The sequence below is a fragment of the Microtus oregoni genome, unplaced genomic scaffold, assembly GCF_018167655.1.
Source record: "Microtus oregoni isolate MIOR12 unplaced genomic scaffold, Mior012 000050F_ref0000143, whole genome shotgun sequence".
NCBI lineage: Eukaryota > Metazoa > Chordata > Mammalia > Rodentia > Cricetidae > Microtus > Microtus oregoni.
In genome coordinates this window covers 8,368,531-8,440,619 of record NW_024543256.1, presented here as the reverse complement: position 1 = coordinate 8,440,619, position 72,089 = coordinate 8,368,531, and the positions used below count along the sequence as shown (strand labels likewise).

At 42.5% G+C, this 72,089-nt stretch overlaps 1 protein-coding gene across 2 annotated transcripts; it reads left to right on the top strand.

Annotated features, from left to right (window-relative positions):
• Positions 1-11,678: 11,678 nt before the first annotated feature.
• LOC121437223 (tRNA (uracil(54)-C(5))-methyltransferase homolog) lies at positions 11,679-66,785 on the top strand. 2 transcript variants are annotated; one of them, XM_041637084.1, is made up of 14 exons: positions 11,679-11,701; positions 22,771-22,825; positions 23,998-24,238; positions 25,603-25,657; positions 28,094-28,228; positions 29,045-29,144; positions 30,179-30,249; positions 48,275-48,421; positions 50,426-50,520; positions 50,912-51,126; positions 51,324-51,425; positions 52,489-52,608; positions 52,810-52,909; positions 66,330-66,785. In XM_041637084.1, the coding sequence occupies exons 3-14, from the start codon at positions 24,018-24,020 to the stop codon at positions 66,454-66,456; spliced, it is 1,488 nt and encodes a 495-aa protein (XP_041493018.1). In that variant the 5' UTR covers positions 11,679-11,701; positions 22,771-22,825; positions 23,998-24,017; the 3' UTR covers positions 66,457-66,785. The 2 variants fall into 2 exon arrangements, with proteins under 2 accessions (XP_041493018.1, XP_041493019.1); XM_041637085.1 differs by lacking the exons at positions 11,679-11,701; positions 22,771-22,825; positions 28,094-28,228 and having other exon boundaries at positions 24,006-24,238.
• The last annotated feature ends 5,304 nt before the right edge of the window (positions 66,786-72,089 follow it).

Below are 72,089 nucleotides of genomic sequence, written 5' to 3'. Positions count from 1 at the left end.
GCCTTCTTTCTCCCAGCATTCAGTTCAGTTTTCACCTCCTAGCTTTATTCTAGCCTATCACAGGTCAAGGCAGATTCTTTATTCATTAACCAATAAAAGCAATACATATATAGGAGGACCTCCCACACCACACACACACACACACATACACACATGACATATGCAGAGATCTAGTTGCCATTGAGTATTGGCAGTTTTCAAGGACTTCCTAATTATCTTCATTTGCATCCCCACTACTAAGAACTGCACTATGCTTCGTTGCCTGAAAATGCAGGGACTTCAGCTATGTCTCAGTGAAATATTTAACTCCTACCTGTTTCCTGAAGGCAATGTATGTTCTTTACAAGGTAGGTGTGAACAACAGCTCCAAGGAGAGCTTGCACAGTAATGGTTCTTTCCTCAGCTTCCCAAGGTGGTGCTAGTGGAGATCCTCCACAGGATCAGGCTGGATGTGTCAGTTGTATTTAATCCTGAACTCTCAGGTAGCTGTGCTTGGTAAGTACTACTCTTACGTGTTACCTTTTGGAGTTACGTCAAAAAGAGGATAAAGATTACACAGTATAGTTATCAGCATTTAGTAACAGCAAGGACTAGGTCAGAAACTGAGCATATGGCCAACTCTTTTCTGAAATGCTGTGTTCTGTGAGCACAGCCATTGCACTATATTTTCCTCTAGAGTACATAGCTAGACAATTTCCAGTTGTTTTTGGAGAGAGGTAAATCAGTTCCCCATGACCCCTGAGTCCTGAGCATAGAACACAAAGGAGAGCACAAGCCCGTTTCTTCATGTAAGTGTCTTATGTGAATGCTAGGTTCATTTGTCCTGCATGGGAGATGATGGAGTACAAAACAGAGGCCTTCCAAATGTGATGCTCAAGTCCCACTACCTCAACATCATTTGGAAATGTGTTTGAAACATAAATTCTTTGGCTTATTCAATCAGAAATGGTGGAGATGGGACCTAAAGCATTAGAGTAGTAGCTTTTGTTTGTTGTTTGTGTGTGTGTATGTGTGTGTGTGTGTGTGTTTGTGTTTATGTAAGCATCAATGCATGCATGTGCACATCATGTTTGTTTTTTTGGGTTTTTTTTCTAAGACAGAGTCTCACTGTGTGGTTGACCTGGAACTTTTTAGGTAGTCTAGTTTGGTCTTGAACTCACAAGGATCCACCTGCCTCTGACTCCTGAATATTAGGATTAAAGATGTTTACCACCTAGTCCATCATTATGCCTGTTTTTTTTTTAAATGTGAGTTCTGGGCATCAAATTAAGGTCTTCATGCTTGCAAGGCAAGGGCTTTTGTGATATATCTATATATCTAACCCTGGTTATAGATATTTTTGAAATAAGTGTAGGGTTAAGCCAGCCCCTTTAGGGGGCGGGTTTGCCTCGGGCGAATGCGTACCGATAAATGGGCGCGCAGGAGGCGGCTCCTCCTTTTCTTTCCTACCTCCTGTGCTACGCGGGAACCTCGGTTCTGTAAGTTTTATTTAATCATTAAATTTGTATATATTCTTTAATATTTGCCTGCGTTTATTCACGCTGATACATATAAGGCCTACAATGACCTTAAACTGCAAACTTGTTGATCATCCTGCCTCACAGACAGGCACTGATTTGCATTTTAAAGGACATTCTAGGGAATTCTGATATAAACCAAAGTTCAAGAATCATTGGTTAAATGTTCAAACATTAAAGTGGGAAATGGGTATCTGACAGTTGACTTTGAAGTATAGTTCTATCATTTTCTGTGTGATCTTGGATATGTTCTTTATTTCTCTTTATGTCTCAGTTATTTTGTATATAAAGTCCAGCTATCAATGTTCTCCCCTGTGAGTTAGGCAGTTTCTCATGGAGCATTTGGGATACTGTGTGGCACAAATCAAATGTCTAATAAATACTGGGTATCTTTTATTACAAGGGCTGTTCTGGATTATCATTTTCATTTCCAGCAAGATTGGGTTCTTTCAGGGTGGAAAAATGTCCAGAGTATAAGTTTAGGAAGCAAACAAATAAGCTTAAGATCTGGGCGTGGTGGGACATAATGTGAGCATTCAGGAGGCAAAGACTGGCAGATTTCGATGGGTTGAAGGTTGGCCTGGTCTACATTGTGAGTGCCAGATCCAACATGGCTGCAAACAAAGACCTCATCTGTCTTAGTTAGGGTTTCTGTTGCAGTGAAGGGACACCATGATCATGGCAACTTTTATAAAGAAAAAACTTTTAAATGGGTCTGGCTTACTTTTTCAGAGGTTTAGACCATTGTCATTATGGCAGGACATGGCGTTGTGCATGCAGATATGGTGCTGGAGAAGGAGCTGAGAGTCCGATATCTTGATCTGAAGGCAACAGAAAGTGAACTGAGAAATTGTGAGTAGCTTGAGCATATATGAGACCACAAAGTCCGCACCCACAGTGACATACTTCCTCCAACAAAGCCATACCCACTCCAACAAAGCCACACTTCCCAATAGTGCCAGTCCCTATGGGCTTATGGGGGCCAATTGCATTCAAACTACCACATCATCTCCAAAAAAGCAGAACTAGGAAGCACCTGGGTGTGGCTGTGAATATCCATAACCTTGGTACTGGGAGGATGCAAGTGGAAAGATTGGGAGGTCATGGTCATGTTTAACTACATAAGGAATTTAAGGTCAGTCTGGACTATGGGAGACCTTAGCAACTATTCTCCACTCCTCTCTAAAAGTTTAGGAGCTACATAACACACTGTAACAACTAAGTTGGAGGGATAGGACCAAATGTTTTTCACCAACCAGTATCTTCACAGAATTGTGGGGCATACAAGGAGCGAGACACTAAAGCAATCCAGTTCTAGCAACCCTTGCATTCTAACAATGACACTTGAAAGAAACCGAGGAACACATTATCATCAGGAAAGAGAAGAGAGGCCAGTGTCTTTATTACGGGTTTTCTGAAGATGGCGATTTGGAGAGAACAGAAATTATAGCCTCTGGGTATCTGGAGGATTTGTGCTTTTGGTGCTAAGTCCTAGGCATAAAGCTGAGATAACTTGTACTGATAGTTTCCCAGTGTGGAGCAGGATGTGGGATCGATGTTCCCAGGTTATGCTCTTCATCTAGCTGTGAGGGATGAGCTGTCAGTGCTGGAATGCTGGGAACATTGAATTGCAAATTTGAGCACTATAAAAAAGCCAAGGGTTGAGACCCTAGGAAGTGAGAAAATGAACATTAATACCAGCCATGCAAATGTAATATAGTAAATATCTGTTACCTTAGAAACTAGAAGTATGAAGGAGCTAGTTAGTTTGGTGACAGTTTCCAGGGTAATTCCTCCTACACAAAATGTAGGAGCTTTTGTGTTATGTTAACTCATTATGTACATGTCCACTGGACCCTCTATTCATAGCCCACTATCTTTTCTTTCTCTTAAAAGATTCCCTTTCTGAATTCTTTAGTTTGCCAGAAGGTAGTCCCATTCTCCCAAGTGCTTTCATCCAAACCCCTCGGCAATTATCAGAGATCCAAAGGGCCCCCAATATAATGTGTTTCTCTAAACACGGGGTATATACTTTAGAAGAAAGATTAGACACAAAAATCAGGAAATGATAGACTCTTCAACTGAAAAAAATTTTTAAAGGCGGCTTACAGTGGATAAAACTAGCCATCTGTGACTCTACCCAGAAGCAACTTCTGGTAAATATAATTTGTACATAGACTGAAGATGAGATTAAGATGCTTTCCAATATCTCACCTGGGAGCCTACAATGTAATTCATGTAAGACAGCTGTTTCCTTGGAAACAGTGACGCATAATGAGGATAGGAGGAAGGCAATATTCTAATGACAGAAGATTCTAGCTACTAGTTAGAGGTGGTGGAAAAGGAGAACATCAGAGAGTCAGTATTTATGAGGTACTTTTGGAGTCACAGGAACACCAGGCTGGCTGACTTGTCACAAATAATTCATTGGCAGAGCTCCCTCCAAACCGTTGCGCTCTATCTGTTGAAATAACAGGCGACTCTCTGATTGCTAGCTTGGCTTTCCTGGCACATTAATGCCTACAGGGATGATTCTAGTTAATAGGTAAGAATATTTCTGTTACGTGGTGTGCTATTCCTCACCAGAACTTGGTTTGCAAGCCAGTCACATAAATTTGCTTAGCAAGTTAGTTCTCCAAAGTCTTTTCTATATTTACGGATAAAATCTTGTTCTCCATTTCAGAGCCTGGAGTATAGGAACTTCACCAAGATTCAACAATTACACTTTTCCTTATTATCAATGTAACACATGTTCACTTGAGAAAACCTGGGGTGTGTGGAAATGGAAATGCAGTGAGCAAATGAATGACACCCATGCTATGGTGATGATAAGACACCATGGGCAAAGAAATTTATAATGGGAAGCGTTTGATGAGATATCCTCTACAGCCTCAGCATTTGAATGCTTTGGTCCTTTGGTCCCTGTTGGTGGCACTATTTGGGTAAGTTTAGGAGGTATGGCCTGATGGTAGAAGTGTGTCCCTGGGACAAGTTTCAAGGTTTCAAAAGCCATGCGCCATTCATTCCCAGTTGCTCTCTCTGTGGTTTGAGATGTGAGCTCTTGGTTCTAGCTCTGTGTCTGCCACCTGCTGCCATACTTCTGGACACTAACTCTCTGGAATCATCAGCTCAAATAAAGGCTTCCTTTATAAATTGCCATAGCCATGATGTTTTATCTTGCAACAGAAAAGTAACTAACATAGCTCCTTTCTTAGTCACTGTTCTCTTACTGTGAAGAGACACTGTGACCAAGGCAGCTATTATAAGAGAAAGCATTTCATTGGAGGCTTGCTTACAGTTTCAGAGGTTAGTCTACTATCATCACGGCGGGGAGCATGGCAGCGTGTAGACACACACTGGAGCAGTAGCTGAGAGTTACATCCTGATCTGTAGGTAGAGAGAGACACTGGGCCAGTGACACACTTCCGTCAACAAAGCCACACCTCCCAATTCTTCTCAGACAATGCCTCTCTCTGACGACTAAGCATTCAAACATGTGAGCCATGGAAGCCGTTCTTATTCAAACCACAATAACCCCCCAAGCCCACTATCCAGAGGCCTGTGAATATTGTATGCATTTCTTTCTAGTCTTTGTTCCAGTACATTTAAAAAAAACATTTGTTCTACTTTTTAAGTGTCTATGTATGTGTATGATCTGTGTGAATGCCAAGAGAATGTGGATGCCAACAGAGGCTAGAAGAGGACAACAGATCCCTAGGAACTAGAGTACAGATGGTTGTGAACTTCCCAGTCTGAGCGCTACGAACTAAATTCAGGTCATCTGCAGCAAGTGCCCCTAATCACAAGGCCATCTCTTTAGGACCTATTCCAGTGCATTCTTTTTAGATTTTTATTTTACTTTATATGTATGAGTGTTTTGCCTGTGTGTATGTATGTATGTATGTATTGTACCAAATGCATGCAGTGCCAGAGGAGGTCAGAAGAGGGCATTAGAACCCCTAGCAGTGGAGTTAGGAATGGCTGTAAGCCACATGTGGGTGCTGGAGATAAAAATTCAGGTTCTCTCCAAGAGCAGCTATTACTCTAAAATCGCTGAGCCATCTCTTCAACCCCCTCAATTTATTTGTTTTCATTACATTTACTTATGTTGTACCCTTGTGTGTTTGTGAGTACCACAGCACATGTGTGAAGGTCAGAGGCAACCTGCAGGAGTCAGTTCTCTAGTTTCGTGATGTGGGTCCTAGGGCTTGAACTGAGGCTGACAATCTTGATGACAAGTGTATTCACCCGCTGAGCCATCTTGCTAGTAGTACCTGGGGACAGGTATATATAAAATTATAAATGCTCTCCTGTAGTCCATACTGGCCTCAAGCTCTCTATATAGCAAATATATAGCCTGAAACGTTCAATCCTCCTGTCTCTCTGTCTTCAAGTATTGAGATTACAGGACATCAAGTCTGGTTGGTTTGATTTTTTTTAGTTTAATAAATTCATGTGAAATGTCATCTGGTATGTGTTGGGGTCCAATTCTTTTAAAACCCTTTCCCCCTTGAGTGTGTAGATGGAATATGGGTGGGTAAATGTGGGTGTGCATTTTTGTATGTGTGTGGGCTCACATGTGTGTGTATGTGTATGTGTGGAGGCTATGTTACTCTCACCCTGGAAGGGATTCTTGGCAATTCAGCTAGTATAGCTAGCCAGCTTGCCTTGGGGATCTCCTGTCTCTGTCTCCCAAGTGCTATTTTCCCACATACATTCTGGGTATTCAAAGCCTGTTAGCCACTGATCTGCCTCCCCTGATTACTGGGATCATACTATAAGATGTGCATCGTGTGAATTACTTGTTACAGATGCAGGGATTCCTGACACCTCCCTGCCTTGAGATTTCAGCTGGGTAGGTGTGAGGCTAGGGCTCAGAAATCCACATTCATTTCCATCACTCCAGCTAATTACTGTGCATAATGGCCCTACTAATATTTTTAGAAATGATTACGGTATGTATAGTCTGCTTAGTGACTGTGGCAGTCTCCCTCGGCTTCTAGGTCACTACATGCTACAATCCATTCTATTGATAGCTGCTGGAGTTCTCCCGTGAAAATGGTTCAGAAAAATTCTTTCCGGTTGCTTCCTGTTCTTACAGGGATCACCTTAAACTCCTCAAACCAGCATTCCCGACCCTCCACTGTATTTTGAGATCAATCTAATCAGCAAGAAGGTCACACCTGTGGCAGCACTTTCCCATCTAGGCAGGCCTGCATGCTGATGAGCTGACTATGGTCCTTCCGCTCCTGCCATCAAGCTGAAGCCTCCAATATCCCCCAGAGGATATACAGCCTAGGCACTCAACCCAGTCCTCACATCCTTTCCCTTTCCTGGCTTCTAAGACGATGGCTGCCTTCCTAGAACAACCAATGCTCTCACTGTTGTGTATTTTCACCCAGTGAGTCTTGTCTTCCCCCTAAATTCCATCTTCAAGGGTACGGTATGTGTATCTTGTCCCTCGGAGCCTTTGTCATAGTTCTGGGCATTAGAAGGTACTGTTGACTAGAAGTAAGCAAGCTACCAAATAATTTTAATACATGTTCTTTTAAAAATGATTTTTAATGTATGTGTATGCATAGGTGTGTTTGTGAATTTATGTGCACCATGTACATACAGTTGTCCATGGAGGCCAGAGGGTGTCAGATCCCCTGGAACTGAAGTTGCAGGCAGTTGTGAATGGCCAGATGTGTGTGCTGGGATCTGAACCTGGGTCTTCTGCAGGAGCAGTAAGCACTCTTTACCATTGAGCCATCTCTCTAGTCCCTGATACATGGATTTCTAAGAAGGAATTCTATAGCTCCTCACATTTCTTTTCTTGCATCAAACTGAGAAGGCTTGAAAAAATTTCTAGATACTTCACTTTGTTGTGATTTTGTTTGTTGATAACAAGGTTAAAGCAAAAGGTTATCTTGGTTCCAGTGTTTATCTAATTCAACTATGCTGGGTAGCCCCTATGACATGCCCACTTACAGATTTTCTACTTGAAGAGTCTAACCTTTATGATAATGTGGGCTATTTCTTATTCCTCCTACAGATGGAATGGTTTCTCTTTTTCTCGAAGAGCATGTTCTATTGGATTAAATAAATATAAAGGGGTTAATGGGTAAATAATTTCATTTTGGCTTCCTTAATCTCCTTTCTCTCTTACCCCTTCAGGGTTCTGCCTCCCTGAAAGACAGAAGGGCTTTAAACGAGTTTGCTTGAACGTGTGGAGTCGGTGGGGACACGGAAGGAAATGGCCTTTTTCTTCCAGTAGGCAAAGTGGTGAGATTCAGTTCATCAAATATTTATTGACCTCTTCTGGCTCTCCTAGCTCTGGGCACAGCACAACAGAGAACACCAGGATGGGAAGTGATGACTGGCTGCAAGGACAGGGGAAAACAAAGGGGAAAGTTTAGAAGGTGCAGAAAGGAGGAGGGTACTAGAGAAGAGAAGAGGAAAGGAGAGCAAAGGTGAACTCTCTGGACCGTTTTCATGCTAATTAAATTTTTTCATTTATTTTACATACCGACCCCAGTTTCCCCTCCCTTTTCTCCTCTCATTTCCTCCACCACCTCCCTTCTAACCCCCTTCCCCATACAATCCTCCTCCATTCAGACAGGGTAAGGCATCCCACAAAAGTCAACAAAGCATGGTACATCAAGTTGAGGCAGGGACCAAGTTCCTTCCCCTGTATCAAGATTGGGCGAGGCAATTCAACTTGGGGCTTGGCTTCCCAAAAGTCTCTGGCCTATTTTTACATGATAGCACCATAAAAGCCCAAGAACCCTACAGCAGTGGTTTGAATTTGGATTTTGAGAGCCTTTAGAGTAATTAGGATTGTCACAATTTCAGTCAAAAGTAGCTATGAGTTTTTGTGTGTGCATACATAATATTATTATTTTATCATCATGCTGGGTATCAAACCCAGATACTCTTCCTCTGAGGTAAATCCTTAGTCTCTAGAATTCTTCTTTTTTTCCTTCCTTCCTTCCTCTTTCCCTCCCTCCCTCTCTTCTTTCTTTATTCCTTCTTTTCTTTCCTTCTTATTTTTTCTTTTTTTTTGTTTTTTTGAGACAGGTTTCTCTGTGTATCCCTGGCTGACCTGGAACTAGCTCTATAGAACAGGCTGTCCTTGAACTCAAAGAAATCAGCCTGCCTCTGCCTTCTAAGTGCTGGGATTAAAGGGATGTGCCACCACCACCTGACCAAGCAATAACTATTCTTAATCACTGAACCATCTCTCTAGCCCTTGTTTTTATTTAAAGAAAATCATTTATTTATTTTATGTGTATAAATGTTTTGCCTGCATATATATATATATATATATATGTGTGTGTGTGTGTGTGTGTGTGTGTGTGTGTGTGTGACCAGTGCCCTCAAAGTTCAGAAAAGGGTCTTGGATCTCCTATAACTGAACTTACAGACTATTGTAAGCCATTATGTGGGTGCTGGGACCTGAACCCAAGTTGTCTTCAAGAACAGGCAGTGCTCTTAACTACTGAGCCATCTCTCCAGCTCCCTAAATTTTTGAGTAATAATAGCTGACATTTTTGTATGATTGCTGTGTTTGAAGTGCTTTCTCTTTCCCAGCATTAACTCGCTTACTCTTCATCACAACCACACGAGATAGAAACAATTAGGATTCAGACCAATCACGAAACAGCCAAACATTTGCTAAAGTGTACATAGCTTCTAAGTATCTGTGTCGCCCTTCTGTTTTTACAAATAATTATTGTATGTTTACTAAATATAACTTAAAATTTATTTTTTATATTTATTTATTTATTTTGGTTTTTCAAGACAGGGTTTCTCTGTAGCCTTGGAGCCTGTCCTGGAACTAGCTCTTGTAAACCAGGCTGGCCTTGAACTCACAAAGATCTGCCTGCCTCTGCCTCCCAAGTGCTGGGATTAAAGGCATGCACTACCACCACCCAGCTTTATATTTATTCTCTCCCCCCCCCCCCGGTTTCTGCCACAGTGTTTGTGTACATGTCAGAAGGCAACTTTTGGCCCATGTGGACTTTAATTGAATTCAGCCCATCAGGCTCAGAGACAAGTCTTTATTCAATGTTCCTTCTCAGTATAAAGTTTTCTTGAGACAGGGTCTCACGTAGTCCAGGCAGGCCTTGAACTCACTATAACCTTGAACTCCTGGTCCTCTTGCTTCCACTTCCTGAGTGCTGGAAGTACAGGTGTGAGCTATGGTATCCAGTTTATATGGTGCTGGAGATGACATCCAGGACCTTGAACATGCTGGAAAACACTCTGAGGTATGTTCCTAGCCTTGGTTTTTGTTGTTGCTATTGTTTTTGAGACAAAGTTGTACTCTGTAGTTTAGGCTGACATAGGATTTACTCCATAGGTAGGATAGTCTTATCCTTCCACCTCAACCTCCTGTATTACAGGCCCAAGCCACCACCTCTTGTTGGCAGTGTGGTTTTTAAATCTTGGCTTGACTCAGTACTTATTATTTGAGGTACTGGCTTTGTTTCATTCACTCCCTGGGACTAATATTAGCATTGCCTTTGCACATAATAAGCATGCTGTGCTTTGAAAGAAGTGAAACACCAACTAAAATATGCTTCCTATTTAAGGTCATTTACAAAAGCATAAAAAATTGCCAAGTGCAGAGAGAAGGTTTATAATCTCAACACTTGGGAGGTAGAGGCAGGAGGATCAAGAGTTCAAGTACAGCCTGTGCTGCAAGAGACCCAAACAAAGCTAAACAAAACCCTAGCAACAACAAAGAATAAGCAGACAAAACCACTGTTAGGTCTCAAACTTGGGACAAACAGCTGAAGTGCCTATTTAACATATCCCAGTTCCCTGGCCACCAGATCCCTCAGTCCCTACTTGTTACAGGGTGTGGAAGACATACCTACCTTCTACCCTAACCTTCTCCAGCTTAGAGGCTGGGATGCCCTTCCCCTAGCTGCTCTTCACTATATAATCCAGACATTCTGGTTACCTGGCCTTTTCATCTACTCTTTACCCTCCTGGCTTCTTAGTCTGGCTTTCCTCTCTGCCTTCTCCTCAGCCCATCTCAGGGTCATGTTCACTCTGGACTCTCCCAGATGTCTCTGCCTCTGTCTATGATTTTCCTTTTATCTACGATAAACCTTCACCTCCACCATACCTAGGAGCCATCATGTCCTTCTTATTTATTTTTTCTTTAAACCACCCAAACTCAAGCAAGACAAATTTTTTTTCTATTGCCACATAAAACAGAGGGGAAGAACTGTCTGAAAATTTTTCTGGCTCACTCACTTTTACCATGAGAAAGGACTTAATAAAACCACCTTGCTCCCGTTGTCCAAATCTTCCGAATCCCATATACATGGATACCTGGAATTATTTTGAAAATGTTTTCTGCTGGATGTGTAATCCCAGAACTTGGGACCTTTACATAGTGAGTTAAAGGTCAGCCAGGGGTGCATTGTGAGACCCTGCCTCAAAAATCATCACATTTTGATTAATTGATTAATTAATCAGTTCTGTATGAAGAGTCGGGGGTTCATGTGTGTGGGTGCGTATGGCGGTCAGAGAACAGCTTGCAGAAGTCCATTCTTTTCTTCTACCAGGTGGGTCAGGCTTGGCAGCAAGTTCCTCTTTGGAGGGTGAGATGGAGCTTGCTGCCAAATCTGCTGGGTTGGATTTGATCCCAGAAATCTACAGAGTAGAAAGAGAGATATGACTTTAACAAGTTGTCCTCTGACTTCCACCCATGGGTGATGGCACCCGTGAGCTAGATAAGTCTATATAGTTAAAAAAAAATAGAAAAAGAAAAATAATCTTTGGGTCAAGAGGGTTCAAGTGTAGCATCGCTGGGACGGGCAATACCATTAACAAGGCGATATGAATTTCTTCAGGATTCTTTTCCTTGGCTTATATTTCATGGGGGTGGGGGGGGTGGGAGGGGAGTGGGTGGGGAGGGGTGGAAGGGTGGGCGGGGTCGCAGAGAGGAACTTGGAAAAAAAGTCCAGCAGTCCGCTGAGACAGGAGCACTTCCCACGAAGGGCTCTGGGGCAGTCAGCTGGATTGGGTGGTACGCTAGCTGGAGGAGGAGCCCCGCAACGCTGGGTGGAGCTGGGGCGGGCCAGCCGCGACGTCGCGCTCCAGGAAGTGACTCGCCCCTGTGACCTCCTGCCCCCAGCGCCGTCCGTCTGAGGCTTTAGTGGCCCCGAAGGAAGGAGTGGTAGGTAAGTAGTCTGGAAAACCCAGTTTTAGGAGAACTCTTCTCTGTGCCCCAGTGTCGGGTTTGGGACAGGAAGGAGGCAGACAGGGCCGGGCATGCCACTCAGGGTGGCTGTGCAAGGTCGCAGCCAGCCTGCTGTCTACCATTGCAGATCCCTCCCCCACATCCCTATCTCAGCCTTGCAACCCACCTATGGTTTGTGGGTTTGTGGTGGCGTGTCCTAGCGTCTGTCTGCTAATCCACTTAGTTAAATATCCCATTGCCGTGGTAAAATACCCTGACAAAAGCAGTTTTAAGGGAGAGAGGGATTGTTAGGCTCACAGTTGCAGTTTCCAGCAATTCGTTCTGAAAAAGTCAAGACAGGAACTTGAAGCAGCTAGTCACATCCCAGCCAATGGCACGGAGACAGCGAATGCAATATATGATTCCTACCCAGCTCGCTTTCTACAGCATTCTAGTCCAGAACTGAAACCCAGAGCTAGTGCCCACAGGAAGCTGGGTCTTTCCACAGTTAACATAATCAAGACAAGCTCCTCTCACGTTGTCCACGGGCCAACCTGATCTAACCTGTCCCTCCTTGGATATCTGTCCTTGCGTGATCTCCCCCGAGGTGCAGTCTTGACAGTTAAAATGAACCATCACACACACCTTATAGACTCTTGGGGGACAGTCTTACTCAGAGAGGCCTGGTTTGGAAAGGGTGGACCAGGCTGCATGTGGTTTGCTGTGGAAAACATTAGTAAATTAATTTTTTCCTCTGCTTTAGTCAATAACCCTGGCTGGAGTCCAGTCAGTGGAAAGGCAGGCAATCAGAGTTCCTACCTGCAGGTGGGTGACTATTTTGCTCCAAGGGATCTTTGGTTCTATGAGGCTCAGACCTTTCAGATATCTCTGACTTGAACTTCTGAGCACTGGAGGTAGATTATCCACTGAAGCTCAGGAAAGTAAACATAACCCTAGTTGGTTGCTGTAAACTCTTGCATTTTCCAGTCAGTGCTTAATCCTGAGGCAAGAACCAAGACAGAAAATTTTTTTCTCACACATATCATCAGTATTTATATTTATAACAAAATAAGATACAAGAGGGAAATATTTTTTCTGGGATCAGTTGCCTTCTGTGACACTAAAACACAAAGAAAATAGAGCTAAACTTGCTTGGTTTTGCTGACTTGCCCTGAAAAGTATATTTAGCTACAGAAATTATTAACAATAGTAAAACATTCATTACTACAAATGCTGAACAAGCTGGAACCTTCTATTTTTTTTAATTTTTGTTATTTCTGAGATCTTTTTTTTTTTTCCGAGACAGGGTTTCTCTGTAGCTTGGGAGCCTGTACTGGAACTAGCTCTTGTAGACCAGGCTGGCCTCAAACTCACAGAGATCTGTAGTAATATGGGGCGGCAGGGCTGCGTCCCCCACACCCGGCCGCCCACATGGCTAGCTTATGCCCCAAAATAATTACACAGACACTGTATTCTTTTAAGCACTGCTTGGCCCTTTAGCTCTAGCACTTACAGGCTAATTCTCACATCCCGATCAACCCATCTCTAATAATCTGTGAGAACCGGTCTTACCGGGAAGATTCTAGCCTAGTCCATCCTGGGTCGGAGCTTCATGCCAGGAGCGGGGCATGGCGTCTCTGCTGAGGCGTCTGCTCCCGAGAGAGCAGAGCTGTGGAGTCTCTGACCTCACTTCCTCTTCCTCCCAGTGTTCTGTCCTGTTTTCTCCTCCCACCTATCCTCTAACCAATAAAATGGGCCAGGGCAGTGCCTTTATTAGCCAATGACCTTCCTCCATCATTTCCCCTTTTTCGGTTTAAACAAAAAAAAAAGGATTTAACATAGCAAAATTACATATAACAAAACAGTTATCAAGTAAAAGTTACAATAATCTTTATCATAACTAAGGAAAACTATAACTATAACTAACTATTCTTAACTCCATCAAAGACTCCAGAAAGATATAATATTACCTAAGTAAACAAGAACTAAGAAACTTTTAAAACTCTAGAAATGACAGAGACATCTCGCTGCCTGGACAGTCACCCAAAGTTCCTCTGTACCGTTGGGGCATCCATCTTCAGCCTTCAGGCCCATGGTATCCAGCAGACATTTCCATAAAGCAGGAAAATTCAAAGTCAGTTCAGTCACTATCTGTTGTGTCCTGCAGAATGTCTCGCAGACTCTTTCATGAATCAGGAACCCCGAAAGATCATCTCACCTTAGGCAAGTTCAGTAGTCCTCTCTGCGGGTTCTCTGTGTCCAGTTTATGCAATAGTCCAGGCAAGAGCAGTGTCTTGCCCAAATGGCTATCAAACTCCATAAGGTGCCTCTTTGATGCCCATCTTCCTCTTGAAGTAGATTGGTGCTGCCAGGAGCAGAGTGTCTCATTGTTGTGAAAAGTCCTTAGTTATTAAAACATTAAATGTCCTATTCTGTAATCTTTGAAAGACATGAAGAATGTCTATCTAAAATATATCTCTATATATCTAGAAAATCTAACTAACATGACTACAATGATTATCCATTAACAACCTATATTTCTTAATTATACATTACATATTTAAATGAACTACACAATCACAATACCTTAATCAAAATCAGAAATACATATACATATAACAAAATTGACCCTAAATTTCTATCAATAAAGCAAAGTTTATACTAATGCAAATTATTCATACATATATCATATCCCCCTTAAAATGTAAACGAACGTTTATAAACCATATTTGGGAACATGGGCGCAGTTTTTTCTCTCCAAACTGCTTCCTGCTGAATGGGGGCGTCGTTAATTAGGTCTTTTATGGTATAACCTGTGTGCTAGTTTCATCTCAGTTGGCAGTTGAGCGAAGCAATTTTCTAAAGATGTTCACTGTAACCCTTCAGGAGGGCGTGGTCCATCATACCAAATCGGAATAGAAGAAATGAACAGCGTCTCACCCTCTGTGAAAACAAAATAAGAAACTCCTTTCCAAAGTATCATGTCCTTAGATCCAAATTTCAAAGCCAAGGCATCAAAACATCCATGTTGGATTAGCTCAGCAGCATCTACAAATAAATATCTTTTAGCAGCTGTTGGTCCTTCCTCAGAATTCAAACGATTCAAAGAGAGCATAATAGCATACAGTATCAAAATTCTCTGTGTATTTTCCATCTTTGTACAGCTTTGTTTTAACCTCTATTTCGTTTATTTTTACTTTTAACTTTTTGCTTTTTGAGACAGGTTCTCTGTATCTTTGACCTGAAGTAACTCTGTAGACCAGGCTGTCTTTGAACTCTCAGAGATCCGCCTGTCTCTGCCTCCCAGGTATTGGGATTAAAGGTGTATGCTACTACACCTTGAACTCACAGAGATCTGTTTGTCTCTGCCTTCTAGGCACTGGGATTAAAGGCATGTGCTACCACACACAACAACTCTCTTTCTTTTTTTGTTTTTTACTTTAAGAACTTCAAATTTTAGTCTGCATATATTTTTAACACACTGTAAACCATTTAAAAATTTTCTTTGTCTTTGAATCTCTCTTTACTGTATATCTCTCTTTTTCTGACCACATGAGTCTTTAATTTACCATGCAATATCAGTAGGATTAAAGGCGTGGTTTTGCCAGCTAGATCCAGTCCATTCCTTAGCTTTCCAGCCTCATGGCAGATATACAGGCTATAGCCATGTTTACTGCAACAACTGCATGGCATTTCAAGGTCCCTGCCAGCAAGTGAGCTACAACAGACAACACTCAAGTTCTCTAGGTAGCCGGCCCTCCTGCCTCAAACAGTCAGAGTTTGCCCTGGCAGGACAGCCCAGAAAGCCGGCATTTTTAAATGGCGCAGCTTTTTTCCTGCTACGGCTGAAAACCGAAAAGCATGCGTTCAGCTTTTCGTCAACACCATTTAAGTGTTTCGTGACCTCTTAATGAGCTGCAGGCTTTGCAGCTAAAGCTGAGTCAGGAAGCCTCTCTTAGATGAGGTGCATGCTTGCCTCTAACAAACAGAGCAGACCCGAGAACACAGCGAGTCTAGTTGCCATCAAACAAATGGTAGCACTTTACTCCAAATGCTCTATTCAAAAGCTCTGTATCCCGCAGGAGCCAGACAGAGATCGCAATGGCGGCACAGCCCCAGGAAGTCGCACTTTAAAATGACACAGCATTTTTTCTGCTACTGTTGCCGAATCAGGAAATCTCTCTACAGCACGCCACCAACAAACAGCAAAAATCTGTGTTAAACTCTCTCTCCCTTATTTTTAAGCCTTCTCAGGTTTTTTAAATGGGTTTAGTTGTCCACACGTCTGGGCGCCAACTGTAGTAATATGGGGCGGCAGGGCTGCGTCCCCCACACCCGGCCGCCCACATGGCTAGCTTATGCCCCAAAATAATTACACAGACACTGTATTCTTTTAAGCACTGCTTGGCCCTTTAGCTCTAGCACTTACAGGCTAATTCTCACATCCCGATCAACCCATCTCTAATAATCTGTGAGAACCGGTCTTACCGGGAAGATTCTAGCCTAGTCCATCCTGGGTCGGAGCTTCATGCCAGGAGCGGGGCATGGCGTCTCTGCTGAGGCGTCTGCTCCCGAGAGAGCAGAGCTGTGGAGTCTCTGACCTCACTTCCTCTTCCTCCCAGTGTTCTGTCCTGTTTTCTCCTCCCACCTATCCTCTAACCAATAAAATGGGCCAGGGCAGTGCCTTTATTAGCCAATGACCTTCCTCCATCATTTCCCCTTTTTCGGTTTAAACAAAAAAAAAAGGATTTAACATAGCAAAATTACATATAACAAAACAGTTATCAAGTAAAAGTTACAATAATCTTTATCATAACTAAGGAAAACTATAACTATAACTAACCAATAAAATGGGCCAGGGCAGTGCCTTTATTAGCCAATGACCTTCCTCCATCAGAGATCCACCTACCTCTGCCTCCTGCATGCGCCACCACCACTCGAGATCAAGTTTTAATAGCCCAGGCTTGCCTCAAACTCATGAGTATCATGGTTCAGTATCTCCAGTGCTTGGATTAGAAGCACAAGGCACCATGCCCAGCTTTTTTTTTCCTTTTCCTAAATAAGTCTAAAAATTTTTATTTATTGTTTTTGAGATTAGGGTCTCACTATATATCTGACTGACCTGGCTTTGCACTTTTGATGCAGAGGTTCTTTCGTTCCCAAGGGCAAAGGCTGGAATTATAGGTATGCACACCGTGTCTGGTGCTGAGGATGGAACCCAGGCTTCCTGCATGCTAGGCAGACACTACCAATTGAGCCATATCCCCAGCCTTCATTCCTTATTCTTTACCTCCTACTTCTTCCCTAATTTCTTCTTCTCACTGGCCTTTGTCACTTCCGTATCAAATATCTACATTTCTCTCACCTTGATGATCATAGGTCACATAATTTTGATAGTACTAGGAAGGGGTTCTTGTCAGATCCTACCCTCTCCACAGACCAGCAGGCACTCATTCAGAGCGTCAGGATAGCTTGTGTCTTATTTTTTTTTAAATTTCTCATTCAACTGTATTTAGCCTCACAATACCTACCTCCTCAGTTGGTAGGTTGTAGACATTGAGGTACAGAGAAGTCCAGTGACCCAAGTGACATGCTTTGAATCATCTACTATGCGATGCACAGTCCTGAGCACCTCATGTATAGGAAACTCATTTAAGTTTTTTTTTTCCTTCGAGACAGGGCTTCTCTGTGTCCTGTCTGTCCTCTTGTAGACCAGGTTGGTCTCGAACTCACTGAAATCTGCTTGCCTCTGCCTCTTGAGTGCTGGGATTAAAGGCATGCCCTACTACTGCCATGATCAATTAATTCTTACTTGTCAGAGCCTGCTCCAACAAAGTCAGCCAGAGTTCCTGGATTGGGGGGTCATTAAGGCTAAAGAAATGTCAGATGAAAGAAAGACAGAGAATACAGGATTGAATCAGGAGGTCTGCTTGGTGATGTCAAAGCAGCCAGAGCCCAGAGTTTATTTCAGAATTATTATTATTATTTTTTTTTTACAGATTAAGGGCAGAAGGCAGAACAAAGAGCTGTACAGTCAGCTACCTCCCTGCACTGTCCTTGGGAGAAAGCGTAAGCAGGTTCATGTCGCTCAGGTGAATTCTGCTAGCAGCAAGCAGTTTCTTTTTTCTACTTCTTAATAGATAATGTGTTCTTTTCTCATGGGCAAAATGCTCTTTCCATGGGCTTAATCAGATCTTTCTCACATCCCTCAAGGATGCAGGCAGAGCAGGCAAGCTTGAACTCAAATGACTTTTAAGTCAGAATTGACTCCAAATGGAAACTGAGTCACACATGGGCTCCCAAACTTACTACAGCCATGAAAGGAAGATATTATTAGTCCCATTTTTCTAGGTGGTGATCTGACATTCATTATGTCCAGAGCCACATAACTAGGGAGAAGTAGATCCTGGATTAGGATGTGGGTTCAGAGCCTGGTAACGTTTAGACAGTTTAATTTTGTTTTTGTTTTGTGTGTTGGAGTGTTTCCCTGCATGTATGTCTATGCATCACATGTTTGTGGTGCCTGTGGAGGCTAGAATGAGGTGTTGGATCCTCTGGCCGTAAGCCAGCATATGGCTATTGGGAACCAAACTCAAGTTCTCTGCTAGAGCAAGCGCTCTTAACCACTGGGCCACCTCTCCCATCCCTATTTATTTATTTATTTATTTATTTTTCTTTTAAACTCTGCTTGGCCCATTAGCTCTAGCCTCTTATTGGCTAGTTCTTACATATTGATCTAACCCATTTCTAATAATCTGTGTAGCCCACGAGCTGGCTTACCAGGAAAGATCTTAACCTGCATCTGTCTGGAGTGGGAGAATCATAGCGACTGCCTGACTCAGCTTCTTTCTCCTAGCATTCTGTTCTGTTTACTCTGCTTACCTAATTTTAAGTCCTATTAAAGGGCCAAGGCAGTCTCTTTATTTAACCAATGAAATTAACACAAAACAGAAGACTCTCCCCCATCATTTTTCCTTTTTTTTGTTTAAATAAAAAAGAAAGACTTTCATTTTAACATAGTAAGATTACATATAACAAAACAGTTATCAAGCAAGAATTACAGTTACAATATTTATATCTATTTTATCTTTTTTCATAACAATGGAAAACTATAATTATCTATTCATTCTTCAACTCCATCAAAGCTCCAGAAGTATATAATATTACCTAAGTAAACAAGAAATAAGAAACTTCAAACTCTAGAAATGACAGAGACATCTCGCTGCCTGGACAGTCTCCCAAAGTTCCTCTGTACCGTTGGGGCATCCATCCCATCCCTATTTAAAACTTTAAAAATAAAATTAGCTTACAGACTAGCAGGTTCCTGTTTTCATATCATGTGGGTTTTATCCCTGCCCCCCACTTCTCTCCTGTAAAGCCTCTTGTCCTTCTTTTACAGGCTCTCCTTTCTGGTTTCTTGACCTCTGTATTCCCACATAAACACACATATATTAAATATTAGAAGCTGGAGTCTACATATGAGAGAGCATGGGATGCTTGCTGGTCTTTCTGAGTCAGGGTTATCTTCCTTCCTTCTTTCCTTCCTTCCTTCCTTCCTTCCTTTTTTCCTTTTTTTCTCTTTTTCTTAGACAAGGTCTCTCTACATACATAGCCCTGGCTGCCCTGGACTCACTATGTCGACCAGGCTGGTCTTGAATTTACAGAAGTCCATCCACTTGCCTCTGCCTCCTGAGTGCGCCACCACTCTTGGCTCTCGAACTTCTTAATATATTCAAATGCCACCCGTTTTCTTGCGAATTTCATTGTTTATGGCTAATAAAATTCCATTGTGTGTATGTAATACATTTTCATCATCCATCAGTTGATAGGTGTGTAGGTTGACTCTGTTTCCTAGTTGTGTTGACTAGAGCACAAATCATCCTGGATGTGCAGGTGTCTTTATGGTAGGTTGCAGAGTCGATTGGGTATGGGCCCAGGAAGTGAAATAGCTGAGTCTTATGGTAGTTGTATGTTTAGTGTTTTGATAAACCTGCCCACTAACTTCCATAGTAACTTCTTCAGTTTACATGCCCATCAACTGTGAATAGAGGTTCCCAGTTCCCCATATCCTTGTCAACATTTGTCGTTATTTGTTTTCTTGATGATAGCCATTCTGACTAGGGTGAAATGGAATCACGAAGTAGTTTTAATCTACATTTGTTTTCTTGTTTATTTTTGCTTTTACTTTTTTGAAGAAAGTTTTTGTGTGTTGAAGGTATTACTCCTCTGGCATATATGTGTGGCTAGCAAAGATTTTCTCATGGTGTTCTGTAGGCTGCCTCTCCATTTTGCTTTTGCAGTACAGAAACTTTTTAATTTCACGAGCCTCCGCTACTCAATCATTGACTGTATTTTCTGAGCAATTAGTGTCCTGTTCCAAAAGTTTTGAACTCTGGTGAGGTTTTGAAGGTTTTTTTTTCTGTAGTTGGTTTTGTTTTTTTTTTTCCTTTTTTTGTCTTCAAGTTTTTTCTTTTAGTTGTTTTAGGTTTTTTTGTTTGTTGTTTGTTTTGAGACAGGGTTTCTCTGTGTAACAGCCCTGGCTGCCCTGGAACTCACTCTGTAGACCAGGCTGGCCTTTGAACTCAGAGATTCACCCATCTCTGCCTCCCAAGTTCTGGGATTAAAGGTGTGGACCACCACCATCCAGCTGGTTTTAGGTTTCACGAATGAGATTCTTGATTCATTTGGAGTTTTCTGCAGGGTTAGAGGTAAGGATCTAGTTTCATTTTTCTGTACATAGCTACCCAGTTTTTCCAGTGCTGCTTGTTGAAGACTTTCTTTTTGCAGTGGTAAGAACTGAACTAATGACTTGCCTGTCACTGTCCCTTTTTTATTTCCTTTTTTCCCCCTGATGATAGGAATTGAATCCAAGGCCTTGTACATACTAGTCAAGCACACTACCATTAAGCTAGGTCATCCCACCTTTTAAAGCCTCTATTCTTTTTTTCAATTTTAGATTTATTTATTTTATATATATGAGCATTTTGTCTGCATGCATGTATGTGTGTCCCAAGCATGCCTGATGATCAGTGTGGTCAGAAGAAGGCACTGGATCCCCTGAAACTGAAGTTTAGATGGATTTGAGCCACCATGTGGGTGCTCGGAATGAAACCTAGGTACTCTAGAAAAGCAACAGGTGCTTTTAACTACAGATATCTCTCCAGCCCCCAAACCTATGTTCTTAAATATGACAACTCATTGCCTCTTATGGGTGTCTATTATTTACATCTGAACTGTGGATCAGCTTAAATATATCTTGTCAGACATTTGAAATTTTCCTCCCAAACTCAAATAAGGCCATCCTGACAAAGTCTATGGCAGAGGTTGATGCTGAAGGTGTAGTGGGAGGCTGCTTGTTGGTTCCCAGCCACCCGGCTAGCTTAGACCCAAAATAATCACACAGAAACTGTATTATTTAAATCACTGCTTGGCCCATTAGCTTCGTATTGGACAACTCTTACATATTAATTTAACCCATTTCTATTAATCTGTGTATCGCCATAGGACAGTGGCTTACTGGCTAACGTTCCCAGCATCTGTTTCCGGCTCCACTGCTGCTTCTCTCTGACTCTGCCCTTCTTTCTTCCAGCATACAGCCTAGCTTTTCCCGCCTAGTTCTGTTCTTCCCTGCCATAGGCTCAAAGCAGTTCTTTATTCATTAACCAAAAAAAGCAACACACAGACAAAAGGACCTCCCACACCTTGAAGGTAACTTCATAGCAGTCCATAGATTATGCCAAGTTTGTTTACATGTTATGTGACACTTCAGAACAGTGATCAGCTAGGCATGGTGACACAGGCTTCTAGTCCCAGCTACTCAAGAGCTTAAGGCAGGAGAATGAAAAGTTCAAGGCCTACCTGAGCTACACATTGAGTTCAAGGCAAGCCTGGGAAACTTAGTAAAAAGAAAGCTGGTGATACAGCATTGTGGCAGGGTGCTTGCCTAGCATAGATAGTAGGATCAGTCTCCAGTCCTGTGAGAAAAGACAGAAAAAGGAAAGATGTTTATGGAGCAAGGCTAGGTAACTTGTCGTGTTTGCTTTCTGTTGCCATGGGAAATGCCAAGACCAAGAACAGCTTGGGGAGGAAAAGGTTTGTTTTATCTTGTAGCTTATTGTCCATCACTGAGGGAAGTCAGGGCAGAACCTCAAGGAAGGAACGGAAACAGAGGCCTTCCAATGGCTTGTCAGCTTGCTTTCTTTTTCTTGTTTTTCTTCTTTTTTTTGTTGTTTGTTTTTTGAGACAGGGTTTCTCTGTGTGGCTTTGGAGCCTGTCCTGTAACTCACTCTGTAGACCAGGCTGGCCTCGAACTCACAGAGATCTGCCTCCCTCCCGAGTGCTAGTATTAAAGGTGTGTACCCTCACCGTTTGCCTGGCTAGCTTGCTTTCTTTTACAACCCAATACCACCTACCCAGCAGTGGCACCACCCCCACTCCCACATCAATCAGCAATCGAGAAAATGCTCCACAGCTTTGCCAGTCCGATGGAGGCATTTTCTTAATTGAGACTCCACTTCCCAGATGACCCTAGCTGTGTCACGTTGTCACAAAAACTAATGAGCGCACAACCTTAAGGGAACCAGACCGAAGGAAAGTCCTGTAATGGAGGAAGAGGGTTCCCTCTCAGAATACTCTCATCCAGGCACTGACAGGTACAGGGCCTAACATTGTGCTCTGAGAGTCACATTGCTTAACCCTTCTAGAAAGTGTTTCAAAGTTGTCCTCAGAGTCATTGGTACGATTCCTTTCTGGTGCCTTCTATCTGCATTGCCTCCCCCATTCCATTCCATGATATCCTCAAATGCATTTTGACAGTAATAACACCGAAGAGCTTTTGCAGCTACTGGGCACTGTGCTTAGAACTTTCCAGACGTCATCTCTCTTTAATCTTCAGTCAAGTACTTTTTATGTAGTGTGTGGCATTGGATTTAGGGCCCTGTACCGGCTGGGCAAGTGTTCTATCATTGATCTACTCTCCAGAGGTACATTTTATTTTTATTAATTCTCTTTACTTAGCTCTTATAGCTACTATATGAAGTAGGTACCATTATCATTTTCTCTGTTTTACAGATGAAAGAAGAGGAATGTCAGAGGAATGACTGACCTGCTAGAAGCCATCTAGCTAGTAAGTGTTAGAGCCAGCAGCCAGCCCAAGCCCATTCTAGCATCCTGCACTCCGTCCTGAAAGCCCAAAGCTTTCATTTGTCCCTGCTGTCTGGTTCTACCCATTGCCTTCTTTCCCTTTGGTGCCTCAGACTTCCTGGCTGTGTCAGTTCCTGCATCACAGACCTATCCCTTGGCTTCTATAGCTCCCTAGGTGCTGCATCTCCTTCCTTTTTATTCTTTGCCTATTTTATCTTCCTATCTCCCTTTCTTTCCCCCTTCTCCCCATCCTCCTTTCTTTTATCCTTTCCTTCTTTGTCAGGATCTGATTGTGCATCTCTGGCTATCTAGAACTCACCCACTATCTAGCCCAAGCTGGCTTGCCTCTGCCTCCTGAGCAGAGGCTCTGGTTACAGATGTGCCACCACCTGCCTTTCCTGGTCCCTCTTCTAAGTCAACAGCTAGGCCTTAGCCAAAGTTGGTTGTTTCAACATTGCACATGAGACTTTGGGTGATTGCTCAGGTAGCTAATGGTCTCCCTCACTCATATACTGGTTGCTTTGGAAGCTACTCGATTGTACTTCCTGCCTGCTCAAGTAATATTATCTCCCTTCTCAGGCCTTCGATGGGATTGAAGATTAGATAGTTGTACTTACTGTTCTCTTATGATCTAGTTAAGCCATTTTCTATACAAGACTTAGACTCCATAGTATAGAATGGAGTATACATTTAGCATACATTCCTTGCTTAATATTGTTTATGCTGGTTGTAATTCTAATTATACTTGATATCTGTTCCTAATGTATATAGTTTTGTATTGGGTTTGAAACTCTCTTATATAAACAGAAGGGGAGGTGCTGTGGGAGCACATTCTGCTCCTTCAGCCAATAGCCTTTAAGACCACTTGGTTGTGGTCTCTGATACTGTAAAAGCAGCTTAAAGTGTATGCTCACTGCTCACTCTCTTGCTTCTGGCTCCCACTTCAGGCTGCTAGACTCTGTTCCTGTTCATGCAGAGGACTGTTATTTAGGACAGTGATCTGTAAGTTTTCCCTTAAATAAATAACCCTTTTATTATCCATAATTCTGAACTGGCGTGGATTATATTGTGATTTCAGTCATCAGGGCTTGATGAATTGTGCCTCTATATCCACCTTTCAGTGGGTGAATTTCAGTGTGTGTCTTTGATTGGCAGGCGTCAAGAGAGAAGTCAGAATGCACAACCCAAGATTACTCCTTTCCAGAGTGGGTTTCTTCTCCAAACCAGGACCGCTTCCTTGGTATGCTGCAAATGCACCAGGTTTGTCACAGTCCTTTTTGGGCAGAGCACATAAGGGAAATTTCATCAATGGGATAATTAAGAAGCATCCAAGCCGACAAAACCATCAGAAGAAACAAAGGCATTTCAGATCACTAGATGACTCCTGGCAGGAGAGGTAAGACTCAAGCTGATGGCATTTGTTTTCAGCAAGTCAGAATCCCTGGGTCCACTGGAATTCTGTATTGCTAATCTGACTAATATAGCACTATGACAGTTCATGAGGGTACTTGAAGTAGTGTGATCAGGGCAATCTTAAGGACTTGTGAAGGATAGTAATGAAACTACTTTGGGAACTAGTAGGGAATATTCTTGTCTTAGAGTACATCTTTGTCAAAAAGGAGGTCTTAAATTAAGAACTGGCCCGGGTCTGAAAAAGCCTGGGATAAAACCAGACTCGCTGAACATAGCGGACAATGAGGACTACTGAGAACTCAAGAACAGTGGCAATGGGTTTTTGATCCTACTGCACGTACTGGCTTTGTGGGAGCCTAGGCAGTTTGGATGCTCACCTTACTAGACCTGGATGGAGGTGGGTGGTCCTTGGACTTCCCACAGGGCAGGGAACCCTGATTGCTCTTTGGGCTGTTGAGGGAGGGGGACTTGATTGGAGGAGGGGGAGGGAAATGGGAGGCGGTGGCGGGGAGGAGGCAGAAATCTTTAATAAATAAAAAAAAGAATAAAAAAAAGAACTTGCTTTAAAGAAGGTCTGTGGAAGTGAGCTTGGTGGTACATACTTGAAACTGCAACAATCAGGAGGTGGAGGCAGGAAGATTCAGAGTTATCCTGAGCAAGTTTGAGGCAAGCCTGGGATACATGAAGTCCTGTCTTCAAAACCAAAGTAAAATGAAAATAAAATAAAACAATTTAAAAACTAAGAAAATAAAAATCAAAATACTATTCAAGGCATTCTGGTTCATGCCTTTTATCTCAGTGCTTGGGCCGCAGAAGCAGTGGGTGAGTTCGAGACTAGCCTGGTATACATATATTGATAGACTAACCAGAGCTACATAGTGAGACTTTGTCTCAGAGATGGGGGGAGTTGGGTAGGGAGAGAGAAGAAAAATTACTACATTGATTGGGCATGAATAGTCCTGTTAGAGCTAAACAAGCACTAATATACATCATTTTATGCAACAAATGTATTTTTGGAGTCAAATTATATTTTTAAATTATTAAGGAGGTAAGCTTTTTAGAGACTCCTAGAAGTAAAAGCTTTTGGTAATATGACTAATTACCACTTGATAAATCTGGATTTTTCTTATATTGAATTTGCCCATCTGTTCAGCTTTGGTAAGTAGTAGCATCACCCAAATGGGCTCTTCTCCCAGACTCCCATCTCCTTAGGAGAATGAGAGTCAGTTGTAGCTTCTGAATTGATAAGTTAACCATCAGAGACTGGTGGCAGGAAGTACTTATGCATAGTAGGCGCTCAGCACATATTTAGATCATGAATGGCATGTCTGAATTATTTTATTCAAGGCTGGCTGACGTTGTGACTCCGCTCTGGAGGCTGAGCTATGAAGAACAGCTCAAGGTAGGTGTCAGGCTTGAGCCTTCTCCCCCTATTCCTGCTGCAGAATGGCAGTAGACTTACCCAAAACCTGATTGGAGAGTTCAGTCCAGTTGCCCTACGTGCCTTTTTGTGGTTTGTTTGTTTGTTTTGAAACAAAGTGTCATGTAGCCCAGGCTGGTCTCCATCTCATTCTGTAACTAAGGATGACCTCAAACCTTTTACTTCTCCTGCCTCCTGGATTACAGGAGTGCACCATCCCACTTACTTTATACCAATCACGGGCTTAAACCCAGGCTTTTACAAATGCTAGACAAGCCCTGTGTCAAGGAAACCATGTTCCCAGCCTACCCTGAAGGTCTTTAAAACTGGTGTGCTAATGACTCTGACCGTTGAACTTTAGGCTAGTTATTGCTTCTAAACTCTAGAGCCATATTTCCAATTGCTGATGCTCTTCTTTGCTTTTCTTGTCATTCTTGTGTGTAAGAGTAATAATATGGTCAAATTTCCCAACATGGGAGCCGCCAGTCACATATGTTTGTTTAAATTTAAGTATAGTCAATTTTTCATAATGCTTGCTTTGAAAACAAATTTGTTCCAGTGGATTGATGTATTAGAGAACAATTTGAGCATAATGCAGATTTCTTTTTCGCCAGGAGCGATTTTGTTCATGAGAAGTGCTAGGTGAAAGAAGGAACTTGCACCTGGTTGAACTGGGTGGTATACTAATACATAAAATGTATATGCATATAGCTCAGCCATCTACTGTTCTCTCAGTTCTTTGAGGGTGGTGAGGACCATACCTAGTCAATGCTGATGATCAAATACTCCACCCAGTGTACTTTTGTTCCTCATACTATTCCCTAAGTAGTGATTCTTTTGGCACTGGCTTCCATAAATAAATCTTAGGTCTTTAGGGGAAAATTCTAGACTTGTTGTCATGTTCTTTCTTTTCACAAATTTTGAAGGTTTACTTGTTATTTTATATGTATGAGTATTTTGCCTACTTGTGTATGTGTGTACTATGTTCATGCTTGGTGCCTCAGAGGTCAGAGGGCATCAGATCCCCTTGGGCTAGAGTTACAGACAGTTGTTAGTTACCATGTAGGTTCTGGGAATTGAACCAGGGTCCTCTGCAGGAAAAACAGGTGCTCTTAACTGTTAGCCAACTCACCAGCCCCATATTCTTATGTTGTTTTAGTCATTTGACATGCCTAAAATGATGCTGCTCTTGTCACATCCCATGTTGCAAAGTACAAGAGTGTTTGTATGTGTACACACACACACACACACACACACACACCACTCTTACATACACTCAGCTATAAGGATGACAATATAAAGCTTGGCATGGTGGCACACACCTTTAATCCCAATACTTGGCAGGCAGACATAGGTGGCTCTTGAGCTGGAGGTAAGCCCAGTTCCATAATGAGTTCCACGCCAGCCAGGACTACATGGTGAAACGCTTAAGGAAAGAAAGACCAGGGCAACTGGAGAGATGGCTCCGTACTTAAGAGCACTTGTTGCTCTTCCAGAGGCCCCGGGCTTAATCCCTAGCCCCCACATGGCAGCTCACAACCCTCTGTAACTTGCTTCCAGGGAATCTGGCACCTTCTGGCCTCCATGGGCACCATACACACACATAGTGCATAGAAGTACATGCAGGCAAAACACCCAGACACAAGAAAATAAAAAGTAAACTTGAAAAATCTGAAAGAACTAAAAGTAGAGAATGACAGAAAGAAAGCAGAACCATCAACCAAGGCTCAGAGAGCAAGGCATCCTAACAGCATCCCTGGGAATCTGGAGAAGTCAGGTGATGGCTGTGACTAGTAGAACTGAGAACACAAGGGCAGAGAGGTCAGGTACGGAGAACAGGACCAGCAGGAACAGAACATGCAGTGACATTAAAGAAAATTGAATTCAAGGCGGTTGGTGCAGAGCTTGCGGACAAGGTTGAGCAGGGCTGCTCTGAAGTACTGTCATTAAGCTCTCATCCCTCCCTCTGCTTTTGTCTCTGAAGGCTGCTTACCCATGTGAACTACCTGAGGCAGTTTAGAACATTGCGTGCCCAACCTTATCTCTCCTGTGAGCCCTTCCTTAGCCTCACCAAGCACTGCACATTTCAAGTGCTCTAGCCACACGTGACTAATGGCTACTGTGTGTGGAGAACACAGCAGAGACAGAACATTTCCATTATAGGACGATCTACTGGGCAGCACTGACATATACTTTAAGTGTTTAATCTTAAAGGTCAGATGAAAAGATGAGCTCACACAGAACTCCCTCTTGACCTTTCCTTGGCATCTTATTAAGTCTTTGCCTGTGCTAGATTTCCTGCTTCTCTTATCTGCTAAGCGCATAACCCAAGCATCTTGGAGAGATCCTCTTTTGTCTCTTCTTTGCAGTGAAAATACAAAATGCTTCGCTGTATTGCTTATATTCTTTCTGTTGCAGGTGAAATTTGAAGCTCAGAAGACAATTTTACAAAGACTAGAGTCTTACCTGCAGTTCCTCCATGGAGTCCATGGAACAGTGGCCTCCCCTCATTCAGAGGGACTGCATTGTCACCTCCATCCTATTATACCTTCTGTAAGTCCCCACCTCCCTAATTATTACCTGCTGTGGCCTTGGAATGGCTAATGGTATCAATAATAGTCACAGGGCACTTGCTGGGGCGGGTGATTACCCTGCATCATTTTCTCATTCTTCTGTTTACAATGGCCCAGAGGGATAGATAGGTACTGTCATTTTGTAAATGAAGGTATCAGAGAACACAGAGACCGGGCAGTTTACCTAGGGCACACATCTTCAAAGTGTCAGAGCTAATGTTTACATATTCTGGACTGTCTGATACAGAGCCCACTTTATCAGCCACTAGCCTGCTAGCTCCTTAGGCAGATTCCAGGCTTCAAAAACCTTCCTAACAGTGCTTCCAAATAGCAGAATTTCATTTATGGCAGAAGTTGGCATGCCATGTCGCTTAGACCAAATCTGTCATTCTGTATTACAGCCTAACCCACCTGTTTGTGTCTGTGGCTGCTTTCAAGGTTACAGTGTCACCATGGAGTAGTTATGACAGATGTCATATGTCCTGCAAAGCTTAAACTATTCCAGCTCTTGACAGGTCACTTTTGCTAGCTCCTGCTTTATGGCAAGATTGAAATTCCTTTTTCTTTCTCAGAGTAGCAAGGAAACGTTATTGAAAAGCAAATCGACAGCACAGATGAGAAATATGCTGTCAAGAGTGTTTGGATCATTTCAGCCACAGGCTTTCCCATGTACCACACCTTCCAAGTCAGCAACATTGGTCCCCATTCAGTGGACATGGCTGTGTTCTCTTTCTTATTGTCCTCTTTGATTTTGTCTGATCTCCTGTTCTCCTTTCTTCCCTTCTGTCCTTGCCAGCCCATCATCAATGGCTACCGAAATAAGTCCACCTTCTCTGTGAACCGGGGCCCCGACGGCAATCCAAAGACTGTGGGGTACTACCTAGGAACTTGGAGAGGTCAGTTGAACGGCAATCCAAAGACTGTGGGGTACTACCTAGGAACTTGGAGAGGTCAGTTGAAAAGAAAGCAAAGCAAATCAAAACAAAACAAAACAGACAAAAAATACAAAACAATCATGGAGAGGGATGAGGAGGGCACAGATAACAGTGTCAATAGGAGTGGAACACACAAAGACCCTAAAGCCAGCTGACTTGGATGCAGCTCATGGCCGCAAGGTTGGTCTGGGCTAATTTCTGATCATTACAACAGTGATAGATATCACTGCCCTTGCCTATACTGCCTCTAAATGCAATTTCTCAGATATCCCAGTGAGGGCTTAGAGTAAATGTTTTTGTTAGCACTGCTGCCACATCATTGTCATTGCAATGCTTATTTTTGCTCCTGTCCATATTGGGAGCAGTGCCCTCATTGTTTGTGAGTCGCTCTCAATCCCCATCCTCATAGACCTCTGTGCTGAATCCGTTGTAAAGAATTGGAAGGAAAAGGGGGTACACATGAGGGAAATGACAGTGGCATTTTCTGAGACTCAGTTCCTTCATCCATTCCCAGATTCTACCCCTGAGCTTTTCATTTGCCCATTTTCAATAAACCAAGTCAAAGCCCTATCATTTGATATTAGTCACACTGCTTAATATCCATATGCCTTGAACTACAGTTCATTAGGACAAGCAACGCATTTGGCTTTTCCCTTCATGTGCTGAATTAAATGACTTTTTGACGTCAGTGTTCTATTATTCAGTAATAGATAAACAAAACCCGTTACATTTTGTTTCCCTCTTAGAAACTGAACAGAAAGCAAATATCGTCACAAGGTACACTCATGGTATGAGAGGGAGCATTCAGGACAAGCTCCTTTAAAAACTAGCTGATGAATAGCTAAACCAGGGAACAATTATGTTTTCTCTGAAAAAATAGCTGTCTACTTGAATTAGGCCTTTTGCTTCTTTGTATCAACATATGCCTCCCAAAGGAGGGACGCTGCTGGGTTAGGATGAAAACCATATAAATAAATCATCTTTTCTTCACGTAGATGGGAATGTTGTCTGTGTACCTTGTAGCCATCTGAAAAACATCCCAGAGAAACACAATCAAGTGGCTCAGGTAAAAATGAACAAGGGCTAGTGGAAGATGACCTGGGGAAGGTAATTGTAGTCTCAAACTGCACGTCAGTGACATTTTAATATGAGTGCCTGCCGTGTGACTGCTGGAGGAAAGGAGGGGCCCTGTGCTGAAAGCCTACCTCTTAATGTGGGCAGAACATTGTTCCGGGGACGGTAGAGAGTGGGAGGCGGAACTGAACTGTTGTTGTTACTGGAAATGTCAAGGGGTCCAGGGACGCTGGGAGCTGGGAATTAACAGGAAAGCGGTACTGCTGAGACCACTGTGTTGAGTCAGGTGTTCAAAATATTTGAAAGGTTAATGCTTTTAGCAGAACAAAGAAATACCATGGGAGCGGGAGGCTTGGCGGTGAGGCATTCATCATGAGGCTGAGCTGGGGACTGCCTGTTTAGCATTGATGAGGACCTGCCTTTGATTCCTGGCACCACAAAAACCCAAATTTCTCATGGGATTGACCCCTGAGACATTTCTGAGTCTGTCCATTTTGCGGGCCCACTTCTGGTGCCTACTGTGTCTGAGGCAGTCTACCTGGAGAGGGGTGACAGTAGTGACTCCATTTAAATGATGCCTGTGCTCGTGGATCTGAACAGCAAAAGGCCGAAGCCTCAAGCTAGGCTCCCAGATGGCTCTCTTCCCCCCTTCATTCTTACCAGCGCCTACCATTTTAATGCTTCTTGCCTCTGACATAGGGGTGCTACTTTTTCATGGGACACATGATAGCTTTCGGAACGCCCCATCTAGGACACAGCTGTTTTTGTAGAGTCATTTTCTACAATGCCCATGCCATTCAGTATCACCTTCTTGTCCTATTTTTGTGGGGGATTTTTCTATTTCATTACATTTATTTATGTGCTTGGTGTGTGTGTGTATATGTGTGCCATATGCGCTGTACGTGTGTGCTGTGGTATAGTTGGGGAGGTCAGAGGACAAGAATCTCATGCATCAACCTCAAGTTGTCAATGTTGGTGGCAAGCACTCTTCCAGTGACCACATCACTGGCCTCTTGTTGTCACTGGCTTCTTGTTAGTGATTATTCCAAACACTTACCTTTCTTTGCATTTTTTAAAAAGAAAAACTATCTTTTCTCATTTTGCATACCAATCCCAGTTCCCACTCTCTCTCCTCCTCCCATTCCCTTCACCTTCTCCCCCACCCCACCCACATCCACTCCTTAGAGAGGGTAAAGCACATTGCTTTGAGAAAGGTCCAAGCCCTCTCTACTATATCCAGGCTGAACAAGGTATCCTTCCAAAGAGAATGGGTTCCAAAAAAATCAGTAGAAGCAGCAGGGGCAAATCCTGGTGCCACAGCCAGTGGCCCCTCAGTTGGCCCCAGCCATACAACTGTCACCCACATTTAGAGGGACTAGTTTGGTCCTATGCTGGTTCCTTCCCTGTCCAGCTAGAGTTGGTGTGCTCCCATTAGCTCAGGTAGACTGTTTCAGTGGGTGTCCCCAGCATGGTCTTGACCTCTTTGCTCATATTCCCATTCCTCCCACTCTTCAGCTGGACTTTAGGATCTCAGGCCAGTGCTCCAATGCAGGTCTCTGCCTCTGTTTCCATCAGTTGCTGGATGAAGGTTCTATGGTGACATTTAAGATAGTCAGCAGTCTGACTACAGGGCAAGGCCAGCTCTGGCACCCTCAGCTTTATGGCTTAGCATCTTATCTGGGGTCATCCTTGTGGATTCCTGGGAATTTCTCTAGTATCAGGTTTCTTGCTAGCTCCATAATGGCTCCCTCACAATCAAAATATCTTTTTCCTTGCTCTCCATCTCTGTCCTTCCCCCATCTCAACTATCCTGTTCCCTTACCCATCCTCTTTTCCCCTCCTCTTCCCCTTCCACCCTCCCTTCTCCCATTACCCCAAGGCTCCCAATTTTCTCAAGAGATCTTGTCTATTTCCCCTTCCAGGGGGATCTATATTTGTTTCTCTTAGGGTTCACCTTGTTACTTAGCTTCTCTAGGGTCGTGGACTGCAGGCGCATTATTCTTTACTTTACAACTAGTATCCACTTATTTAGTACCTTTACCTTTGGCTTTGGAAGATTAACATAAAGAGCTCTCAGAAGCAAATTCCTTTGCCTGTTTTCCATCTACAAATGTCACTGAAGTCTTTACTTCTCTTTACTTCTTTACTTCTTTTACACTCTTTACTTCTGTCTAAGTGAAAGATACAGTTCTTTCCCCTTGTCCCATAAAGGCTCATGCTTTTCTTTGTTTGGACTCATTCCTGCTTCTTAGGTCCCCTGTCCTTCATTGCACACCCCTTCTCCTGTTTCTTTGGCCATCCCCACCTCATAGCTCTTTTTGCTTCATGGTATGATTAATATTTCCCACCTTTAAGACATTCTAATGGTTCTTACTTATGTCTTGAACACTCTACTGAAACTGATCTTGCCCAAGCCATCAGTGAACTCAGTTTTGTCAAAGACCATATAAGCTTTCTGCCCTTAGCTTATTACTCTTGTTGTCTCTTCCTTTAGCACTGTATCTGTCTTATTCTATTTTCTCTCTGGAAACACTGCTTTCATTTGGTTTGTGATACCTATTCTCTGATGGCTTTCCTCCTAACTTTTTTTCTAAATACTTATTTTATGTGTGTGTGTGTGTGTGTGTGTGTGCGCGCGCGCGCGTGCGCACATGCCATTTGTGTGCAGGTGCTTGCAAACGCTCCCCTGGAGCTACCTGATGTGGGTGTTGGGAACTGAACATGGGTCCTCTGGAAGGACAACAAGCTCTTTTAACCCGTGAGCCATCTCTCCAGCCCGAACTTTCCTCCTGCCTTGTTGACTACTTCTTAGTCATTCTCATGGGATTTGTTTTTTGTTTTTTTTTTTTTTTTTTTTTTTTTAGAGGAGGGTACACCTCATGTCCTTGACTCGGACTGTGCATGCTCTCTCTCTCATAATTCTTCTTTCTAATGATTTTAATCATTTCATGTGCATTCCCTGCACGTGTGTCTGTGTGAGGGTGTCAGATCCCCTGGAACTGGAGTTACAGACAGTTGTGAGCCGTTATATGGGTGCTGGGAATTGAGTCCAGGTCCTCTGGAAGAGAAGCCAGTATTCTTAACCTCTGAGCCATCTCTCCAACCCTCTCATGGGATTTTTTTTTTAAAAATCAATTCTTTCTTATTATCATTGTTGGTGTCCCAGAGGACTCTATATTAGGCCTTCTTCTTTCTGAATATATTCTTGGGAGTTAGCATCCAATCTTAACTGGTGCCTTAAATAGATGCTTAATAAATGGATAGCTGTTACCTTGTATTTACATTATATAGCTGTTTTAAGCTTGAGGAACTTCCCAGAGACTGCTGAACATCCTTAAAAAGCCATTAATTGGAGATTTTGGAATCAGGGTTGTCCTAATCTGGTCTTCTCAACGTCTGTGCTGTTGCTGTTTTGTGTTGTGTTTATTTTCTCTTGTGAGGGGCCATTAGGTCCATTGTATCATGATTAGCAGTGGCTGTAGTGTCCCATCTACTAGGTACCATTAGTTGATAATAACCAGAATTGCTTCCACTGTCCCCTGGTGAACACAATTTCCTCATGCTGATAACCATGGTCCTATACTAAGCGCATCCTCTTATTTTCCCAAATGTTTCTTCCACAGTTTAGTTATTGGCATTCTAGTGGACTAGAAACTTACGTCATCTTAGTTCCTGTCTCAGTTTTCCCTTCCTCTTTGACAGCTAACCCATCTCCAAGTCTTTGCTTGTTTTACTATTGTAGAAATATCTTGAACCTACCCAGTTCTACACTTGAGTTCAAATGACCATTCTCTGTCATCTGGGCAATTGTAGCACGGATTCTAATTGGTCTTAATAAATAAAACTTCATGTCAGATATTAGGCAGTGAAAGCTGAGGGATCAGAGAAGCAGTGTGGCCAGCCACTAGGGAGACCTTTTACTTTTACCAATGTTCAGACCAAAGGGCTGGTCCTGTCCTCAGACTGCCTCCTCAGAATGATGTTTGGTGGAGACAGTTGCAGTCTGAGGATGCTGCTGAGCATTGGTAGAAGTAAAAGATTTCTCTAGTGGCTGGCCACACTGCTTCTCCGATCCTTCAGCTTTCACAGCCTAATATCTGACTCCGAGTTCTATTTATTAAGACCAGTTAGAATTCGTGCTACAGACTTCTACTTTAATGTCTGCACTCGTCTCCCTGGCTTCTTTTCTCATTGCATTCTCCTCCACTCAGAGTCCCGCCGTCTGTAAACTGATAATAGCATAGTGCCATTCTCCTGCTAAAAGCTCTACGTGGTTGCCTGGTCATTTTATATCTTTTTTTAAAATTACCCTGTTTGTATTTGTATGTGTGTGTTTGTGTATGCATGCACACACAGGCCGTGGCACGCATGTGGAGATCGGAGGACAGCTTCCTAGAGTTAATTCTCTCCTTCCACCATATGGGTCCCAGTGATCCAGCTCAGGCTGCCAGCATTGGCAGTAAGTGCCTTTATTCACTGATCCATCTTGCCTGCCCTGTCTAGTATCTTTTAGAATGAAAGTTTAAATTCTTTACCCTTCCACTTTCGGGTCCTCATGGCAAGGTTCCCAGCCTTATCTTTTGCCCTATGCCTGCCTGTTTTCTTCTCTCCATTTATACTGAACCCGTGCGACACTGCCATGCTATCTCATTCCTGCCTGCTTGCCCTCTCTTTCTAGAATGTTTTCAGTTTGCAACCCATCCCCATCACCGCCACTGCTATTTATTCTCCAAGATTCGCTTCAAGCATCAGTTCTATGGAAAGCTATATGCGACGCCTCAGTCTGATTAAGAATCCCTGTCCTCTGCACGTGGGTATCTCTGCTGCGCATCTCTTGTACAGCACCTGGTACACCATATTTCATTGTCTGTGGTTGCTTCCCACACAAGCCTGTGGAGGTAGCAGCTATGCGGTATCTAACTTTGTATAGCACCCAGGACTGATTCATACACAATGTGTGAGTTTGGCCCGTGTTGAGTAAATTAATACTTCTTGTTTTATCTGTGTTCTCACCTTTCCATCTATCTTCTTTAGATTCTTTTAAAGCACATTGTAGACGGATCACATAAAATGTGAACATTTTGATATGAGTTCTAGGAGAAAGAAATTACTTTTAAAAATATAATCTTATACCACCCGTAATATAAAATATTTGGTATTTAGATTTGATATTAATTTATCCAGTGTTTTGAATTTTTTTCAAGACAGCCTTTTTCTCTATGAAGCCTTAGCTGTCCTGGAACTCTTCCTGTAGACCAGGCTGTCCTTGAACTCACAGAGATCCACCTGCCTCTGCCTCTTGAGTGCTGGGATTAAAGGTGTGTGCCACCACCCCTGGCTTGTGTTTTGATTTTTCTTATAGTTGTTTTTCTCAAGTCAGGATTTTAATAAGATTTGTTCTTGGTATCTTTGGGGTTTGGGTCCAGGCTCCCCATAGATACCAATGTCCATGAATGCTCAAGTCTCTTATATAAAAATTGGTGTAGTGTTTGCATATCACCTATGCTTGTCTTCCCAGATAATTTGATGATACATGGGTTACTTGTAATTCTTAACACAATGTAAACGCTGTGTGAATAGTACATACCATCAGCTATGTAAGTAGTTGTTATACTGTATTGCGGACAAAAAAGAAAAGGGCTTGTTGATGTTCAGTGCAGATACCTTTTTAAAACATAGTTTAAAATAGTTTATTTGTCTTGCATATGGGGGTTCAGGGGTGTATGCATGAGTGTGAAACAGTACTGTGAAGATCAGAGGATGGCTTGTAGAATTTGGATTTCTCCGGTCACCGTGTGGGTTGGCTTACGTGGCAAGCAGCTTTGTCCTCTGAGACATATTGCCAGCCCATAGCACCACATTTTTGCTTTTCCTTTTGACTTTTTTGTCGTTTCGAGTCAGGGGCTTACTCTGAAGGGCCAGGCTGTCCTGGAACTCCCTGTGTAGCTCATGCTGTCCCCAGCCCTGCAGCTGCTTTCCTGCCTCAGCTTCGGAGAGCTAGGATTATAGGTGGGAGCCAATAAGCTTGACTTTTTCCGGTTTATAAAAAACTTAATGTTTTAATTTTGTGTGTATATAGTGTCTATACATTCATGGGTGTGAGGTGTGTGCACTTATGTCCATGTTTGCAGAGACCACGGGAGGGCACTGGGCGGTGTGCACCCCTGGCAGTGTGTGCCATATCTTGAGACAGGGCTCTTACTCAATCTGTACCTTCTGAGTTTTTGGGAAGACTGGATACTGGCAAGCCCCAGAGACCCTCCTGGTCTTCCTTGCCATCCTCCTTTGCTGGGATTACAGGTATATGCTACTATGCCCACATTTTCTTGTTTGTTTAACATGGGTGCTGGGACCCAAACTTGGGTATTTATGCTTGCACAAATGCCCTCCCAGACCAAGATTTTGATTTAAAAAAAAGATATTTATTTATATCATGGGTTCTCTCTCTCTCTCTCTCTCTCTCTCTCTCTCTCTCTCTGTGTGTGTGTGTGTGTGTGTGTGTGTCCTGGTGTCTCTGTCCCACACTGGTCTTGACCTCATGACTTAACTTTTTTTTCCTGAGAGAGTATTTCAGTATTTTACCTTGTAGCCCTGGCTGGCTGGTCTGGAACTCACAGGGATCTGTGTGCCTCTGTCTCCAGAGTGCTGAGGTTAAAGGACCTTGAACTGCTTATCCTGCCCTTTCTACTTCCTGGAGAATTACTACTGTGGTTATGGGCACCTGCCACCACACTTGGTTTCTATGGTACAGGGAATTGAACCCAGGGTCTTGTGCATGCTAGGCAAGCCTAGTCCCAACTGCACTACATCTTCATCTTAGTAGATTTGGTTCTCTTGTTCCTTTGATTTAATTTCATTTTATAATTTTGTGAAATAGCTTTGTGATTTTAGAGACAAATCTAGAAAATAAAGTTGCATTCAGAGAGGTCAAATTTTGCTGGGTGTGGCACATGCCTTTAATCCTATCCCAGCACTTAGGAGACAGAGGCATCCAGCCATCTCTGTGAGTTTGAGGCCAGCCTGGTCTAAATAGCAGGTTCCAGGATATCCAGGACTACATAGAGAGACCCTGTCTCAAACAAATAGAGAGAGGTCAAATATTGATCTCTGACCCTTCTTCCAGACTTTTCCCCTCTTTTACGGCAACATTTTTTTTCTTTTTTGTGTTGAAAAAATGTTAGCTATTTTAAATCTCCCTTTGTAGTTAAAAAGTGGCTATCTCTATACAGTGTTTTACACTTGGGATTTTAAAACACAGTCTCTCTCTCTCTCTCTCTCTCTCTCTCTCTCTCTCTCTTTCTCTCTCTCTCTCTCTCTCTCATGTAGACCAGCCTTGAACATACTATGTAACTGAGGATGACCTTGAACTCTCCTGAACATCCTACTTCTAAGTCCTAAGTGCTGAGATTACAGGTTATGGCACAGCTGGCTTGTAATTCCATTGAGAATATTATTTATATATTTGAGAATTTCATATATTTATACAATGTATTTTGATCATATTTCCTCACTACTATCTTTAATTCCTCCTGGATCCCTTCCCACATCTCTCTTCAAACTTTATGTCCTTTCTTTTATACTTCCTTTTTATAGTTGCATAGCACTATTGTGTAGACCCATTTTAAGTTTTTGTTTTTATTGGCATGGACAATTGCCTCCTTTCCATACTTGCTTAGTTTTCTACGAACCTTTTGCTAATTTTCCCCAGATGCTTTAGAAGCTCCGTCAAGCATCCATTAGTGTTTTCCATCTGCTCAATAGCTTCCGTTTGTTCTTCCCCAAAGACCTTTTCTCTGGAATCTGTCTTCCGGGTCCCATTAGGCCTTCTGCATCACTATCATCCTGGGACTTTTCTCTTAAATTGTGTGTGTGTGTGTGTGTGTTTGGGGATATATATACCTTTTGTATGACACTATTCCTGGGGAGACATGGTCAAATGTCTACTTATTCCAGGTAGGGAACCAATGATAGACCAAAGTGAGGATACCACCACAACTGAGCTTGGTGAACCAGTGAGTTTTATTGGAGTTGCTTACAGGAGTATGGGGGAGGAGCTGCTTACTGGAGCAGAATGACTCAAAGACAGCTGTATCATGGAAAGTCCACCCCAACATCCCATGAAAGCCGGAAACCTAGAGCATGCTGCACACTCTGCAGGCAGGTAAACAGTTTGGAGAGTGTCCTTCCAAGCAACTCAGTTGTTGAGCCTCTTACAGGTGGCTTGACTATTCTCTGGTTCTTCCAGGCAGCTTGGCTGATCTGCCTCTTCTAGGTAGCACAGTTGGTTTCAGGGTCTTCTAGGTATCCCTGCTTATCTGAGAGTGTCTCTCAGCAGTTCTCACTGCTTACACATGCTTTGGGAGGAACTGTCTAGTGAATCTGATCAGTTTTAGAGACTTCCTGAAGCCTTTGGGTTGTTTATTTTCTGAGTTTTTGATCATCCCTAAAGGATGAAATGTTTTACCTCCTCTTAAGATATCCTGCTGTTTCATCTCCCCTTTAACATCCTGTGTTTTAATGAACTTCTCTCCAAGATGGGGGGTTTTGTCTCTGGAAGTTGCTACACAGAAGCACACATGCCTATGAATGCATGCATATTGTCACTGTACATGTTGAGGCCAGAAGTATATGTTGGGTACCTTCCTTAATCATACTCCAGTTTAATTTTTGAGACAGATTCTTTCACGGAACCTGGAGCTTATTTACTTGGTTAGGATGGCTGGCCAATCAGCCTCTGAAGTCTTCCTATTACCCAAGCCAGTGCTAGGATTATAGGTGGCTGCTGCTGTACCCCACTTTTCTGTGGGTGCTGGGAACCCAAAACTCTATTCCTTATGATTGTATGGCAAGCACTTTACTGACTGAACCATCTTCCCTGTCCCCACATCCTTGGAATTTTTACTGCTGTGTAGTCTTTTGTCATTGTTATCTGTTTGAAGACAGTGCCTCCCTCTGGAGACCAGGCTGGCCTTGAATTTGACACAGTCCTGCCTTTGCCTCTTGAGTGCCATTTACATTTCTGTACCACCACACCCAACAGTCTTGTCTTTCCTGTTTCTTATAGCTTGCCTTGTCTTGCTTTCTTGGTTTGCACCTTCATTTGTCTAGAGTACAATCTCCCTCATCTTCTTGAGGAAAGGTATCTAGGTCATAATTGTTAGATTTTTACAGGTCTATATGTAACCCTTTTTTTGCCCTGAGATGACTGAAAATGTTTGTAGGTTTAAAATTTGGGGTTTGAAATCATTTGACCTTGTAAAGAGTGCAGACTGTATTTCGTGGCCATCTGGGCAGCAGTGTGAATGAGTCTAACAAATCTTGATCCTTTGTAGGTAATGCCTCCTTTCTTGGACATTTTTAGGGACCCTATCTATTCTTTCCTCCCTTCTTTGATGGTTGGGGTAGAGAGGGACAAAGCCTTGCTCTGTAACCTTGGCTGGTCTGGATACTCACTGCATAGACCAGTCTGATCTTGAACTTGTGGCTATCCTGCTGCTTTTACCTATCAAGTGCTTGGATTACTGACTAGGGAGGACTGTCTTTATCCCCAGAATTTGATGACCGTGTGGCCCATTCTTTATTTCATTGTACTGACAGTTCTTAGGCCTTGTTCATCTGGAAACTAATACTTCAAAATGTAGGGACTTTTCTTATTTCTTTGAGTACCTCCATCTGTTCTGTTTTCTGTGTTCTCTTCTCTTTCTCCCTCTTCTTCCCTTCATCTTCCTCCTCCTCTTCTCTCTCCTATTCTTTTTTTGGTTTCTTGAGACAGGGTTTCTTGGTGTAACAGCCCTAGCTGTCCTGGAACTCATTCTGTAGATCAGGCTGGCCCTGAACTCACAGAGATCCACCTGCTTCTGCCTCCTGAGTGCTGGGTTTAAAGGTGTGTGCCACCACTGCCCGGCTTGTTCTCTTCTTTCTCTGTATCCTGTTCTTTGAATCTTAGAGTTCATTGGCTGCTTTTATAACCTTTAGCACTTTCTTGCATCATATTCTCCAACTTTTTGTCATTGTGGGAAGTTCTTGACTTAAATGCCAAACCATTTGCTGATTTTCTTTTATTATTCTGTTACTTTAGCATCTTATTGTTTTTAGCAATATAGCACTCACCCATCCATCTATCTCTCTAACATCTGCCCCCCTTTGGGATTTCTTCCTTTTTAGTTTTGTATTTTATCATGGTGGCTTCACTCAGCTTTGCTGGTTGTTGATATTTTAAAAGCCAGTTGGGAGTTCGCTGTTTCTTGGGTTCACTTCTGGTGACTGTAGGGATAGCTGTAGTATTAGGGGCAGCGGGGCTGCATCCCCAGCACCCTGGCTGCCTGCTCGGCTAGCTTATGCCCGAAATAACAACACACAAACTGTATTCATTTAAACACTGCTTGGCCCATTCTCTTCTGGGCTAATTCTCACATATTAATTTAGCCCATTTCTAATCATCTGTGTTGCGCCCCTAGGTGCGCTTACCGGGAAGATTCTAGCCTAGTCCATCCTGGGTCGGAGCTTCATGCCGGGAGCGGGGCATGGCGTCTCTCTCAGGCATCTGCTCCCGAGAGGAGAGCTGTCGAGTCTGAGCTCACTTCCTCTTCCTCCCAGCGTCCTGTTCTGCCTACTCCTCCCACCTATCTTTCAACCAATAAAATGGGCCAAGGCAGTTCCTTTATTAGCCAATGACCTTCCTCCATCAGATAGCTCTCATGTTTCTGTTAGTCAAGATCAATAATGTAAGGCTATTACTTTCTCCAAAGAATCACCTTCAAATCTCCTGCCTAGTTACCTGTATGCAAAGGAGACCTGAGGTCCTATTGTTAGTGTTACAGACTTACCTAGACTCTTCCTGGATCTATCTCTTCATTTTGTAGTTTGTATAAAAGGTTTAGTGCTTTGGTGGTTTAGTTTTTTCCTGAGAAAAGAGCCTCCAGTCACATGATAGAAAAAGGTCACAAGATAGAGCAAATTCTTGGTTAGATGAAGAGGTGAATTTGTTTTCCTTTTAAGATCCAATCATTATTTTATGTGTATGGGTGTTTGCCTGCATGTATAGCTGTACACTGCATGTACTTAGTGCCCATGGAGGCCGGAACAGGTCATTGGATCCCCTGGGATGGGAGTTCTGTTTGTGAGACACCATGTGGGTGCTGGGAATTGGGCCTGGGTCCTCTCCAAGAGCAACTGGTGCTCTTAGCTGCTAAGCTTTCTCTTTACTTCCCCACTTTGGTGCAGTCTTTCCATGTAGCTCAGGCTGGCCTGTATTCCAGACTGGCATCAGATTTATACTTCTGCCCCACTCTCCCAAGTGATGGGATTAGAGGCACCACTTATTTCCCAGTTTTGTGTTCAGATTTTTACTCAAGCACTGATTTTAGCCATGTACTTTATCACATCACTGTCTTCTGCAGTATCTTGTTCTTTAGAAAGAATAGTTTATTATCCGGGCGATGGTGGCGCATGCCTTTAATCCCAGCACGCGGGAGGCAGAGGCAGGCGGATCTCTGTGAGTTCGAGACCAGCCTGGTCTACAGAGCTATTTCCAGGACAGGCTCCAAAGCCACAGAAAAACCCTGTCTCGGAAAAAAAAAAGAATAGTTTATTGAATACACTGTAAGGGAGCAGTGGGCTGGGCAGAAATTACAGTACTACCTGCATCCATTCTACAGTACTTTATACCTGCAAGCATGAGCCTTTCCTGGACTGTATGGGGTGATCAACCTTGTATCTTTTCAGGTTCCTCTTTCAGTTTTGAGACTGGATCTTGCTATGTAGCCTAGGCTAGTCTTGAGCTTTCTATCTCCCCAGTTCTGCCAAGATTATAGGCATATGCCGCCACTAGCTCATCTTTTTGTCTGGTTTATTTTATAACATTACTTTTTTTTGGTGTATGAGTGCTTTGCTTACGTGTGTGATATGGGATGTCCCTCTGTATTTTGTGAATACCGTTGGTGAATAAAGAAACTGCTTTGAACCTATAGCAGAGCAGGGCAGAACTTAGGTAGGCAGGGAAAACTAAACGGAATGCTGGGAGAAAGAAGGAGGAGTCAGAGAGAAGTCATGGATGGCCGGAGATAGACACTGGGAACTTTACTCAGTAAGCCACAGCTATATGGCAATATACAGATTAATAGAAATGGGTTAAATTAATATGAGTTAGCCAATAAGAAGCTAGAGCTAAATGGGTTAAATTAATATGAGTTAGCCAATACGAGGCTAGAGCTAATGGGCCAAGCAGTGATCTAATTAATACAGTTTCTGTGTTATTATTTCAGGTCTAAGCTAGCTGGGCAGGCGGGAACCAACAAGTGGCCTCTCTTCTCCAGCATATGTGTGTATGTGTGTCTGGTAGCCATAAAGGCTAAATAAGAGCAATTCTATGAGTGTATGTGTGTGTGCATGTGTGTGTGCGTGCCTGATACCCACAAAGGCTTGCTAAGAGCATTTGGGATATGGCTAACTTTCTTTAGAAAGTAACATACATACTCAGGTGAATGTTTACTAGGTAGTAAGGAGGAAAAATTATTAATAGTAGGCAATGAGGTGGAAGTTAACAGGCCATATTGTGTAGTGAGAGGTCATTTGTTCCTTACCATTTATTGTGAGTGAAATGGGAAACTATTGAAAGTTGTGGTGGGCAGGGGATGTCATCATCTATAACAGGAGGAACAGGCTGCTTGTCATCCCAGCCACCCTGCTACCTTACACCCGAAATAATCACATAGAAACTGTATTCATTTAAACTCTGCCTGGCCCATTAGTTCTAGCCTCTTATTGGCTAACTCTTATATCTTGATTCAACCCATTTCTAATAATCTGTATGTCATCATGAGGTCGTGGCTTACCAGGAAAGATTCTAACCAGTGTCCATCTCGGACAGGAGATCCATGGCATCTTGACTCTGCCCTTCTTCCTCCCAGCATTCAGTTCTGTCTACTCCACCTACCTAAGTTCTGCCCTATCAAAAGGCCAAGGCAGTTTCTTTATTCAACCAATGGAAGCAACACATAAACAGAAGGACCTTATACAATCATCAGATTAGTTTTTAATTGGCTCACTTGGATTGTGCGTCTTTCCCCCTCTGGTTCCCCTATCTCTTAAATAGATCCCACTTCTGCTTTCATGCATTTAAAAAATCTAAATTTTTATATATATATGAGAGAAAGCATGACATTTGCTTTTCTGGGTCTGGCTTCTTTGGTTTAATATGGTAATCTCCCCTTCCATCCATTTTCTTGCAAATGATATTTCATTTTCCTTTACATCTTAATAAATAAAAGTCCATTGTGTATTATATGCCATTTTTTGTTTTTGTCTGTCCCTATGCTGATGGACATCTAGTCTGGCTCCACATTTGGACTATTTCAAATAGTACAACAATAAATATTGATGTGCAGTCATCTCTGCATTATGCTGACTTGGATTCCTTTGGGCAGATACCTTGTGCTGTGATCTAACTAGATCACAATGGTAGTTTTGTTTTTAGGTTTTTGAGGAACCATACTGAATTCCAAGTGGCAGCATGAATTTATACTCCCACCAACGTGTTTAAGTCTTCCCGTCCCTGAGAGCATTTGTTGTTGGTCTTCTTGCTGATAACTATGGTGATGGGGGTGAGGTAGAGTCTCAGTGTATTTTTAATTTACATTTCTGTGCTGGCTAAGGATATTGAGCATTGTAAATATGTGTGGGGTTTTTGCCATTTTTATTTTTAAGAACTGTCTAGTACATTTGACTATTCTTTGATTTTTGAAAAATATTTGAGTTCGTTATATAGTCTGGATATTAATCTCCTGTCAGATACACAGCTAGCAAAGATTTTTTTCTCTTGTTCTCTTGTTTTCTCCTTACTCAGTAACTGTTCCATTTGTTGTTCAGAGAATTTTTTTCTTGTTTTTCAAGACATGCTTTCTCTGTGTAATAGTCCTGGCTGTCCTGGAACTCTCTGTGTAGACCAGGCTGGCCTTGAGCTCAGAGATCTGCCTGCCTCTGCCTTCCAAAGGCTGGGACTAAAGGTGTGTGCCACCACCACCGGTATTTGTTGTTCAGAGACTTTTAATCTGACTCAGTCAATGGAGATATTTTATTAGCCAATTTATTTTATTAGACAATTAGAAATTGGCCTTAGCCAATTTCATTGTTATGTGAACACCATAGAGTGTACTTATACAAACTTGTGTGGTATAGCCTATTACACACTTCGACTCAATGGTATCAGTTGAAGCTGTTCGTAGAAGCAGAGTAAGCAAAAGGACTTAAGAATAAGAGAAAGTGATAGAATCACGAGATGTTGTAAACACTGGATGTATGAGGCTGCTGCCAGTGTAATTCAGTGTTTATACTTTACAGTGAACGCTATTTGTATGAGTAATATACTAAGAAATGATAGAAAGTATAATATACAGACTACATAAGGCAGTTAACAATCATATTATCATCATCAAGTATTATGTACTATACATCATTATATGTGTTGTTCTTTTATATGATCGCCAGTAGAGTAGGGTTCGGTTGCACCAGCAGTCTGGGAAAAGAGGATGAGCTCGTAAATGGGGCTGAAAAGGAGCAGCTAATGGGGTCAAAGGAAGCAGGATAGTGGTGTTTTGGGAGCCAAAACATGAGAAGACACATGCACCAGCTGTGTCCAGTGTTGCTGAGGATGGACCATTGGACTTCGGGACCTTAATGCAAACAGTTGAGGTGGAGTGGTGGGAACCCTATTCAAGTGGTTAAATAGAAGAACGGGAGACAGGATATATACAGTTCTTGTGAGCTTGGCTACAAAGTGAAAAAAAGAAGCAGACTATTAGTCAACAGGGAGTATGGATTCAAGAAAGATTTTCTTTTGAAACAGGGTCTCTTGTAGCCCAGGGTAGCATCCAACATACTACACAGCTGAGGATAACCTTGAATTCTTGGTTTTCCTGATTCCATCTCTCACATTATGGTATTGCAGACATGATGCCTGGCTCCTCGATTTTAAAAAAAAGATTTACTCATTTTGTATGTGTGAGTGGTTTTGCCTGCCTGCATGTGTGTGTACCATGTGCATGCCTGATGCCCACAGAGGCCAGGAGACAGTATTGGATCCTGCCATCTCAGTGCTGGGAACCGAACCAAGGTCATGTAGGAGAGCAGCGCGTGTTCTTAACCACTGAGCCATTTTTCCAGCCCCTCCTTTCTGTTTTTTGAAAGTGAGAGAGTGAAAGAATACTTGTCTGTTAATGGGGATGATCTAGCACTAATACCTCTAGATGTGCTAGAAAATGACATTTCAGGGGAAAAAAGATAATTGTTTGAACAGTGAGCTTAAATAACAATACATTTTCTAACATTTTAATTTAATCTGAGTAGCATTTTTAGCTAGAACATGCTGTTATTTTAATTAGAAGATCTCTTGAGTCTTATTACTTAAGTGTTCTTATATAAAAAACAGGACTCATTCTTCATTTTACAATGCTCATACAATGATGGAGTTGTAACTCGTAGTTCCTTAAACATTATTTCCAGACGAGGCCTCATTTTTCAACAATCATCTTTCTAAGACCTCTGACATTTGGATCTCGCTTCCCCAAAGCATTTCTTTTTAACCAGAAAGTAAATAGCAGTTGAACTTGTCTTCTAAAAAAAATTCCACAATGGCACTGGGTTTTGATCCTACTTCATGTTCTGGCTTTGTGGGAGCCTAGCCAGTTTGGATGCTCACCTTCCTAGACCAGGATGGAGGGGGGAGGACCTTGGACTTTCCACAGGGCAGGGAACCCTGACTGCTCTTTGGACTGGAGAGGGAGGGGGAGAGGAGTGGGGGGAGGGGGAGAGGAGTGGGGGGATGGGGAAAGGAGTGGGGGGAGGGGGGAGGAGTGGGAGGCTGGGAGGAGGCAGAATTTTTTTTTCTCAATAAAAAAAAAAAGAAAAAAATTCCAACCCCAGGATTCGAAAAATATGTTCAGTGTAGTTACACTTAGCTTCTGTATAGGAAATTACAGGAAAAGCGATAAAGCGTAGCTTTTATTGACCTTATCTTTCTAGGTAGCGCTATTTTTCATATAACTTCCTCCTCGCTAGATAATCTGGGGTCTCTTTGAAAATGTAGTAGACCTAGATTTCATGTAATATGAGAATAAAAGACATGTGTAAATCAGACAGTGTATCCTATTGTAGTACCAAGTGGCTTCTGTTTGAAAAGTTTACTTTTATTGATTTTTGGGAGGGTGTGGTTTTAGGGATCAGGCCCAGGGCCTTGTGCACGTTTCCAAGTCCTCTACCAATGAGCTCTATCCTCGTTCTTGACTTTAAGGGTTATTTGAAACCATAACAACTAAGTAGAATTGTGTTCAACTTTCATTTTCCAGGAGGAAATGGAGGATTGGGGTGAGCTATAGTATAGCTGGCGTCTGATTGTATGTTATAGAAATGATAGGCTTGCATCAGGAAGCTATAAGTAGGAATAAATCACAGCAGCTTAGTCAGGCATTAGAAAGTGCTGCCAGGAATAATTCACAGAAATGGCAGGTTCTTGTATTTAGTATCACACATAGAATAAACTAAGGCCTTATATCTGAATAGGTTCTCTATTTATTCATTCATACCACTTTTAAAAATATTATTGAGCATGTATATTATGTGCCTGTTTGAGGATATAATGCTAAACCTTCATAGAACTTATAGTTTAGAATATTAAAAAAATGGGAATGTCCTCCTTAAGGTCGTGGGGCAGGGTTGGTTGCATAGCTCCGGCAATCCTGGAACTTAGGATCCTCCTGCCTCAGCCTTCCAAGTGCTAGGATTATAGATGTGTGCATTAGCACAGCTGGCCAAGGAGCATGTTTCTGTGTCACTTTTCTCCTTAGGGCTACTTAAATAAATTACCACAGGCCCCAGGTATAAACAACAGAAATTTAGTTCCTTCCTGTCTGGAGTTTCAAGTCTTAGATCAGAGTCTGAAAGGTTTGTTTTTTCTCCTCTGGCCTATGCTCAGCTTTATACTGTGGCCCTACGGGGCCTTTTCTCTGCATATTTAGCCCTTGTGTTTTTTGACATGTTCACATTTCTTCTGCTGCTGCTTCTCCTCCTCCTCCTTCTCCATCCTTTCTCTGTTTTCTTCCTTCTTCCTTTTAGACAGGGTCTCCTGTAGCCCAGGCTAGCTTCAAACTTTTATGTAGTCAAGGATGACCCCGAACTTCTGATCCTCCTGCTTCTTCCTTCTAAGTGCCACCCATGCCCAGCTTTTAAGCAGTGCTGAGCTTGGGAAACCCAGTACTTCCCGCCTACCAGGCAGGTGCTCTACCAGCTGAGCTATATATTCCTACCCCTTCCTATAAAGGTACTGGTGAGATTTGATTAAGTGTGCTTAATGGTTGTCTTAGTTTGGGTTTCTACTGCAGTGAACATAGTGACCACAGCAACTCTTATAAAGGAAAACATTTAATTGGGGCTGGCTTACAGTTTCAGAGGTTCAGTCCATCATGGTGGGACATGGTGGCTCGCAGGCAGACATGGTGCTGGAGAAGGAGCTGAGAGTTCTACATCTTGATCCACAGGCAGTAGAAGGAGATTCTGTCCAGTGGGCGTGGCTTGAGCATATATGAGACCTCAAAGCCCACTTTGCTACTCCAATAAGGCCACAGCACCTAAGAATACCACTCCTTATGGTCCAAGCATTCAAACACATGAGTCTATGGAGCCATACCTATTCAAACCACCACAATGGTCTCTTTTTAGTTTAATCACTTCTTAATTTTGTGTACTTTTGGGAGTCTCTCAGGGTAGCCTAGGATTATGCTAAACTTGAGATTCTCTGACCTCAGCTCCTTGAATCATTGAAGTATGTTGACTACCATCTCTGGCTTCCTTACTCTCTTCATTAAGGGTCTGTTGGCAAATGCAGTCATGCTCTGAGGATAGAGGGGTAAAGGCTTCAACACATACACTTTGGGGAGCATAGTACAGCCTCAAACAATGACCCAGAATGAATAATGAGCTATTGAACTTGTTCCTTCTGCCTATATAAAACATCAGTTTCTTCTTAGTACTATGAAGTATTCCTTCGACAGTCTTCAGTGGAACCCTGTCTTCTGTTTCATGAAGGTGGACACTGGCGTGAGCTCACAGTTCGAACCAATAGCCAAGGACACACAATGGCTATCGTCACTTTTCATCCCCAGGGATTAAGTCAGGTAGGCCTACCAGGAAAAGAAGCCACTTCTGTAGTAACTCTACTATGCTCCTGGGTCTTTTGAAAGTTTTAGAGCGGAGAGCAAAAGCTACTTATCCACAGAATATTTGTGTAGGTTAGCGGGCAGGTTTGAGGATGAAGAGGCGTTGGTAAGAATATAATTTAACCATATTGTTGGCATAATGAAATGACAAAGATTGTGGTTAAGTTACCCAAGGTAATTATTGTACATGGACTCTCAAGTATTTTCACATAGTAGTAGACTCTACCGCATCCAGAAGCGATTCCCATAGAGATTTGCATGTCTAACTTTTCTAATCTAAATACTTTGCACACTCTGCTCATACAGTGGCGAGCCTAACAGTTCTCCTGATTATGCTTTACATTTGTAACGCACTTAGCACTTTCAGACAGTGTTCTGGCTTGCTATCTGTTTCTGTGATAAAAACCATGACAAAAAGTGACTTGAGGAAGAAAGGATTTATTTTACCTTACAGCTCACAGTCTATCTTGACTGGCAGTCAGAGAAATAATTCAAGGCCGGAACCTAGGCGGCAGTAACTGAAGCAGAGGTCATGGAGAAATGCTGCTTACTGGCTTGCTCCCTATCGCTTAGTCAGTTTGCTTTTATTTTGAGATTTAAAAAAATATTTGATGTGTATGAGTATATGCTTGTATGTATATTCACCATGTATATGCCTGTGCCCAGGAAGGTCAGAAGAGGGCTTTGGATCCTCTGAGACTGGAGTTACAGACAGTTGTGAGCCACTGTGTGAGCACTGGAAATCGAACCCAGGTCCTCTGCAATGGCAACAACTGCTTTTAACCACAAAACTTACTCTGCAGCTTTCAGTTTGCTTTCTTATGTACCTGAGTACCACTTTCCCAGGGATGACACTGCCCATAGTGGGCTGGGCTTTCCCACAGCAACCATCAATTGAGAAAATGCCCCTTAGACACGCCCACAGGTTAGTCCTGTGGAGGCAGTTTCTCAACTGAGGCTGCTCATTGCTAAATCACCTCAGCTTGCATCCTGTTCATAAAACAACAAGAGCAGAACCCAGCCAGCCCAGATAATCTCACATGGAAACATCCCTACACGTAGTCAGTTATCTCAACCAGTTTATGAAGTTGTTGCCGTCCTCATTTGATAGAATGCCAAATGGAGGCATAGTCCCATGGAAGGTTAGAGTCAGGAAACTACAAAGCTAGGATTTGACCCTGAATCCTTTGATTCCTGGCCTGGTGTTTAAAATTCTGTAGCTCTGACTTGGTTGTAACCTGTGTCTGTATGCCAAGCTTGTCTATAGTGATTAGCAGTATTAGAATTCTAATATGTTCTGTAGTCAGAAAAAAGGGAAGTTCATTATTTACCATGTTCATTATTTTCCTTTTACATTTAATTGGATGTCAGAGAACAACTTGGCATGAGCCGTTTCTCTCCTTCCATCCTATGGGTCCCAGGGAGTAAACTCAGGGCATTGGGTTTGATGGCTTTTAAAGCCTTACCCCCTTAGCCATCTTGCCAGCCCACCACGTTATTTTTCTTCTGTTTCCTGGTTCATTTCTTCTAGGACTCACATCTTCTGAGGTGATATTTGAGTGGGTGTTTGGGAGAGCAAAAGTGGAGAAGTATGAAGGAATTTGAAAGGTTATTTTCTGTGCACGATGGGACAGGAGCTTAGTTTAGCTTCTTGTTTATAAGAATTACTCACACTTTCTCTGGAGAACTATTAGAGGCTCAAACTAGAGAAAGTGCCAGTTCTATTGTATGAGATTTGTCAAAAGCTGAGAAGCCAAGCCGCGCTTTGACTGAGATGTGAAAATAGCCTGTTGTTGTTGATTTTGCCCTGCAGAACATTGCTTTATGCTAAGTGTTATTTATAATAGAATTTGAGAAATGTGTCTTCTTGTGTGACTGCTTCGGCTGACTATTGTAGCTATCGGCAAGAGAATGTGTCAGGGATGAATCTTTGCTTGACTCACGAGTTCATGTTCTGGGCAGGAGGAACTGTGTGTTCAGAAGTTGACCTTGAAGGACTTTTTCACTAAAGGCCCTGGAGCTGTTTGTGAACTGACTTCACTCTATTTCCAGGAAAGGTATGCCAGCCGGAATGCCTCCTATGGCTGCAGGCTTGCCATAAGCCTGGCTTTGTACTTTGCTGATGGTGGGCTACTGAGAGTGGAGGTGCAGGCTAGTTAGACCTGGCTTTCACACACCAGCCACATCTGGGAGCCCAGGCTAGACTAGAAAAGTTAAGTGGGGTATGGTAGCTTTTAACTTCTCACAATCAAAACAAAGCGAATGTACAATGGGAGTGTGCACATGCACCTTCATCCCTCAAGAATGGAGATCGAGCAGAAGTCTCAGGGCCGTGGTGAGCAAGCTGTGTCTTCCAGCTGAGAGGCTTGGGATGCCCCTTCCAACCAAGCAGTAAGAGGCAGAAAGGTCTGCCATTCTAAAATGCTGTCTTCCTTTATTCTGTCCTAGCACCATGACCCGTTGCAGCCATCAGCAGTCCCCCTACCAGCTCCTGTTTGGGGAACCCCACATCTTTGAAGATCTTCTGGGTTTGAAGATCCGCATCTCTCCAGATGCCTTCTTCCAGATTAATACCTCTGGCGCAGAATTGCTGTACCAGACCATTGGGGAGCTCAGTGGAGTGAACTCCAGTACCATCCTCCTTGACATTTGCTGTGGAACAGGCAAGTGGAGGCTTTAGGAAGAGTCTGTGTGTTGTCTAGCTCTCAAACGCCATCTGCCTATAACTTAGGGCCTTTGTGAGGGTGGCAGGGGAGATAGTGTTGATGGTCTAAATATAACCATGTTGGTTTATGGTCTAAGTATAACCATGTTGGTTTAAAACACAAAAGTCATTTCCTCTTATTTCTTACTTCTCCAGGTGTGATTGGCCTTTCTCTGGCTCAGCGTGCATCCCAGGTCCTTGGCATTGAACTGGTGGAGCAGGCCGTACAGGACGCCAGGTGGACTGCAGCCTTCAATGGTACCTAAATCTGATTCTGGGGAGAAGTAAAGGAAATGTCGTTGAGGGGCTGCAGCTGTAGCTCAGTGGCAGACTGCTTGCTTAGCATGTGTGAGATCCAGAGGTCCATTACCAGCATTGCGAAACCAAACAGAAATGCAGTTGTTTCTAGGCAAAGGGAAACATATTGTATCCCCAGCTTATAGGGAGGCAGAGCGCTAGAGTACCGCACTTGGATTTTGATGTTTTCTAGAAGACGTCTTAATAACTATTTCTTTTTACATTCTATAAAGAGCCCAAGGGAAGTATGAGCCTCGTTTTTTGGAAGGGAAATGGAGTATATAAGAGAAGAACATGCGCTACATTGGACCCTGAGTATCAGAGCCTAATGCAGTAGGTTTCAAATGTAGAATTTTGGCCTGGCATTGCAGTGAACACCTTTACTTCTAGCAATCAGTAGACAGAGGCAGAGTCAGGTGGATTTCTGTGTGTTCAAGGCCAACTTGATCTACATAGGGACTTCAAAGCCATCCAGGGTTACATGGTGAGGCCCTGTTTTAAACAAAATAAAACAAAGCTGCAGTTTTTAAATAGAACCTTTGTTTAAATAAAATGACAAATTGCAATATGGAAAAGAGTTTGTCTTCTTTCCTTTATTCTACTTCCAGACAATTCTTTTATCTATTTATTTTTCTGTGCAGCCCAGGCTAGCCTTGAATGCCTTCTCTCTTTCTTTGCCTAACCCGCGGGTGCTGCAATTACAGACTTGCAGACAGTTTTCGAGACACCAGGTGAAAACTAGTGAGGGAGCAGGACGAGGACTCGAGTGAAGATCAAGGTTTTTGCTGTGGTGGAGATACTTCTTCCATGCCGTGTATCTGGTGGCTTCAGCTGAAAGGCTCATCCAGACTTTCCCAGGGAAAGGGCTTGCAGCAGCTCCAAGCGCATTGCTTTCTGTGCTGTTCAGAGGTCCACTAGAACCAACGGGAATGGCAGGAGCCTGGCTGCTATGTAGTTCGGTAAACCTGAAGCTTCCCATTTGTTGGCTTCAAGTTATGATGTCACATGCTCCTCTCTTCCACAGGTGTCACCAACTGTGAGTTTCATGCTGGTAGAGCAGAGAAGATTTTGCCACAGTTGTTAAAGTCTCAGAAAGATGAGAAGTTAACCGTTGCTGTGGTCAACCCTGCCCGTGCTGGACTGCGTAAGGAGGGAGGGCATCTTGGGTGTTCCTCGCAGTGCCCACCAGTTCTCTGTCTTTATTCCCATCCCAGGCTAAGGGGCTTCCTGTGAGGTAGCCCTGAAGCAGCTTCTCCTCCATTCCTTAGCAGTCCTGCTCAGCATGAACTTTGGAATAATGGACAACGGTGGGTTAAGTACATTAACAAGGTGTTTACTCCTTCAGATTACCAAGTGGTGCAAGCCATTCGGAACTGCAGGGCCATCCACACTCTAGTTTTTGTTTCCTGCAAGCCCCAAGGTGAAAGCACAAGGAACTTCATTGAGTGAGTCTTGGGACTTTTTTTCAATATTATTTTTTCACACGCTGGGGAATATGGCTCATTTGGTAGAATAACTAGTTGTCATGCATGGCACCCTGGGTTTGATATTCAACACTATGTAAACCTGAGCAGGGTGGTAGAGGCAGGAGGATTAGAAGTTCAAGATCATCCTTGGCTACAAAATGAGTGAGGTTGAAGTCAGTGTGGGATAAGCAAGACCCAGTCCCATTTAAAAGGCAAAAACCAAAATTATTTTTTTCGAAACATCAAAGTAATCTATACTTTCTAAGTACAATTTGGAAAGCATATAGAAACATAAAGAGAAAAGAAAAGAGCATACCACTTTATTTTTATTTTTTGTTTTCTTGAGACAAGGTCTCACTATGTAGCTCTAGTCCTACAACCAACTCTGTAGACCAGGCTGGCCTTGAACTCACAGAGATCTGCCTGCCTCTGCCTCTCATTTGCTGGGATTACAGACATATGTCTCTACACTCAGCTCAATATACTAGTTTAAAAATAAATTCTCTTTTTAAAAAGTTATTTGTATGAATCTGAATAAGTTTATGGGCAATACATATTTGTACAAGCCTGTGCTGGCCAGAAGAGGGTATTAGATCTCCTGGAACTGGAGGTCCAGACACTTGTGAGCTGCCATGTGGATGTTCTGAAGCAAACTTAGTCCTTTGTTAGAACAGTTAGTGGTCTTTACTGAACAGCTTCTCCAGTTCCTGCTAATATCACTTTTAAGAATGAATTATAGGAACCAGGCTAGGGGGAGAAAAGCAGATACTCACTTTGAGTACAAAATTTAAAGAGGGTACCAAGAATTTTAATGATCAAAGTAAAATTTTAATATAATATATTAGAAAATCAACCCTCTCAAATCATGAAAGACAAAATTTGTTTTAAAGAATTTAATGCCAGGTATGATGACCTGAGCTTGTAATTCCATCACTAGGGGAGTCAAAAATGGGTGAGTCCTTAGGGCTTGCTGGTCAGCCAGTCTAGCCCAAGCAGTGAGCTCCTGGCCAATGAGAGACCTTATCTCAAAGGAGGTGAATGGCGTTCCTAAAGGTGACACTTGAAGTTACCTTCTGGTCTTGATGCATACACATACATACACACAGGCACACACACACACACACACACACACACACACACACACACACAAATAAATAGGGCACTGGATTTAATTCCCAACCAAAAAACAGCTGATTAGCTTTTGAAAAGATTCTGCATATGAGCAAATATGTGGTATTTGTCTCCTTGGCTTATTTTATGTAACATGATGCCTTCCACTATCATTTTATTGTAGATGTTTGGCTTTATTCTCTTTTAGCTGAATAGTAATCCATGTTTTATTTACACTATTTTCTATATCCATTATCTATTGTTAGAAATCTTGTCTGGGTGTTGAGAATAATGTAGCGAGAAATGGTAATGCAGGTATTTCATTGATAGGCTAATTTAATTCCCTTTGGGCCATTCCAAAAGGTGGTACAAATGGGTTGTATGATAGATTTATTTTTAGTATTCTGAGGACTCTTGCTATTGTATTCCGTTAGTTTTCATCCCACCAACAGTATTTACAAGTTCTCTTTCCTCTGTGTCCTTGTCAGCATGTTATTTTGTGTCTTTTATTTTTGGTAGTGTTTTGGTTTTAGTTAAATTTTAATTAATTTTCAGTGTATGTGGGAGGCAGAGAGTCATGTCTGCCTAAGCTTCTGTGTAGAGGTCAGAAGACAACTTTTGGGACTTGAAGTTGGAGGGGGTGGTAGATGGGGGTAAATATGGAAGGAGTTATGGGGAGGAGGAGGGAGGCTGAATATGAGCAGAATACATTATATGTGTATATGAAATTCTCAGAGAATTAATATAAATATTATATTTAAAAAAGAATTTAAAAAGCCAGGTGTTGTGGTACCTGTTTATAATGCCAGGTCTTAGGCAGAGACAGGAAGATCATTGGTTTGATATCAGCCTAGGCCACATAATGAGATCATATCTCAAAAACTAATATTAAAGACAAAAACCCTGACAGGTGTTGTGCAAGCTTTTAATCTGAGCCTTCAGGAAGGCAGAGGCAGGCAAATCTCTCTTGAGTTTTTGGCCAGTGTGGTCTCCATAGTAAGTTCCAGGCCAGGCAGGAATACATAGTGAGACCTTGTATCAAAAAACATCATTTATCAATGAACTATAAAACAAAATGAAAGATAGGGAAAATAAATGTTATTGTGAAAAAATAGGTAAATAAACCTAGTCAAGAACATAAAAGGGTAAAGTCACAAGAATATGGTCATAAATAAAAGAGCAGAATATCTACAGATATGAAGGATTTATTTTGCTTTTTTTAAAGACAAGGTCTTACTGTGTAGCCCTGTCTACCTAAGAACTTACTGCATAGACCAGTCTGGCCTTGATCTTATGACAGTCCTTCTATTTCTGCCTCTCAAGTGCTGGGGTAGCAGATATATATCAGGGTACTCAGATTTTTTCCAATTATGAGAAAGTACTCCTTAGAGCTTGCTTTAAAAATATCTGAAAATCTACACGAAGTCTGATTTTTTTGGGGGGAGAATACAAATGGCCAAGGTTAGTTCTAAAAATCAAGGTAAATGCTGAACAGTGAGCATGGAAAAGTGAGATGATTGTGTGGTGTGTGGATGTGTAATCCCAGTACTCAGGGGCTAAGCCAGGAGGAAACCCGCAAGTTTAAGATAAAGCTGGGTTACATAGTGACTTAGAGGTCAGCCTGGCATACATAGTGAGACTACTGTCTCATCCAGTGCTTGGGAGGAAAAGCTTCTACCTAAAAAAAAAAAAACATTAGGCTCACTCTCTCCATCTTATTTGCTTGTCTGTTTCTGCACAATTACTCTCCCATTGTTATTGTTTTTGAATACGACATGAAGATGGCATCTCTTCTCAGTGGGTAAAAATGGGCTATTCAGTAAATTATGAGGAGACAGAGACAGAGACCCACACGGGAGCACCGGACAGAAATCTCAAGGTCCAAATCAGGAGCAGAAGGAGACGGAGCACGAGCAAGGAACTCAGGACCACGAGGGGTGCACCCACACACTAAGACAATGGGGATGTTCTATTGGGATCTCACCAAGGCCAGCTGGCCTAGGTCTGAAAAAGCATGGGATAAATCCGGACTAGCTGAACATAGCGGACAATGAGGAATACTGAGAATTCAAGAACAATTGCAGTGGGTTTTTGATCCTACTGCACGTACTGGCTTTGTGGGTGCCTAGGCAGTTTGGATGCTCACCTTACGAGACCTGGATAGAGGTGGGCAGTCCTTGGGCTTCCCACAGGTCAGGGAACCCTGATTGCTCTTCGAGCAGATGAGGGAGGGGGAATTGATCGGGGGAGGGGGAGGGAAATGGGAAGCGGTTGTGGGGACGAGGCAGAAATCCTTAATAAATAAATAAATTTAAAAAAAAATGGGCTATTCAGTAAATTATGATTGACAAGTGTTTAGAGACTGCAACAAGTTGGATTTATATCTAGACTAAATTGTAAATGGGTCAAAGACTACAATGTAAAACATGGGAACCTAGAAATGTACTCTAAGAAACCATAGGATTTCTTTAGAGTTATCCTGTGCTTTCTAACTGAAAATTCAGAAGATATAAGTTAAAAGGCAATCATTTGTTAATATTTTGTTTAGCATGCAAAGAAATTGGTTTCGTTGTCACTTTAAAGACTATTTTGCTTTTCACATTATTTATCAGGGGGAGGGGCGCTTGTGTGAGTTAGTTCTCTCCTTCCACCCTCTGCATCCTGAGAAGCTGACTCTGGTCATCAGACTTTGCAGCTGACCCATCTCAGCAGCCCACATTGATCGCTCATCCATTTATTTCGTTGTGCCACTTTCTTATGTGTGTCATGTGCCTTGCTTATATGCACTCCCCCGTTCATTTTATTTCATTATGACCGTCCCCTTCCTCAACATTGTCCCCATTCTGTCTATTCCCCCCCCCACGTCCACAGACATACACACACATAGACACACACACACACACAAAATCGTGATATGTGTTTTCCTGACTCTGGCTTATTTCACTTAACGATAATTTCAGTTCCATCCGTTTCCTTGTGAATGTCATAATTATTTTTGGCTTTAGAGATGAATCAGAACTCCATTTGCATCAGGACCACACTTGTGTGTGCGTGTGTGAAAGCCAGAGGTCACCACTGAGTGTGTTCCTCTTTCACTTTCCAGCTTACTTTGTCTCTTTTCTGTGTAGATGTATTCATGTGTGGAGGCCAAATGACAGCATAGAGGAGTTGCTTCTCTCCTACCATGTGGATTTGGGGTTCAAATTCAGGTCATCAGGCTTGGCGGCAAGCGCCGTTATCCACTGAGCCAGCTCACTGGCCCTCCATCTTTCCTGAGACAGGGTTACTGAACCTGAAACTTGTCATTTAAGCTAGACTGACTAGTCAGTGAGCCCCTGATGTCTGCCTTTCTCTATCCCCTAACCCTCAGCACTGTTACAGACCTGTGCTGTCACTAAGCTCTTGCATGGGTGCTGTGAATGGAAACATAGGTCCTCATAGCTGCTTGACAAGCACTTTGTCTGTTGAATTATCTCCCCAGCCCTACATTGCATTTTAAACTATTTTTTTCATACACATCTAGACTATTTCTACTCCATAGCTGTTGTGAATAAGGCTGCTGTAAGCATGGGTACACGTGTCTCTGCTGACTGGGTCCTTTAGGTATATATCCAGGAGTGCTAGAGCTGTGTCATATGCTAATTCTGTTTTTAATTTTGTTGAGAAACTTCCACATTGATTTCCACAGTTGCTTTACCAAGTTATACTCCTACTTGCAGTGAATTTGTTGTCATTTGTTTCTTTGATGTTAGTTATTATGACTGGAGTAAGATAGAATCTTAGAGCAGTTTAAAATTTCTATTTCCCTAATGGCAATGATGTTGAACACTTTTAAAAATACTTATTGGCTATTTATATTTCTTATTTTTCTTCAAGAACTACCTATTAAACTCACTAAATGATATAGAAGAATGCTATACTACATAAAATACTTAACTGTGGGAATATTTTATATTTTTATAAAGGTTTATTTTATGTGTATAAGTGTTTGCCTATGTGCCCAAAGAAGCTAGAAGATGGTGTTGGATCCTCTGGAACTTGAGGTCCAGATGGTCATGAGTTTCCATGTCGGTGCTGGGAACCTCACCTGGATCCTCTGCCGGAGCAGACACCACTCTTAAATGTAGAGCCATCTTTCCAGCCCTGGAAATATTGTCTAAAAAGTTCATCATTCAGTGATTTTTACTATGTGAGCATCATGGGGAGTAATTATGGACAAGAAGATGGCTACACTGTTGCTAAGCTAATCTTTCAGGACTGCTGTTTTCTATGTAGTGTCTACCTTCATTGTAGTATACCATTCACAGCCATGAATTCAAAATGTATAATAGTACTAAGTCAGGAGTGGTGATAAATGTCTATAATCCTAGCACTTGAGAAATAGAAGCAAGAGGAGATCAGGAATTTAAGGTCATCCAGCCTTGGCTACGTGGTAAATTTGAGGCCATCCTGGGCTACTTAAGGGCCAGTCTCAACAAAACAAAACCAAAACAACAAAAAATGTATCATAGAAGTAAATGTGAGAGTGAGAGTTGAAACTTCAGAATTTTTAGAAGAAAATATTTAAAATCTTCATGACCTTGGGTTGGGCAAAGTCTTCTTTAATATGGCATCAAATGCCCAAAGAAAAAAGAAAATATTAAAATCAAGACAAAGCAAAAATCTTTTATTTTATTACAGATGTTACCACCATGGAATAGGAGAAGATAATGCTTGGTATCCAGTGGCCAGATACGAAAGACCACATATTAAGTCAGGTGTGGCAACATGCATCTGTAACCCCACCTCAATGCTGGCAGGCAGAGGCAGGTGGGTCCCAGGGGCTCATTGACTAGCCACCTAGCCAACTCATGAGCTCCGGGTTGAGTGAGACCCTGTCTTCCAAAATTAAGATGGAGAGCAATTGAGGAAGACATCACAAAATCAACTCCTGGCGTCCGCATGTGCCTCTATGGACAAGTGCATCCTCTCACACAAATATAAACAACATACACACGCACGCACAAACACACACACACACACACATACGCACGCTCATGCACAGGCGTTGGGCAAGGGGAGAGAGAGAGAGAATGAATATTAAGTGATTCTTTTTATAGAAAACGTCCAGGATAGACAAGTCTACAGAAATTGAAAGGTTTGGGAGTCCAGTGGGAGGTATGGCTGTTCTGCGGTACCTGCCATCTTACTGGGCTAATGAAAAATAAAGTTGCTGATAATGCACATGGTAAGTGCATGCTCCGAATATACCGACAACCACTGAGCTGTATAAATGGGTAAAGTATACAGTATGAATAATGTTTCAATAAAACGTTGGAGAAAAATCTGAAACTTTTGCATAACAAAAAGCACCGTAAGCAATTTCACTTAATGGAAACAATTTGCAGTACATATTACAAACCCCTTTTTCCTCAGTCTGTAATCAAGCCCTAGAGGTCAATAAGAAACAGGAAAACTGGCCGGGCAATGGTGGCACACAGCTTTAATCCCAGCATTTGGGAAGCAAAGGCAGGCCGATCTCTGTGAGTTCGAGGCCAGCCTGGTCTACAAGAACTAGCCAGCTCCAGGACAGGCTCCAAAGCTACAGAGAAACCCTGTCTCGAAAAACCAAAAAGAAACAGGAAAACTGTACAGTTGGAAAACTAACAGGGTATATGCAAAGGAAGTATTATAAATGCATTGATGCATTATAAGATGATGCTGCCTCACCATGAAAATAGAAATATAAACTGGATGCTTTAATTCCAGCACTTGCGGGGCAGAGACAGGCAGAGCTCTTAGTGCTAGGCCAGCCTGGTCTACAGAATGAGTTCCAGGACATGCAGGGCTACATAGAAAGATTATGTCAGGAAAAACAGAGACACAGAAAGAGAATGGAAATGAGAGTTAAAACTGTATTGAAACCAGGCTCAGTGGCACATGCCTGTAATCCAGCACTCAGGATAATGAGGCAGTAGTATTATGAGTTTGAAGCCAGTTCGAGCTACATAGAAACAGTCTGTCTAAAACCTGTAGCAAAGTACATTGAGATACACCCCCGTCTGTGCATAGGTGTATACATACAGCACATTTTGATCATATCCAACCTATTACCCCACCCCAACTCCTTCTAGACCCCCAACACATCCCGCTCCCAACTCCATGTTTCTTTTCTTTAAATAACCCACTGAGTCCAATTAGTGCTGCCTGTATTCTGGCAGGCTATCTTCCGGCAGCCTACCAGGGGCCACATCCCTAGAGAAACACTTTTTACGTTCCAAACTGGAAAACGTGCAAAAGTTTGATAATGCACTGTTGGCATTATGGGAACACTAGAAATCAAAATTTTTGTTGGTATGAATTGAGCACTAATCTGTACAAGTTGGTATCATCCCTTTGGAGGTAAATTTAGTAATGTAGATTAAAAATTTAAATATATGCATACTTGGTGACCCAGAATTACATGCCTCAATTAGAAAATGTTTTATGTTATTTCATGTGTATGAGTATATATGTATGAGTGCCTTGTATGCATGTCACCACTTGCATTGCCTGATCTCACAGAGGCCAGAAGAGGGCTTCAGATCTCCTAGAACTGGAGTTACAGACAGATGTGAGCTGCAGTATAGGTGCTGGGAATTCAGCCGGGCGGTGGTGGCGCAAGCCTTTAATCCCAGCACTTGGGAGACAGAGGCAGGCGGATGTCTGTGAGCTCGAGACCAGCCTGGTCTACAAGAGCTAGTTCCAGGACAGGCTCCAAAACCACAGAGAAACCCTGTCTCGAAAAAGCAAAAAAAAAAAAAAATAGGTGCTGGGAATTGAACCTGGGTCCTCTGGTTAGTTTCTTAACTACTGTGCCATCTCTTCCGCTCCCATTCCTCTGATTTTTATCCTGCAGATCACTCCCAAACATAAACGACATAAAATTAGTTATTATAATATTTTAACATTAAAAGAGAAAATATAAAAGTCATCAGAAGAGAACTGGATAAATTATTTATGATTTATCCATAAGATGGAAGACTACCACTATGTAGAAAAATATAATGTACTGATAATGGAAAATCTTGACAATATGTTAGTTTTCAGCAGCTTTATGGAGGTTTATTTTATAATTCATACAATTTTACCAATTAAAAAACATACTTCATGGGACTAGAGATAGTTCAGTGGCTAAGAGAACTTGAGCACTTGTTGCTCTTGCAGGGGACCCTGGTTTTGTTACCAGCACCTACATGGTGGCTCACAACCTTCTCTAATTATTGGGTACAGTGGTGGAACACACCTTTGTTCTCAGAACCTGGGAGTCAGTGGCAGGCAGATCTCTGTGAATTTGAGGCCAGCCTGGTTTACATACTGAGTTCTAGAGCTACATAATGAGACCATGTCTCAAAAAATAAAATATATTTAAAAGTGCTTAAAATTCATGTTACATATATATATTTTTTTTTGGCTGGGAGAGGGCTGGGGGGATTGAGACAGGGTTTTTCTGTGTAGCTTTGGAGCCTGCCCTGGCTCTTGTAGACCAGGCTGGCCTCCAACTCACAGAGATCTGCTTGCCTCTGACTTCCAAGTACTGGGATTAAAGGCATGCACCACCACACCCTCCGTGTTACATGTATTTTACCAAAATAAAAACACCCACACACATAAACTAAAACAAGCCTTTTTTTAAAATTGAAAATAGGTTCTTTTCTCATACAATATATCCTGATTATAGTTTCCCTCTATGTACTCCTTCCAGTTCCTCCCTCCTCCCCTTCCATCTGGATCTGTTCCCTTTCTGTCTCATTAGAAAAGAACAGGCTTCTAAGAGATAACCACAAAACATGGCAAAATAAAATATAAAAAGATGAAGCAAAGACTATCATATCAAAGTTGGACATGACAACCCAACAGGAGGAAAAGTCTCAAGAGCAGGCCCAGGAGCCAGAGATACACTAGTTCTCCCAGTCAGGAGCCCCATCAAAACACGAAGCTGATAGCAGAGGACCTGGTACAGATCCAAGCAGGCAGCTGGGCGGTGGTGGCACAGGTCTTTAATCCCAGCACTCTAGGGGCAGAGGCAAGCAGATCTCTGTGAGTTCAAGGCCAGCCTTGTCTACAAGAGCAAGTTCCAGGACAGGCTCCAAGCTACAGGGAAACCCTGTCTCAACAAACAAGCAAACAAACAAAAAAAAAAAAAACAGACCCCAAGCTTACTGCTTCAGTCTGTGTGAGCTCATATGTGCCTTACTTAGTCAATTCAGAGGGCCTTGTTCTGCTGGCCTCCATCCCTCTGACATACATGTAGGCAAAACACCCATATATATAAACCATAATCAATCAATCAATCTCTCTCTCTCTCATTTTTGCTTTTTTTGTTTTTGTTTTTTCTAGACAGTGTTTCTCTGTGTTCCACTCTGACTGTCCTAGAATCTGATCTGTAGACCAGGCTGACCTCGAACTCACAGAGATCCATCTGCCTCTGCCTCTTGAGTGCTGGGATTAAAAGTGTCCGCTAACACTGACGGGATAGCTTTTATGTTTAAGTATACAGTTCAATGAGTTGTGGTTGGTTTGTTTTCAAACTCATGCAGCCATTATCACCACCTAAGTCCAGATTGTTTTTGTCATCTCAAAAAAAAAAAACCAAACCTGTGCCTTTTAGTATCAGTGCATAGCTCCACCCCTGCTGTCTGACCTTAGGCAGCCCATAATGTGTTTAAGGCTTTACCTGGCATTTCATTGAATTGAATTGTGTCATGTACTGTGTGCATCTTTCACTTAGCATAATGTGTGTGATGTTCATCTGTGTTTAAACATTTATTGGTCTTTCATTTTCTTTTTTTTGGCCTTAAAAGGGAATAATATTGTATGTATATTTGTCTCTTACTTATCTGCTCATGGGTTGATGGCTTTTATAAATAACACTGCAATGAATATTCACGTGCAAGTTTTTCTTTCATTTTTCTTTGAGAAAGACCTGGGAGGGGAATTGCTGGCCCATAATGGAAACTAGTTGAACCCTTTGAGGAGATTCGCTTGGTTTTCAAACAGCTGCCTTATTGTACCAACAGTAGTATTCCACTTTCTCTATATTTCTCCTGTACCTTCACAAAGTCTCGTTATTGACTTTAAAAAAAAAATTTTGCCGTGCTGGCAATGACTCCCAGGACCACTTGTGTCCTAGTCGGCAGGTATTCTTCCAGTGAGGTATATCCTAAGCTCTGGTTGCTGCCTTTTTTCCCCTTAAGATGGCAATTCAGTATATCATTGTGGCTTTTCTTTTCATTTCCCCAATGACTAAAGGTTTTTGAATGGTTCTTTTTGTTTGTTTGTTTTTGTATTTTCAAGATAGGGTTTCTCCAAGTACCTGCCTGTCCTAGAACTCACTCTGTAGACCAAACCTGCCTCTGCCTCCTGAGTGCTGGGATTAAAGGCGTGAGCCACCATCGCTAGGCCAAGAGTTTTGTTTTTTTAATATATCTTTTTGCATTTTTCTTTGGAGATAGGGTCTCATGCATTCAATGATAGCCCAGATTGACCTTGAGTTTGTGATCCCCTGTCTTCATCTCCTTCGTGCTAGGATTACCGGCATGCACCATTGAATATGGTTATGAAGTGCCGAGGATTGAGCCCAGGTCTTTGTGCAGGCTAGATTAGCAGTCTGCCAAAGGAGCTATTTTTCCAGCTCCCCTTTTAGTCAGCTGTAAACCTTGAGATATTTGCTAGTTAATACAAGATTGAGATCTTACGTCCATCTTTAACTGGGTTGACTTTCTACTGTTGAGTTTTTAGAATTCTTCTGTATGTTTGATAGAAGTTCCATGTCAAGTATATGAGTTGGAGAAATCCCTCTCTGCTTGTTCTCTCTTTGTTTTCTGTGTACATGTCTCTGTTTGTGTTCATGGGCATTGCTAGATATCAAATCCAGCGCCTCACACAAGCCAGTGAGTACTCCACTGCTGTGGAGCTACATCCCCAATTCCTCCTCCTCTTCCTCTTCTTCCTCTGCCTCCTCTCCCTTCTCCTCGTCCTCCTTCTCCATCTGTCTTCTTGAGACATTGTCTCACTGTGTAGCTCTGGCTATCCTAGAGTTTGCTTTGTAGACTGGGCTGGCCTCAAACTCACAGAGTTCTGCCTGCCTCTGCCTCTGAGTGCTGGGATTAAAGATGTGCACTACAATACATGGCTCAATAGTATCTTTTGAAGTACAGTCAAGTATATTTTTGTGGCTTTTGATTTAAGTTCTGAGATAAGGTTGTCACTAACTAGAACTAGTAAGGTATAGAATTGTTCATATACTAGGTTAATTTGAAGGATGAGAAGCATGTGCATTTGTGCTTGCTTATACTTTCATAGAGAGACTCTAGTCAGTTATATGAGACACTGATAATGAGCAGTTAAATTGAGGCTACAAAGATGGTTCTGCAGTTACGAGAATGTACCGCTTTTGCAGAGGAGCTGCCTTTCATCACCTGCACCCACAATAGGCAGCTTATCACCACCTGTGACTTCAGCTCCAGGGGACTCGAACACCTCTGGCTTCCTTGGGCAGCTATTCACATGCATGTGCTTGCATGTGTTCACATGCATGCTTGCATGTGTGTGCACTTACATGCACCACACACATATATACATGATGAAAGGGTAAATCTTGAAGAATGAAATCACATTTGCAGGAAAATTGATTACTGCATATTATTATGTTAAGTGAAATAAGACAAACTTAGGAAGACAAATGCTAAATGTTTTCTCTTATACATGGAGTCTACATTATAAACATTTGTGCATGTATGTGTGAGTTTGGGTATAGAATATAAAATAGCAAGGGAATCTTAAGGGACTATGGTAAGTGGAAGAGGGAGCTCCCTGGGGGAAGGAAGAGACTCAGTCAGAAAGGCAGGAAGCACAAGGAAGGGTGGAGGAGGAAAAAAATTAATGAGAATGATATGATATAAGTGAATGAAAATACCTCAAGGAAGCCCATCGCTTTGTATGTTTTCTTTAAAAATGAATTAATGGAAAGACCCCCCCTTCAGAAATAGACCCTAATAACAATTAATTGTCTCTGTCTAGAAAGAACTGGGAACAGGGCTGTAGAACTGGCTAAGGGGCTAAGAGCACTTGAGCTCCTGCAGAGGGACTCGAGTTTGGTTTTCAATGCCCATGTGGTGGTTCATAACCATGGGCAACTCCAATTTCTGATGACCTGGTGCCCTTTTCTGACTTCCCCAGACACCAGGCACTCATGTTGTGTATATACATACATACAAGCAAAACACTCATACACATGAAAATTACATAAATCTAAAAATATTTTAAAAAGAAAGAACTGGGGACATATGAGAGATGGCAAAGGAGATTACCTTGTGCACCTCTAAATGTTATTCCATTTTGACTCAAATGAAAGTATTCATTATACTGCACATTATATATAATAACAGTGAATTTTAAAATGCAGTAGTTAAGATTAAACCTAGAATTCAGATATCACACTGAGAAAATTACTAAACATGTCCTCAAAAAGGGAAAGCAGTTTCAATTTCAGCAAGATACTGTGTACATATGGTAAAAAAAAGTCTGATAGTGTAAAACTATAAAAGAATTGGTAGAAATTGGAACAACCTTTTTAGGAGAGTTTAGTGGGTACCTGTCTCAGGGTCTTATGAATGTAAGCCGTGATGTTTGACAATATATACCTTACATCCACATGTAAATTATATATAATCTATATATGTATAGGGTTGAAATCCAGAAATTTGTACATGCTAATCATATGCTCTAACTCAGAGACTGAGATTTACCCCAGCTACTTGGATGCATGTGTTTATGCACCAAAGGACAACCTAGAGGTGTTGTTTCCCCAGGGTCCATTTGCCTTGGGTTTTGAGACAGGACTCTCTCACCGGCCTGGATTTCACCCAGGAGGTTAGGCTGGCCAGCAGTGAGCCCCAGGGATCTACTTGGTTTTGCACCCCCTAGAACTGGTTTGCAAGCATATGCCAACGCACTTTACATTTTTACATGGATTTTGGGCATCGAACTCAGATACTTTGACAACCAAAGCATGTTCGCAGTCCTTTAGATGCATTTTGATTTAGTATTTTTGGCTTGCAATGGGTTTGTTGGGCCATAACCTCACTGTAAGTTGAACATTTGTACTTTAGTGAGGAAGATGGCTAAGCAAAACAGTTACATGGAAATAATGAGTCATGGAGATGCCAGACACATGGGCCTGTGTGACTACAGAGGAAGAACTTCAATTATAAGTCTGGTAGTTGCTTCTCTTTTTTCTGTGAACTGATCCTATGGTCTCTTTCTACAGGCTGTGCTGTCCTCCAAACTCTGCTAAGAAGCTCCTCGGTGAACCCTTTGTCCTGAGAGAAGCTGTACCCGTGGATTTGTTTCCGCACACCCCACACTGTGAACTGGTACTACTCTTCACTCGATAAGGCTAGGAGACTGCAGGCTGCTACGGCTGAAGTTTCAGGGACGTCATCAGGTTTGGCCTGTTGCTGCATTGGAGACCATGGATGTGTCTCCCAGGAAACCAGTCTTTGTATCCCCAGCAAGAGTTTAGCTGGCCTCCTCTGAGGTGGATTGAACTATAGCTTGTCATATTTCTTTGGGATTACCCATATTTGTCTAGCTTTGAACGCACCAAACTCCTTGGATTTCTTACAAAGCAGAAGAAGGGGCTAGGGAGCCAGGCGGTGGTGGTACATGCCTTTAATTCCAGCACTGGGAGACAGAGGCAGGTGGATCTCTGTAAGTTCAAGGCCAACCTCATCCACAGAGTGAGTTGCAGAATAGGCTCCAAAGCTACACAGAGAAACTCTGTCTTGGGGAAAAAAAGGGCGGGGTGGGGAAGCTAAGTAGGTCACTTGCTTATTGCGCATACACAAGTACCTGAGTTTCGAGTCCAGCATTCACATTTAAATAACAGGTCTGTTCTTCCAGTGCTAGGAACTGGAGACAGGGGGATCCTGAGAGCTTTCCTGACCAGCCAGTCTAGCTAAGAAGTGAGCTCCAGCTTCAGTGAGAGACCCTTTCTCAAAAAAAGGAGTTGGAAAATGTTTATCAACTGCTGGCCTCTACAAGTGTAGTCACAGGTACATACATACACAATACATACATACACACATTCACATATACATACACACACACACACTACATACACACAAAAGCAGACAATGTTATGTAGCGATTACAGGGCAGTTAGGTTGTCTAGACTTTGACACTTCTAAAATGTCCTTTAATAATGTGCTTATGTCCAGGGCAGAAGAAACGGCTCAGCATCACCCAGGCACATATAGCTCTTGCAGAATTCCTAAATTTGATTGCTGGTACCCACGACAGGCTGCTCACAACTGCCTGTAACTGTAGGCCAGGGGATCCGATACCTTATTCTGACCTCCATGGACACTCGCTCACATGCACAAACCCATACTCACCCACATGCAAATATACATAATTAACAAAATAGTTTTCTAAAAAATTAAAAAGAAAATGTGGTTATTTCTAGGAGCAGTAGCACCATTTATTTCTTACCTGTAGAAGGAGAATTGGTCAGTAGAGATACCCAGAAGGGTTAAGAAACTCTCAAAGTAGGGGCTGAATACTTCTGATTGTGCTGAGTGTTGTGGGGGAAGGTAGAGTCAGAAGCCTCTAGTAATCCAGTACACACTATAATAAAGTGGATATTGAGGCCAACTGTATTCACTCATCTGTAGTCCATGAACTTTTCAATTCTGGAATTGTCCTTGGGTGGTTGCCAAGCCATTTATGCTATATATTTTGAATACTCATGGTTGGAAGCCAAGGAAGTTAGCATGTGTGGCCAGACTTACAACATAATAATCAGCTCAACAGGTAATTAAAATGTGTCTTAGTTCTAAATGCTCTGAAAGCAGACTGCTTCTCAAAAGAAGATAGCTGTTAAAACTTATAAAAAATATTGTATATTTTTGCGGTAGCGTCTGTCTTAGTGTTCTCTTTCTGTGAAGAGACACCATGAACAAGGCTACCCTTGTAAAAGAAAGCATTTAAGTGGGGGCTTGCGTGCAGTTACGAAGGGTTAGCCCATTATCATCATGGTGGTACAACGGAAGGCAAGGTTCCAGAGCAGTAGCTCAAGGCCCCTCCCAGTGACACACCTTCTCCAACAAGGCTGTACCTTCCTTCCTTCCTTCCTTCCTTCCTTCCTTCCTTCCTTTCTTTCTTTCTTATTTATTTATTTCCCAGCCCCATCAGTTTTCCCTCCCTCCTTTCCTTCCAAATCCTTACCTAATACCCTCCCCTATCTAGTATTCCTCCTTTCTCTTTAGAAAAGGACAGCCTCCCATGTATATCAGCCAGCCCTGACATATCAAATTGCAGTAGGACTAGACACCTCTTCGCCTATTAAGGCTAGACAAGGCAACCCAGTAGGAGGAAAGGGTCTCCAAAAGCAGGTAGCAGCCAGACAGTCCCTGCTCCTGTTAGGAGTCCCACAAGAAGACCAAGCCACACAACTGTAACAGATGTGCAGAGAGTCTAGGTCAGTCCCACTCAAGCTCCCTGGTTGTCAGTTCAGTCTCTGTGAGCCCCTGTGAGCCTAGGTTAGTTGATTCTGTGTGTTTTCTTGTCGTGTCCTTGACCCCTCTGACTCCTACAATCCTTCCTCTCCCTCTTAACGGGATTTCCCAAGGTCTGCCTAATGTTTGGCTGTTGGTCTCTGCGTCTGTTCCCGCTAGTTTCTGGGTGAAGCCTCTCTGATGACCATTGGTCTAGGCAGCAAGTATAGCAGACTGTCATTAGACATCATCACTGTGACTTTTTGCCAGTCATCTTTGGTTCTATTCTAGGTCTCTGGGCTGTGCAGCCTCTGGGACTGAGCATACAAATCTATGCCTATGGGGGATTTTGTCATTCAGACCACCATAGGATGTCATGTATTCCAGGTTGTCTTCCACACAATACAGCCAAGAATGGCCTTTAGCTTCTAGTCATCCTGCTTCTGTCTCCTGAGTTCTGTTTCATTTTCATGTATGCTGGAAAATTGAACCCAGGGCTTTGCCCATGCTAAGCAAATACTCTTATCAATAGAGGTTCATTTCCAGCGTGCTTTGTTGGTGTTTTGAATCAAGGTTTCAATTAGCCCAAGGCTGGCCTCAGACTCCTTATGTAGCTAAGGCTGATCTTTACCCCTCATATTATATTGAATTATATTATGACTATGTGCCACTACTCACAACTAATGTTGTACATTACTTTCGGAGATAGGTGCGGCAGCAAGAAGAGACATGGAAGTTCAAGAACACAGCATAGTATACATTCATCGTGCTAGAGTATGAAGTTTGCCACAGGTCTACCTAGGGAAGACACCAGAATCATCAGCAGGCAGAAGGCAGATAGGAGGGAAAGGGTTAGGCAGTGTTATTCTTTGGGTTTTCCTCAGGAAAGGTGGAGAAGTGACAGCAGTTTATGTCCAACTAGTTTGAACAGTTTTGGCAGGTCTTTCAGCTATAGGGGTGGCCTCTAGTGTCTGCCACGTGGCCTGGGACGCTAAAGGTAGAAGAGTGTTGCCTTTCTGGATATTCGGCGTGGTTGCAGGAAGTATGATCTAAAATGGTTGTTTTATTCTCCAGAGATATTGTTGTTTAGACCTGGAAATGTTCCTGAAGGCTCAAGTGTCAAAAGCTTGTTCTTCGCCTGTGGCACCATTGGGAGGTCATGGAACTTTTAGGTGGTAGGGTCTAGTGCAATGGTTCTCAACCTTCCTAATTCTGCAACCCTTTAGTATACAGTTCCTCATGTTTTGGTGAACCCCCCAACATTATTTTCATTGCTACTTCATAACTGCAATTTTGCTACTGTTATGGATCATAATGTAAATATCTGATATGCCACCTTTGTGAAAGGGTTATTTGATCCCAAAGGGACTGTGACCCGCAGCTTGAGAACCGGTGATCTCATGGAAGGAAGTTAGATCATTGATAGGGATATTGGGATCCTGCTCCTTTCCTCTCCCTCTCTTTACTTCCTGGCTATCATGGAGTGACAAGCTTTTTCTCTACCATATGTTCCTTTGTCCTGCTGATGTGACTTGCTACCAGCCCAAAAGCAATGGGCTAAATGGCCGTGGACCAGAAATGTGAGCTAAAACAAGCTTTCAAGTTGTTTATCTTAGGAATCACGTTTCAGTGATGGAATGCTGACTAACATAGCTTTGGGCTCAGCCCTTTCTGTCTCCACAAATTGACTAGCCCTGCGGGGACTGGTAGAATCTTTAGCCACAAGGTTAATCAAGATGTCAAGACAACATTGTATACAGAAATACACACACTACACAGGACAGTACATACTCACTTAAAAACATTAGAAGGGATCTGGGTTTCGATGCTTATGCCTGTAATCCCAGTAACTTGAAAGACGAATGCAGCAGACTAGCTGTGAGCTCAAGGCCAGTCTGGACTACACACAGATTCATTGTTGCGGGGAAAGGCCCAGGGATCAGCCTTCTTTTCTTCCTTTACATTTTTTCATAGCACATAGTTATTAGACAGCTTGTATTTCATAAGGATGTTTTCTTTTTGTTTTTTAAAAATGTTTTAGTTCTTTTGGGTTCTTTTGCTATTTGGGCTATTGCTCTTGGAGATTTCTTTAACAACTTTGTCTTTATACAGCGTATATGGTACCATTACATAAGGACATCTTCATTTAAAAATACACGTATACACTGGCCATCTCTTCCCCCTGCAAAGCCTCCTCACTCCATTCATGTTAGTTTCTTTTTCTTTTCATCACCTAGACAGTTCTCGATTCTACTTTTAGGTCATATCTAATTGTATATATATTTAAACTTTATGAATCACATGTGCAGAAAACATGGTATTTGTCTTTCCAAGACTGACTTAATCTGCCCAACACTCACTTGCCTGCAAACTTTAAACGTATTTTTATTTATGGTTAAAAACCTTCAGTTGGTATCCTTTATCAATTTCCCTGGGTTGGGACATCAGGTATTACTATTCTTAACATGTACCCTCCATACATTTTGTGATTCTAATATGCTGCCAAAGCTGAGCACCAGTACACTAGATGGGGCTTTACTTTTCCAGTGTGTTCTTTGGACCAGCAGCTTTGGCATCACTTGAGCCAGTTAGAAGCATAGACTTTTAGACTTCATTCAGCTGAATTAGTTACTCTGGGGCTGGCATCCAGAGATCTGTGTTTTACCATCACTTGCTGGTGATGGCTGATGCACACTCGAGTTACAGAACCCCTAACTTTCAGCCTTGGTTGCACACAAATCACCGAAGGACCTTTCATGACACTCGTTTGTATGTTTATATGTGTGTACATGAGTGTGGCAGTCAGAGACAACTTGTGGGAGTTCATTTTCTCCTTCTACTGGGTAGATACTAGGGATGGAACTCAGATCATCAAGGTTGGTGGCAAACACCGTTACCCTCTGAGCCATCTCACTAGCCCCTGGAAACCTCTTAAAACAGGCTTTTGAACATAACATCTTCAGATAGTTCTGTCATTCATTATGAGTGTGGCCTCAGCACCACTGTTTTCAAAGCTTCCCAGACAATTCTCACACGTGTATGGGTGTGGTGGGAATCCTTGTCTTCGGTTTTTGTCTCCAAGATGGTGTTGATGTATTGAATAAAAGTGCACATCAGGTCGCAGATATTCTTCCTCACTAGACCCAGGCAGGGCCTCTGGATCGCACTCTGGGTCCCTGTAAAGCATTTAGTTTTGCATGTCTTCCATAATTGTTTTGGTGGGTATGCTGGTAAGTTTTTGTTGTTGTTTTTGTTTGTTTGTTTTGTCAGCTTGACACAAAGTAGAGTTATTGTGGGAAGAGGGAGCCGCTGGAGAAGATATCATTCATCAGGCTGACCCGTGAGTGTGTCTTTGGGGCATTTTCCTGCTTGATGATTATTGTGGGCAGCTCAGCCCACTGCACGTGGTCCTAGGTTGTATAAGAAAGCAAAGTGGGCAAGCCACGAGAGCCAGCCTGGAAGCAGTACTCCTTTGCGGTCTTTGCTTCAGGTTCTCCTTTGGCTTCCTCCTTCTGTAAGCTAAAATAAAT

What these genes read in the sequence shown, in the direction of transcription:
- LOC121437223 (XM_041637084.1), top strand. Translation starts at nt 24,018, where the DNA reads ATGCACAACCCAAGATTACTCCTTTCCAGAGTGGGTTTCTTCTCCAAA. An exon ending in TCCATCCTATTATACCTTCT is followed by an intron (nt 28,229 to 29,044) that starts GTAAGTCCCCAC and finishes TGTCCTTGCCAG; the next exon opens with CCCATCATCAATGGCTACCG. An exon ending in ATCCCCAGGGATTAAGTCAG is followed by an intron (nt 48,422 to 50,425) that starts GTAGGCCTACCA and finishes TGTTCTGGGCAG; the next exon opens with GAGGAACTGTGTGTTCAGAA.